The sequence below is a fragment of the Telmatherina bonti genome (assembly GCF_933228915.1).
Source record: "Telmatherina bonti genome assembly, chromosome: 6".
In the NCBI taxonomy this organism is placed as follows: Eukaryota; Metazoa; Chordata; class Actinopteri; order Atheriniformes; family Telmatherinidae; genus Telmatherina; species Telmatherina bonti.
The window spans coordinates 7838230-7910318 of NC_136624.1; the positions used below are offsets into that span (position 1 = coordinate 7838230).

The 72089-nt window shown below is 41.7% G+C and overlaps 4 protein-coding genes across 4 annotated transcripts in view; all 4 read right to left on the reverse strand.

Annotated features, from left to right (window-relative positions):
- Positions 1 to 17060: 17060 nt before the first annotated feature.
- Positions 17061 to 29053, reverse strand: arl8bb (ADP-ribosylation factor-like 8Bb). The gene is made up of 7 exons (XM_079241677.1): positions 28887 to 29053; positions 27292 to 27372; positions 26605 to 26678; positions 26413 to 26506; positions 23939 to 24006; positions 23769 to 23839; positions 17061 to 18271 (listed from the first exon to the last, which is right to left on the reverse strand). The coding sequence occupies exons 1-7, from the start codon at positions 29007 to 29009 to the stop codon at positions 18222 to 18224; spliced, it is 561 nt and encodes a 186-aa protein (XP_079097803.1). The 5' UTR covers positions 29010 to 29053; the 3' UTR covers positions 17061 to 18221.
- An 8969-nt stretch (positions 29054 to 38022) lies between these two features.
- Positions 38023 to 47305, reverse strand: LOC306757691 (N-acylethanolamine-hydrolyzing acid amidase-like). The gene is made up of 11 exons (XM_079242814.1): positions 47075 to 47305; positions 44913 to 45077; positions 44698 to 44821; positions 42726 to 42816; positions 42563 to 42648; positions 42323 to 42495; positions 42188 to 42250; positions 39423 to 39489; positions 39312 to 39340; positions 39045 to 39114; positions 38023 to 38978 (listed from the first exon to the last, which is right to left on the reverse strand). The coding sequence occupies exons 1-11, from the start codon at positions 47242 to 47244 to the stop codon at positions 38958 to 38960; spliced, it is 1059 nt and encodes a 352-aa protein (XP_079098940.1). The 5' UTR covers positions 47245 to 47305; the 3' UTR covers positions 38023 to 38957.
- Positions 47306 to 58508: 11203 nt separating this feature from the next.
- bhlhe40 (basic helix-loop-helix family, member e40) lies at positions 58509 to 60435 on the reverse strand. Its single transcript, XM_079242749.1, has 5 exons — positions 60155 to 60435; positions 59975 to 60038; positions 59784 to 59891; positions 59378 to 59501; positions 58509 to 59297 (listed from the first exon to the last, which is right to left on the reverse strand). Exons 1-5 carry the CDS (start codon positions 60229 to 60231, stop codon positions 58531 to 58533), a joined length of 1140 nt encoding a protein of 379 aa, XP_079098875.1. The 5' UTR covers positions 60232 to 60435; the 3' UTR covers positions 58509 to 58530.
- Positions 60436 to 65800: 5365 nt separating this feature from the next.
- itpr1b (inositol 1,4,5-trisphosphate receptor, type 1b) overlaps positions 65801 to 72089 on the reverse strand; it is a 143101-nt gene continuing 136812 nt past the window's right edge. Inside the window, exons 59-60 of the mRNA XM_079242420.1 lie at positions 68264 to 68425; positions 65801 to 66924 (exon numbers count right to left, since the gene is read on the reverse strand). Coding sequence (XP_079098546.1) covers positions 66838 to 66924; positions 68264 to 68425 — 249 coding nt within the window. The 3' untranslated portion in view covers positions 65801 to 66837. The remainder of the gene's footprint in view (positions 66925 to 68263; positions 68426 to 72089) is intronic.

The window sequence follows — 72089 nt, forward strand, 5'->3', positions numbered from 1 at the left end:
TGAAGTGGATTTACCCAGAAAAAGAGCAACAGGTCAGCGCTTGTTTGTAAAGTGGAGGCCACTTCTCAGACACGTTTCGATCTGGACCTTTCCTAACTCCATCATCGCTGCCCAGGCATGCAACAAGGATGAATATTCTATCAGCCCATGTCTCATAAGAGAGCTGCCCTGGCAGGGGATCAGACCAAAATAAAGGCTGTTCTTCCATCAGCTTGGCCTCATGCTGGCTGCCAAGGCCAGCTACTTGCAGTCAAAAGGCTCTGCTGATATCAAAGGCTGGTTGTCTGCTCCATATCCAGCTGTCGCTGGGTTTCCAGCTCATCTGGCCCGAGGCAGCATCTGCTCTTCTCACTGAACTGAGTCCAAAGACTCATCAGAGTCTTATTTGGAGGCTGTGGGAATGATTTTAAACTCTTTGTGGCAGATAGGTTAATCACTCAGAGGAGAATAAAACAGATTTTATCCCTCAGTGTCCTAAAACACCAAACAAAACCTCCAAATAAAAGGTTGACCTGATATCATGACTGAAAAATCATCTAAAAAACATTTTAAAACTTGCCATTTATTCAATCTTAACTTTTAGCTATCTACTACATGTTTTATGTAAAGTGCTCTTTAAATTAAATGCATTATTAATAAAATACAAGTGAAAGACAAACTGATGAAAGTCTTTAGGTTGCAGTATTGTCTTGTTGACTTGGACTAATTCCTGCATGTGGTGCAGTCTTCTTCAGGTCAGAAACAACATGAGGCTTTTCAGACATCGCTGGTATGATGCTGCGGTGACTGAAGGATAACGGGCTTGGACGACACACTCATACCTGCTTCTCCAGGTGTGCAGGGTAGGCTTCCCAGTAAAGACGTCCTGTGTACCTGAGAGTTCAGACACTGATCAGTAAAGACATAAGAGCTTTTTTTTTTACCTCTTTCATTAACTAAAATGATCTCACATGTAAATAAATGTAAAAAGCTCTCGTGTGCATGGCAAGCAAAGGATTGAAGTAAACTCTAAATATTTATATTCTAAATAATATCTTTATTATTGCCTCCAATCTGTCACCCTGCAGCTCAGTCATGGACCAGAACACAGCTTCATCTCCCTCCACATCAGGACATCCTGAGACCTCCACCTTGTTTGTCTCCTGCAATCAGGTTATAAAGCAACTTGAGAAACTGAACCAGAACAAGGCTGCAGGTCCAGATGGTGTCAGTCCCAGAGTTCTCAAGACCTGCTCAAAACAACTATGTCCGATTCTCCAGCACCTTTTCAACACCAGTCTGAGACAAAATAGAGTCCCAGTGCTGTGGAAAACCTCCTGCCTTGTTCCAGTGCCTAAAGAAAACACAACCAGCTGAACCAAGTGACTACAGACCAGTTGCCCTGACATCTCACATCATGAAAGTCCTGGAGAGACTCTTACTGGCTCACCTCAACAAGCAAGTAAACACCTTTCAGGACCCATTACAGTTTGCATATCGTAATGGACTTGGGGTTGAAGATGCCATCATATACCTGCTCCAGAGAGAACACTCTCATCTGGACCATTCAGGCAGCACTCTGAGGGTCATGTTCTTTCATTTCTCAGTGCTTTTAATACCATTCAGCCTGCTTTGTTATGTGAGAAGCTCCATAAATTCCAGGTGGATACCTCCACAACCACCTGGATCTATGACTACCTCACAAACAGACCACAGTTTGTGAGACTGAAAGGTTGTGTGTCTGAGACGGAGGTCAGCAGCACTGGTGCACCACAAGGAACTGTACTCTGGCCATTCCTCTTCACACTGTACACCTCAGACTTCCAGTACAACTCTGAGTCCTGTCATCTGCAGAAATACTCTGATGACTCTGCAGTTGTGGGGTGTATCAGGGATGGACAAGAAGCAGAGTACAGAGAACTGGTCAGTCAGTTTGTTAAATGGTGCGGTGACAATCATCTCATATTAAATACCAGCAAAACAAAAGAGATGATTGTTGACTTCAGGAGGAAGAAGAATAAACAAAGCACTGTTTCCATCCTGGGAGAGGAGGTGGAGGTGGTGGAGGAATACAAGTATCTTGGAGTTCAGCTGGACAACAAACTGGACTGGAAATGCAACACTGACTACATCTACAAGAAAGGTCAGAGCAGACTGTACTTCTTAAGGAAGCTGAGATGGTTTAACGTCTGCACCAAGATGTTGCTTATCTTCTATAAGTCTGTTGTGGAGAGTGCAGTCAGCTTTGCAGCATCTGCTGGGGTAGTAGCATCAGAACCAGAGACTTGAAGAGAATCAACAAACTGATCCAGAAAGCTGCTTCTGTGCTTGGAGTAACTCTGGAGCCGCTGGAGCTGATTGTCCAAAGAAGAATGCTGCACAAGCTGATGAAGATGATGGAGGATTCTTCACACCCTCTCCACAACACAGTGATGAAACAACAAAGTGTGTTCAATGAGAGGCTTCTTCAGGTCCGATGCTAGACTGAAAGATACAGAAGATCATTCCTGCCAGCAGCCATCAGCCTCCGGAACAAAACCTCCTCAAATTAATTATTATTATATACTACAATACTGAATTTCCCTTTGGGGATTAATAAAGTATATTTTCATTTCATTTAATTTCATAAGTGACAAAGAAAATGTCAGTTTTTACTGATTTGTCTGCAGATGAATGAAAGTCCTGATGAAAAGTTACCTTTTTACCTTATAAAACTGCCTTCTTTTTCACAAACAGAAAAAAAATCATGCCTACCTGTTTCAAAATCACATTTCCTTCTTGTTTATTGTTGTAATAATGAATGAAAAAATATGTTCATAGTTTTCATTGTCTTTTGCATATATTTACAAAAGACAAAATATTTATTTACAATTTTTCTTTGGAACGTTTTACTGGTGAAGATCAGGGCTGCTTTCTACCTTGAAATTCAAAGTGAGCAACACGACTCGATCATCCTGCTCCGTCCCCCTTTGCATCTTTTACTTGGTCTGCATACAGATTAGTCTTGTGGACGAACAGAGCGATGATCTCTTCGTTGAAGAAGAGCTCAGACATTTCCCCTTCAGACACATCATTGTCTTCTAAATGCGGCCCTGCAAGTTCACCAAAATGGCTTCAAACAGCATGGACTGTGGCAGACACCAGACGTGACCAAAGAAGTGTAAGCAACGATCCAAGAACTGTGCTCAGACCAGGGTGGATGTTCTGCTGCCAATAACTAGAAGATTTTCATCAGCTGTGAGGAAATCCTGTCAGAAACAAAGGCTCCCCCTGAACAAACAAAAGACTAACACACCACACACACACCAGGATCATCAGACCCATGACAATTACTGATTTTTTTATTGTGATTTTTAGGTTTTAATGGATAAACTTTGTGTCATCATGGCCAAACTCCTACGTTTTCTTCTCTGCCTGTTAAAGCAAGCATCTAGCTGCTAAAGCGGATCCCTCCAGCTGTCCCCAGACGTCCTACAGTCCGTCCTGAAGCGAGAGGGAGAATAAGGCGGGGCTGGATATTGGGTGGGGTTGGACATTTTGGTTGGATTAACCCAACCCTGACTCTAACCCTAACCCCATGCCCATGTGACATCCAACCACGCCCATGTGACATCCAACCAAGCCCATGTGACATCCAACCACGCCCATGTGACATCCAACCACGCCCATGTGACATCCAACCAAGCCCATGTGACATCCAACCACGCCCATGTGACATCCAACCACGCCCATGTGACATCCAACCACGCCCATGTGACATCCAACCAAGCCCATGTGACATCCAACCACGCCCATGTGACATCCAACCAAGCCCATGTGACATCCAACCACGCCCATGTGACATCCAACCACGCCCATTTGACATCCAACCACGCCCACGTGACATCCAACCATGCCCATGTGACATCCGACCAAGCCCATGTGACATCCAACCACGCCCATGTGACATCCAACCATGCCCATGTGACATCCGACCAAGCCCATGTGACATCCAACCACGCCCATGTGACATCCAACCACACCCATGTGACATCCAACCACGCCCATGTGACATCCGACCAAGCCCATTTGACATCCAACCACGCCCACGTGACATCCAACCACGCCCATGTGACATCCAACCACGCCCATGTGACATCCAACCACGCCCATTTGACATCTAAACATGCCCGTTGGCCCACCCCCTGATGGTTGGACGTCGGCATGGTCCCGCTTCAGCTCCTGGATTACACAATGAAACTCCTTAAATTCTCCTCTCTTTTGTATAATATGATGAACATAGTGTTCAGTTTTTGTCTTTTCTTCTGCAGCATCAGCACACTGTTGTCGTGACTTGATGTGGAATCCGCTCTGCGAGTTTGTTTTAGAATTTTCATTGTTTATTCACAATTTCCTATTGTACTTGGTGAGTATAGATACAAATGTCAATAATTCACCTCCAAATTATTCAGTTTTTTGTGTCATTTATTTGCATCATTCCCGATGTGTACAGGCCTTTAGACCTGATGAAAAGCCTTTATTCTGGAGACAAGGAATGAATTCCACTAATTCTCTGCATTTAGGACTAAAACGGTGTTCTTGATAAATACAGGCACAGATCTGCAACATGTTGAGATGTGAAAACAGTAATAAGTCGTCCTTTGTTAGACTTCATTCATCCATGTGGACGTGTCTATAGGACAAAGTGATATCAGTATTGAGACTTCCAGGTAAAGATGGGTATCATCTGCATAGCATGCGAGTAAAAGGACCTCCACATGAGGGCTTTCTTCCCATAAAGCTGCCATTTGAAAAGGTTCTAAATATTTGTATCTGTCTCAGAAAAATCTTTTGTGTTTATTTTGGTATTATTATTTGTAGTTAAGTTTAAAAACAAAAGGAGTTATTGTGTTGCGCCATTGACCTCTTGTAGTAGAAGGAGAGTGAATAAGGGAAGCGGCGAGTGAGCGAACGTGCTTCTGAGAAGAGGAACAAGACAATTTCACGGAATTTCACATAAAGCTTTACAAACTTTTTATTATTCTTATTATTACTGAACTTTTCTTAGATGATTATCCTCCAGCATCATATATTCACTGGACCACACAGGATAAAGACTGTTGGTGGCATCCTTTCTGTTTGCAGGGTAAAAACAAATGGTTGTTATTTATTCCAATCGATAAAATAAAACTTCCTAATTGATAACACACATTAAGATGGCTACTTTTACCAGTTTATGTTTAAATATGCAAAACAGATGTTATTTCATTTAAAATAAAGTGTATGTAGATAAAGAAATGTTTCCACTATTCTGAAAAACAAGCAAACAAACCAAAAGAAAAGTATCTTTATTTGTAATTTCAGTGGTTAACGTGGACGGGGGAGGGGCGGAAAGAAATAGATAAGAATTGCTTTGAGGGTTTTACTAAAAGTGCTTCAGTTTAAATGACTGATCTTCTAGTTTTACAGCACAATAAAGTCAATAAGGATCCATTTTTTTAACTTGTGAACTCAATCATACTTGAACTTGTTGGTATTTACTTTCTTTAAGCTGATATGAACATAAAAAACAGCAAAACACTAAAGAAATTTTGACTTCAAAGTTTAGTTGTGCAGAGCTTCTGCATTACTATTCAGCCCACATAACCAGTACACTCCCTTTTTTCAAAGAATTACACTCTCTGCATCAACCTTTCATTAAATATACATAAATCCAACATGGTTTAATAAAGTGGACTACAGTGAGTCTGCTGTAAAATGCAGACTGATAAATACTCAATCTATATGTAAATATGAGACACATTGGTAAAAGAAAAAACTCAAAATGCAGGGAAAATGTATTAACCACCTTATTTGATCAGAGTCCCAAGAGCTGAACTTCTGATTTTTAATGGGATCTGAGGAGGGGCGAGTTTCAGAGCCAAGCCGGGGAGGGGGTGCTATGGCGGCGTCTACATGGGAGTCGCCTATCTGAGCGGATAACAGAATGGACCTGAAAGATTACTCTGAGAGGAGATGGAAACATTGCATTTGGAGGGCTTAGCAGCTTTTCTGCATTTCCACGTTGTGTTAGAAAGTTGTGCTTAATGTCAGGTTGAAAATAACTTTCCCATTTGAAGCCTGAGGAGCAGCAAACACTTAAACTGAAGCAGTAGCGGCAGAAGATGGTGGTTTTCCAGCCGCGTGATGGCGGTTTGAAGTAGTTCTCCTACATTTTAGAAGAAACTACTCAGATAATCTTCACCGCCCGGCCAAAAAACACAAAGTTATATCCAATATCTCTTTTATTTCTGATTCCAGCATCGTTCTCTGTGTCACTCCCTGCGTTTCCATCCCAGTTTTCACTCAAAATAAAAGCAATATTTCTAACAATTGTAATTTGCTGGTGTTTCCACTGAATGGGGTTTAGAGCAATTCTCGTACAATCTCGCCCACATGATGAGATTTTATCCATGCAGCTAGGTATGGATAAAAGACTGTCCCAGTGATCTTCCATGGGGTTCAGGTCTGGTCTGGTGTGGACACGATGTCTCCTGTTCCCTGAACCACTCTTTCACATCTCAGCCTCATGAGTTTTGGAGGAAGATGGAATAGCGTGCTCATTCAGGATATTCAGGTATTTAGATGACCTCATTCTACACCTGAACCTAGTCCTGAATCTAGACCTGACCAACTGCAGCATTCCAGATCATAAACTGTCCATATAGGCTTGTACAGCAGAAACTAAACACTATGTCGACATCACTATGGAGCAGGGTCCATCTGGACTCATCAGACCACATGACCTTCTTCCAGCTCCCGAGTCCAGTCTTCCTGCTGTCCAGCAAACTGAAAGACTTTTTCTCTGGATCTCCTCACAGATCAGTGGTTTTCTTCTGGCTCCACAGCCGTTCAGTCCCTTCGGTTCCTTCTTACCGTTCATGTGAAAATGTTCTGACCTTCACTATTAAACATACTCCTCAGTTCTACTGTTGTTTTTCTTCCATTGCTTTCATTCATTCAGGATGTTTTTCCACCACATTTCTTCCTGGAAGACGATGGTTTCCCACCATCCTTCCAGTTTTTCACAGTGCCTTGGACAGTTCTGAACTCAGTTTTTCTGCATCTCCTTCCATGTTTTCTCTGCTTGATTTTGATGATCTGATCTTTCTGAAACACACTAACATATTTTTATGTCTTTCCACATGCTGGTTTAAGAAATGAGAAGCTGCTCGTTGCATCAGTTGGGGTTGAATAACTTGCAGGAATCATCCAATAGCAGGCTCCGAGCTTTTACTTTCGTTAAATCCAGGTGGGAGACTTTGTTTTGGCCAGGCTGTGTAGGTAATTAGTGAAAATTAACACTGAGAAAACAACCAGTTCTGAGTTTATAACAAACTGACTATTTTTAAAACTACAATTTCAGTTGTTTAATTTTCCTTCATCAGGGAAAATGAATTTATCTTGTGTCTTTTTATAATCTGTGAGTTGCTATTATCAGTTTCACAACCTCCATGTGAGACACTCCAGTTGGCACGTCTGTGTTTATGTGAAGAAAAAGTGAGCCGGACCCACATGTGCAGCACCCTGACTGGAAAACAGCATTTGTACAGTCTGAATCCGAATCAGACACTTTTCTCTTCCCTCAGTCAGCCAGGAATTATTGCAGGTTATTGATAAGTCTAAAGACGGTTTGCGTCACCTAAAACTACTGAACCAGTTCAGGTAACTGCATCAGTTTGCTAAAAAGCTTGATGAATTGTTGTTTTAATTTTGTCTTTTGACTGATGATTCAGTATGTAAAGGTTTGCTATATAAGTGTGTTAAACAAAATACTGTAAATTAGACTATAAATAAGTACATAATATAATCTAAATAAGCCTTGGGTTTCCTACTGCTCCTTCTCAAACAAAGTACATTGTTACAGAGATATGATTTTTTGTTCTTGTACTGTATATGTGTTTGAGATAAATAAATAAATAAATATTATGAGAATTAGCTTTGTTAGCGCTGCCATGAATGTGTCCAGTCCAACAAAGGAAACTTGTGCAGCAAATCATTAAAAGTTGCTGGAATATTTACAATATTTAAGTATCTGCAGCCTCTAAAAGAGGCTAAAAGAGTCTTGGTCAGAGTTCACAAGCAGCTGTAATTTTCGTGAAGGTAACAGTTCTTTTACCAACCAACATTTCTTTAAGAAGCATTTCTCATTCTTATTTTAAAAAGTACTAAAAAACCATTTAATTAGACATATTTGAACAAGTCTGCTTCAACACAGTTAAACTGGAAATCTGTTAAATCCACTCTCTGGTGTTTCTGCAAACATATACATCAGTTACTGGCAAGTAAAAACCAGCTGAGAGGAGGAATGAATTAGTCAACAGAGCCCATTAAACTGGCTTATTACAGGGTGTGTGCATGTAAGCATCTGTCTTTTACTGGGTGTAGACCACTGAGGAATGGTGATATGTGCCATGCAGCTCTTTATGAATCATGTGACATTCCACACATAGTGATTAGTGCCAAATTATGCTCTGCACAGGGAAGTCAATGAAGTGCTTGCAGATGCCTGTCAGTCCCAGCACTCCCAGCCTCTAATCCCCAACACTCCAGTTTAACCACTTTGGAACACATTATTTCTGTAGCATAAAGAAAACTTGAACAAATTAGCCCACAACTATCGGCTCCGAGGAGAATGGTGTCTAAGTTGCAATAAAAAAAGTAAATATATTTCTACACACATGCATTTACAGGAACATTTACATGACAGAAGTAAATAAATACATTTTTAATTGTTTGTTTTATTGATTTTATATATTTTCTTTATTTCTATACATCTGATTTTTGTTTTTAAGGTCTGAATTAAAGCCAACAAAAGATGAAAAGGAGATATTTTAGCAGTTAAACAGTAAAAAAAAATTGTCAAATTGATTTAATTTCAAACCAGTGATTCTAAACTTTTGACTCCTATTTGTGTTGTTCTGGACTAGACTGGTTGAGTTTTTGTAAGAAAGGGTTTCGCTTGAAGAGCTTTGATACGACTATTTTAGTTTTATTCAACAGTCAGCGACTCACAGAGGGCAACTCTACAACCCTTTTAAGCCATCGGAGGATAAACCGTCTTTTCCCAAAAACTGTGACATTAAAAAATAACAGGATAATATTTTCCACTTTTTTTGTCTAGATGTTTCAACCACTATTGATGGTCACTTTGAATTTGGAATAATTTGCATTTTCACGTCACTGGACGAGGCATAGACGGTCACATGGTGAACTCATTTCATTTCGCAGTATGTTTGGATGGAGGAGGAGATGGAAATCTTTATGCAAATAATTAAAGAGAAAATGTAACCATGGAATTTCCTCCACAGCGAGTGGAAAACCCTGAAACAACGTTACACGGCCACCCGGTAGAAGCCGTTAATAAAACTAAAAATGACTTATTTTACTATTTTTCTGAAATAAGACCCAGACGTTAGAAGATGCAAGCTTATTTTGAGTTATGATCAAGAGATTGATAAATGTGGTTTTAATGGGACTGTTGGTCCTCCAATGACCCAAGAGGGTTGTAAATCATTATTTTTGGCCATAAAATGCAGAAAAATGTGTTTTATTACTAAAGTTTAGTTTATCTAATACCAGTCCTCACATAAAATCACCAAACACCCCAAAACTGACAAACATTTTCGTGACGTTAAAAAGGGACTTTGTGTTTGAAAATTGTTATTTAAAGGGTTAGAAAAGAAAATTTAGTTACATATTTAGTAAAGATGTTCGATATTGAATATTTTTACCAATATCAGATATAATGATTGGGGCAGTCTCTTAAAGCTGGTGTCGGTAATGTTGGAGAGCTAGCAAGGTGTGAAAGTAGCGCCCTGTCTTGGCCCCTCCCCCTGTATTGGCTCCTCCCCCTCTCGTTTTGCTCCTTGCGTGATCCAAGGCCTTTTTCTTACCTCTGCCAAGGAGGTTATGTTTTTACTGTCGTTTATCTGGTTGTGTTCAGAATAACTCGAATTGTTATGGACGGATTTTAATAATATTTTCAGAACTTGTTGGAAATGTGAAGAGAGAGAACAGGTTTAATTTTGGTGGTGATCCGGATCACCGTTTGGATCCAGGAACTTTTCAAAAGCCTTGGCGAAGGTTTGTGCTCTCCGAATGCTTTTCTAGTTCGCAGCTTTTTCCACCAACAATTTTCTTTCTCGGATGTTTAGTAGGAGGAGATAAATAAACCGAGCCGGGTCGGGAAATCCTTCCTGCATTTTCTCAGCCATGTTTGCCTTCCGAGTTTCTTCTTCACTACTTTGTATTTTCATCCTAACACAATGTTTATACACAGGGTGTGGCTATCAGGTATGTTCTGCTGGAGGGGGAGGAGGGGAGCCGGGAGAAGAAGCTTACGAAATATAAGAAATGAACAACTGAACAACGGGTTCTGCCGGAGGTTTTCTTCCTGTTAAAAGGGAGTTTTTTTCCTTCCCACTGTCGCCTCGTGCAGCTCAGGATGGGAGATTGGATCAAAGTCATGATTCGATGCAATCAGTTGGTTTCTGTTATAGGCTATGTATGAATTGGCTTGAAATAATGTGTATGTAAAGTGCCCTGTGGCACTTTACAAAGTGGCGCAATACAATACAATACAAATAAAGCTGAATTGAACAACTTCAATTCGGTCCGAACGTCTGGATTGGTCAGAGTTTTCACAGATTTACAGTAAACTGAGGGGTCTAACTATATTTGTTATTATTAATGATTATAAAAATGTACAGACTACTATCAGGAAAAGGAACCACTTCACCCAGAGTAAAAATAAAATGTCTCTAAGCAACATTACCTACCCCAGCTTTAATTTGTACTTATGAGCTATACTCCAGCTGATGATTGATGACGATGTCATTGAGTGTGTGCCAAAAGAAGTCAAACATTCACAGTTTATTGCAGGTTGTGTCAAAGAAAAATACCTGGGGAACTTCACAATGTCTTATATGTATAACACTTTTACTTTACTCATGTTGAGTAAAAGTTGTGTCATTAAAAAAAGTTATTTTACTGTGATTTTACTTTTTACAGCTGATTTGGACTCGTAATATCACACATTACAGTGCAGAGAGAGGCTTTTTGTAAAACCAAGTCCAGCTTTGCTGCACTCAGAGGAGTCTATGATGGACCGAGCAGACAGTTATCAGGTTCTGCGATGGATGAGGATGTATCATGGAAATTTTAGAAGGCATGACACCTTTCTCCTAGCATGACCATAGATGTACACGTTACAACAAGCACAAAAAGAGGGTAGGGGTACTGGACTGACCCACATAAGGTCCTGGTAATGCAGTACTTAGGAAGTGTTTGCAGGAACAATTAGAGTAAGTGAGTGAAGCATCAGACTTCCACCAAGCAGCTCATTTCCAGCCGATGTTCTGGTCCATTCATCTGATATGGATCCACTATCAGATTCCAGATCCACGAGTAATGAATCCACAGTGTCTCGGCTACATTGTGGTGTTTGTTGCATATTTGTTCTCTTGCAGTGATGAGAAGTTGTTCCTGTTCTGGATGGTAGTATCCAGGATGTTGTTCCTGTTCTGGATGGTAGTATCCAGAATGTTGTTCCTGTTCTAGATGGTAGTATCCAGAATGTTGTTCCTGTTCTAGATGGTAGTATCCAGGATGTTGTTCCTGTTCTGGATGGTAGTATCCAGAATGTTGTTCCTGTTCTGGATGGTGGTATCCAGAATGTTGTTCCTGTTCTGGATGGTGGTATCCAGAATGTTGTTCCTGTTCTGGATGGTAGTATCCAGAATGTTGTTCCTGTTCTGGATGGTAGTATCCAGAATGTTGTTCCTGTTCTGGATGGTAGTATCCAGAATGTTGTTCCTGTTCTAGATGGTAGTATCCAGGATGCTGTTCCTGTTCTGGATGGTAGTATCCAGGATGTTGTTCCTGTTCTGGATGGTAGTATCCAGAATGTTGTTCCTGTTCTAGATGGTAGTATCCAGGATGCTGTTCCTGTTCTGGTTGGTAGTATCCAGGATGTTGTTCCTGTTCTAGATGGTAGTATCCAGAATGTTGTTCCTGTTCTGGATGGTAGTATCCAGGATGTTGTTCCTGTTCCAGATGGTAATATCCAGGATGCTGTTCCTGTTCTGGATGGTAGTAACCAGGATGTTGTTCCTGTTCTAGATGGTAGTATCCAGGATGCTGTTCCTGTTCTAGATGGTAGTATCCAGAATGTTGTTCCTGTTCTGGATGGTAGTATCCAGAATGTTGTTCCTGTTCTGGATGGTAGTATCCAGGATGTTGTTCCTGTTCTGGATGGTAGTATCCAGAATGTTGTTCCTGTTCTAGATGGTAGTATCCAGAATGTTGTTCCTGTTCTAGATGGTAGTATCCAGAATGTTGTTCCTGTTCTGGATGGTAGTATCCAGAATGTTGTTCCTGTTCTAGATGGCAGTATCCAGAATGTTGTTCCTGTTCTGGATGGTAGTATCCAGAATGTTGTTCCTGTTCTGGATGGTAGTATTCAGAATGTTGTTCCTGTTCTAGATGGTAGTATCCAGAATGTTGTTCCTGTTCTGGATGGTAGTATCCAGAATGTTGTTCCTGTTCTAGATGGCAGTATCCAGAATGTTGTTCCTGTTCTGGATGGTAGTATCCAGAATGTTGTTCCTGTTCTGGATGGTAGTATTCAGAATGTTGTTCCTGTTCTAGATGGTAGTATCCAGAATGTTGTTCCTGTTCTGGATGGTAGTATTCAGAATGTTGTTCCTGTTCTAGATGGTAGTATCCAGAATGTTGTTCCTGTTCTAGATGGCAGTATCCAGAATGTTGTTCCTGTTCTGGATGGTAGTATCCAGAATGTTGTTCCTGTTCTGGATGGTAGTATTAAGAATGTTGTTCCTGTTCTGGATGGTAGTATCCAGAATGTTGTTCCTGTTCTGGATGGTAGTATCCAGAATGTTGTTCCTGTTCTAGATGGTAGTATCCAGAATGTTGTTCCTGTTCTAGATGGTAGTATTCAGAATGTTGTTCCTGTTCTAGATGGTAGTGTCCAGAATGTTGTTCCTGTTCTAGATGGTAGTATCCAGAATGTTGTTCCTGTTCTGGATGGTAGTATCCAGAATGTTGTTCCTGTTCTGGATGGTGGTATCCAGAATGTTGTTCCTGTACTAGATGGTAGTATCCAGAATGTTGTTCCTGTTCTGGATGGTAGTATCCAGAATGTTGTTCCTGTTCTGGATGGTAGTATCCAGAATGTTGTTCCTGTTCTAGATGGTAGTATCCAGGATGTTGTTCCTGTTCTAGATGGTAGTATCCAGGATGTTGTTCCTGTTCTGGATGGTAGTATCCAGGATGTTGTTCCTGTTCTGGATGGTAGTATCCAGAATGTTGTTCCTGTTCTGGATGGTAGTATCCAGGATGTTGTTCCTGTTCTGGATGGTAGTATCCAGAATGTTGTTCCTGTTCTAGATGGTAGTATCCAGAATGTTGTTCCTGTTCTAGATGGTAGTATCCAGAATGTTGTTCCTGTTCTGGATGGTAGTATCCAGAATGTTGTTCCTGTTCTAGATGGCAGTATCCAGAATGTTGTTCCTGTTCTGGATGGTAGTATCCAGAATGTTGTTCCTGTTCTGGATGGTAGGATCCAGAATATTGTTGTTGTTCTGGATGGTAGGATCCAGAATATTGTTGTTGTTCTGGATGGTAGTATCCAGAATGTTGTTCCTGTTCTAGATGGCAGTATCCAGAATGTTGTTCCTGTTCTGGATGGTAGTATCCAGAATGTTGTTCCTGTTCTGGATGGTAGTATTCAGAATGTTGTTCCTGTTCTAGATGGTAGTATCCAGAATGTTGTTCCTGTTCTGGATGGTAGTATTCAGAATGTTGTTCCTGTTCTAGATGGTAGTATCCAGAATGTTGTTCCTGTTCTAGATGGCAGTATCCAGAATGTTGTTCCTGTTCTGGATGGTAGTATCCAGAATGTTGTTCCTGTTCTGGATGGTAGTATTAAGAATGTTGTTCCTGTTCTGGATGGTAGTATCCAGAATGTTGTTCCTGTTCTGGATGGTAGTATCCAGAATGTTGTTCCTGTTCTAGATGGTAGTATCCAGAATGTTGTTCCTGTTCTAGATGGTAGTATTCAGAATGTTGTTCCTGTTCTAGATGGTAGTGTCCAGAATGTTGTTCCTGTTCTAGATGGTAGTATCCAGAATGTTGTTCCTGTTCTGGATGGTAGTATCCAGAATGTTGTTCCTGTTCTGGATGGTGGTATCCAGAATGTTGTTCCTGTACTAGATGGTAGTATCCAGAATGTTGTTCCTGTTCTGGATGGTAGTATCCAGAATGTTGTTCCTGTTCTGGATGGTAGTATCCAGAATGTTGTTCCTGTTCTAGATGGTAGTATCCAGGATGTTGTTCCTGTTCTAGATGGTAGTATCCAGGATGTTGTTCCTGTTCTGGATGGTAGTATCCAGGATGTTGTTCCTGTTCTGGATGGTAGTATCCAGAATGTTGTTCCTGTTCTGGATGGTAGTAACCAGAACGTTGTTCCTGTTCTGGATGGTAGTATCCAGAACGTTGTTCCTGTTCTGGATGGTAGTATCCAGAACGTTGCCAGGATCCACATCTATCAATGATATCTTGGAAAAACCTGTTTGGAACTTCTCCTGGATTTTCTCACTATTTACTGTGGAGTTATATGCAGATATACTGAAAATGTTTTTATCTCACAATGAGGAATAATCCTTCACAACATTCCTGGATCCAGATGCTGATCTGGATCACTCCAAACATCTCATGGAATCTAATTCAGACCAACACCTGTTCTCAGAAACACACGAACAGCAGTTTTTACGTAAAGTTGTGACCAGCAAGATCAACACCGGCAGATCCATGACATCCTTGGCGGAGGTAATAACATCACAACGTCCTTTAAATCCTTGATGCCTTTTTAAGTTTTGTGAGGAGAAACAGCAACATTAGTGTCCCAACTTTTCCAGCCGAAAGACATACAGATAAATAAAATGTTGTTACTACCTATAGACAGGAAACAGCTTTGATTTGCTCAGAAAAGGTGGAATTTACTGTAATAAAGGCTGCATTGATCATTTTTCATTGTTTTTCACCTCATATCATCCCAAACACACTGTCATGCCACTTCAGACTGAATTCCTTTAGTTTACACGCTACACATCCTCTGTTATTCTCTGAACGTGAGGTTTAATCTGCCGCCACCAACAGTTGCTGTAAACCAGAGAAGAAGACCTTCACCTCCACGCCTCCAACTGCAAACGCGCCGTATAAACATTGAGCTCAGCACGCTGGATGGGAACTAAATATTATTGGAAGACATAAAAACAGTTTACAGCGCAGGAGGGAGGAAATAACGCGCTGCGGCCTTGATGGCGATGAGTCACTGTTGCTTAACAAACAGACGATGTTCAGCTGAGAAGCCACGAGGGAAATTATTAATCGTTTCTTCAGAGAAGATTTTCGATGTCATGGCGACTCGTTCATACGCGTCACAAACGCGCTCTGTGTGAAACCATTATATAGTGTATGGGTGATGGAGGTGAACCGCCGCGTCACGCCTTCCAGGTCGCCGCCGTGACCTTTCTGCCTGCATTAAATCATCATTTAATCCCTCACAGCCACTCAAGGATCAAGAATAAAGTTCCCACACGGACTGATGGAGTTCATCAGGCAGCACCCGCATCTGCCCCCCCCACCAGCTGTTCATTACATGATGGCCTTTAAGAAATGGGATTATTAAGGTGTTTCTACAGGACCAGCGAGCTCCTGCGCTCTTATTGGTCCCCTGCTGCTGACAAACTATTTTACTCGCCGACTTGTGCCATAACCAGGGCCGGATTAAAAGTGCACAGGCCCCCGGGCCCAGGGTGTTCCAGGGGCCCCCTTCCCCACCGCAACATTGTGAAAACTGTGAAGGATAAACTGTGAAACGACATTTCTAACATCTCTCAGCCAATGGTACCAATAGCAACATACTATTGGTAGTGGTGTAACTATCTGGTTTTTATGTACATTTCGTTTCATGTCCATTCTGCTGGCGTTTGCCCTACGTGGGCCCCTCAGCCGGTTATTCCCACTGGATAATCCGGCCTTGGTTGTAACGTTTCTCTGCAGAGAAACTTTGATGTGTTAAAATCTTTTTACGGTATAAAGTTCATTCCTAAACCACGCCAGTCACTTTGCTTGACTTTACAGATATTTTCAACCACTTTCACCTCAAATGTTTCAGACAACTTCAGTCCTGAACTTCCTCACATGGACCTAATCTACTGATCCCATCCCTCTAAACGCTGTGTGATCACTTCAGGTCACTCTTTATAGAAAAAAAACACGGAAAATAAATGAAGGAACGCTGAGATTTCTTTAAATTAATTTAAAATGTATTTAAAATTAGTTTCAAATATGACTTGAACTTTAAATAAAAACCATGTGGTCAAACTGGCATTTAAAGAGTTAAATCAGAATAATTCTGTATTTTACATTTTTTATCAGGAGTGGAGCTGATTTAGTGTATTAAACAAAATAAAAATAGTTATAATGATAATAATAATAAATAAAAATTTAAATAAAATAAATTGAAAATAGAAACAAAATACAAAATATATTTTTAAAAAATTGTAAAAATAATAAAATGTAGAAATGAAAAGAAAATTTACTCTAATATAAATAATACAAATAAAATGCATATATAACATAATAAAAATGTGCCTGGGACTGTTTTTGTTCTCCAATGAACGGATGGAAAATTTATCCTGTTGATTTTGGAGAAATATTTATGTGAAATTTTAAAGTTCTTAAAAAGAAACTTTCTCACAAGAAATTTTATCCTATAAAAAGGGAAAGAAACTAAAACTTGATGGAAAATGAGCTGAAAGGAGAAAAAAAAAAAAAAAGTGCTATTTAATGCCCCCCCCTCCTCATGTGCAGTTTAATACATCCAAACTTGTCGCAGTTTTTCCAGTAAAACTCTGCACCAGGAGGAGGAAGAGAGCGGGTTTATGACGCTCTTCGTCCTGAAGTCTTCTGCTTCCACCTGGTGGTAAAACATCACATCAACAGTTTCACACAAAACACTGGACACAGCCTGGAAATCCTTAAAAATAAAAACAAATTTATTAGCAATCACAGGGAGAGAATGCATGACATCTACAGGAGCGTTTCTTCCAATAAAAATGACAACGTCTTATTTACAAAGTTGAATGTGAAGCCGAGCACATGTGCGTAAAAACTGCAAACAGGCCTTAAGATCACACAGGAAACAAAAGCTTTCTGCAGGACAGTCACCCAATCAAACACCCGTCACGGCTGCGTGGTCCCAACCATCCTGTACACGATCACCATGCCGTGCACGGGGGGAGGCGTCGTACCCACCGCAGACACACAAACACGCAGAAAGTATATAAATATGTGAGCAGATCAGTGGTTGAACCAATCAGAAGTGATTTTCAGAGGACATGGCGGCGCTGGACGTGAAGACAGCTGCGGCACCAAGCGTCCGACGTCCTCAACTCTGGCGCTATTTTATCCAGACACATCATGAAGTGCACACGCACAGCATTCACGCTCCTCAAAACACACGAATCCTTTAACAACCTGAGAGCCGCGAGCACGTTTCAACGGAGACAACTTTTTCAACGACATTCATCGTCGTCTCTTTCCTCGTCGTTTTCCCCACATCCTGATGCGTTCGCGTGATTACAGACAGAAAACGAGATTGTCGACGGTGTCATCCGCGAGCTAGCGCTGGGTAAAAACCTGTCCGATCGTAGCCGAAGGCACTTTAAATCCGGCTTCCTGCTGATTTTCTCAGTTTTACGTGTAAACTTGGCTTCGAGTCGCCGGAGAAACCTTCGTCTGCCGGCTACGTCATCGAGACATGAGCAGGAGTTAAAAGGCATTAGCAGAAGCAACCGTTAGCATTTGGCAAATAAAGTACAATCACACAACGTCACCATGGAAACCATGAAGAAAAAAGAAAAGAAAAAAACCTCCATGAGGTACACAGATGCATGTCCATGATGGCTGTGATAAGGCATGGCGGGTCTGGACCGGCCGCCTCGGGTCCGGTAGTGAGACTGCAGACGCTGCAGGTTGGCGGTAGTGCTGTACACGGGGACACACGGCGACGACGGCGGCGGCAGTGGTGCAGGTGGTGAGCAGAAAGCCAGTAGAAGGGACCCATGACCGTAGAGGGAGGGACCGGAGCTGTGACCAGGAAGGGGGGGGGTGATGACGAGGACCGGACCTCAGCTTCAGCTTCTCCGAGACTTTGAATGCTGGATGAGCCACTGCAGCGTGATGTCTGCAGGAGAGGGGGGGGGGGGGGGGGGGGGACACACGTTAACCTGGTTGCTGTGAGCACGCGGATCAGGTTTTCCAGGTCTACGTGCACGGAGAACACGACACTCTTACAACAGATATATTGTTTATCAATCACTTCCTGTCAGTCAGGACGAGCACTCGGACGTTGTCTTCTCACCGAGTCGGGTTTTCCACATGGATGATGTTGCAGACCAGGAGGTTCCGCTGTCCTGCAGGTTTTCCATGTATCCCTGCTCCAACACACCTAAACAGCCAATCAAGTTCTGCGAAGTGACTGGTTCATTTGAGTCAGGTGTGTTGGAGCAGGGATACATGGAAAACCGGCAGGATTGTGGTCCTGGAAGACCAGAGCTGGACACTCCTGTTACGAAGATGGAAACGTCTGTCCAGCAGTTTAACATCTGGTCGTTGATACGCCATCAGATAGCCTGCCTGTCTCGCAGCATAACGGCGTATAAAAATCAGCAAACTGTGCTTTAAATGTTCAGCGTTAATCTAAAACCTGGAAAGAGTTGCTCTCTAGACCAACGTCGATGTCCCAGTTTCTTATCTTTTAATTCCAATAGATTTATTATCTTTTTAGATGTGTTAAATCAGTTCTGTCCAACACGGTTTATCATCACAACAACGTCTAAAAACATGTAGATGACAGAATTATTACGTAATTATTAATGCAAAATGCTGATGGTTGCTCTGGATGAAAACTGATGCGGCGTCTTCATCTTCCATCTTCAAGTCTCACATCAGACTTATGGACCTTTATGGACGTTCTGTTGGATTCTTTGCTCTCAGACGACATATGAGCGTGACATGCATGTTTATTCTGCTGTATGAGCTCAACACAGAACTCTGACTCTTATTCCACTCAGTTAGCATCAAACCTCACGGCACCACATGTTGGACCAGAACCCAGCAACACACTTGTTATTCATGCATTATTCGGTATGTTTTAACCTAAAAGTGTCCAGGTATGCATCTAAAGTACTTGATGCACATATTCCTGGTGAGATATTCCTGTTTTCTGGTAGTGGAGCCATGGTGGTCGATCAGTTCTGCTTTGCAGAGACGAATCTGAATCGCTCTGATTTATTTTTCCATCTGTCGGTAAACAGCGTGGTAATTTGGCGCCACCTTGTGGTGGAAGTGATGCATTACATCCAGGTTAAAGCTAAAACAGTAGCATCAATGAGTCAAAATCCTTCCACATCCTGGTCTGCAGGCGGATGGATGAGGACGGATCTGGTGGCAGAACACTGGTTTGATGTGAAGTTTAATCAAATGTGTGAAAAACTGCGTCCATGCTGTAAATTTTATGAGACATGAGCAGTTTGTAACGTTACGGCAGGAAACAGACGACCGAGCTGTAAAAAGTCACATCTAACAGGAGACATTAAAGAGCGCTGATTAATAACTTTTTGGTAACTATGACTGACAGCCTGATAAAATGTTCATAAACATGGATTCTAACATCATGAAAGGACTCAAATAAAGCAGCTACACGCGTCTTCACGTCTCTTTTCTCCAGTCAGACCGTGGATAAACGTCCTCTGTGTTATTCTGGAGTTAATTTCTCTACATTTATGAGGCCATGTCATTGTCTGCTGTTATAATGATGAACATTTTTACAGATTAGACGTGTTTGGATGATGCTGGTCTGTCCCCCTCCTCAACCACCCCCAGTCCCCTCGCACATGACTCACCGCCTCCCTGGACTTTGTGCGTCTTGTTTGTGCTTATATGTATGAGGTTTTTTTTTTTCCTCTCTCTCTTCGGACTGCGTCATCTAGAGGCGTGGCCCGGAGTTACATGACCTTTTTTCCCCTTGAGCCCCCACGATCCTAATGCATCTTTGTTCTTATCTGTAATAAGGCAGCGCCGGCAAACTGGCTGCGGTGCCAAAGCTTTAGCTTGGTTCTGTATTACTCTTTGTCATTGTTACATGTCTGTATGTCAAACCTTGGACGAGCTGGCTTGAACCTTGAATTTCCCCTCGGGGATGAATAAAGTATCTTTGATTTGATTCTTGCTTCTTGTTACAGTTTCTGCTCCGCCTCTAGTTTGTTTTGTCACTTTAATGTCTTGAAATCCTCTTAAAATCGACTAAATAAAAATGTACTTCCAGACAGTTTGATGGACGATGAAAGGGTGAAAAGATCCGACTGAACGGTGAAACTGCAACAGCGTCGCCTTTCAGCCTGTAAAACCAGAGGAACTGGGAAGGAAAACTACTTTCCACACTGATGCAACTATTTGTGGTTCATCTTCATCTCCATTGCTCCAGTTTCTAACTGGTTTCTTATTTCTATTTTTTGTCCTTTTAAACCTGCAACACAAACATCGAACTAGAACATGATTGTTCAGTAAATCCTGACATTAAAACTCAAAATCTCTGTGATGCTTCTACTTTCTTTAATCAGCAGCAGTTTATATGGTGAAAATGTAGTAAAAATGCTTCATTTCTGCTCATTTCTTCACTAAAATCCATGCTCATACACCTCAGCCTGATTATAGCAACACTTCTTACACCTGGAGAAAAGCTGCAGCTGATCCACGTTCAGGGTCAGACACGTCGGCATCATTACAAAGTTTATAGCGATGAAGGTTTCAGAGGGTCAAACTGATCGAAATGAAACCAGCCGAACTGGGAATAAGAGCATCGTATGCTCAGAAGCAGACAGACATGTCCTGGGAGTGGACGTCCACGTCAGGTTCTGTTTGCATCACGTCGACTTAAAGAAAACAGCGACGGGAACTGCTGATGCAGAACCAGCTCATGGCGAGGAAGAACACGTTAAAAACACGCTGGTGCAGCGTAAACCAGAGACCTGAATGACGAAGCTTTAAAGGAGAAAACGCAGAAAAAAACAGAGCAATGCTGCTGGAAATCACGGAGCGGCGTTGAGCTGTACGACTGACACGCCACCAGGTGGGGAAACAACCAGAGAAGAAGAAAAGAAACCAGAGAAGAAGACGCAGAAACCGCCAAACAATAATTCATAGATTTTACTCATCAGAGCTCTTTCTGCAAAGATTTTTAAAAGATATAGAATTAACTTGCGACGGACACCCTGAGGACATATTTCATTTATTTTGCTCCTCTACCTGGTTGTAGAACGATGTTTGTATTCTGATCTCTTCCTGTATCGAAACAACTTTTTCCTTTGGCTTTGAACATATATTGTTTGGCTAAAGACAAACTATTCTATATAATTAATCCTATTATATACTTGACAAAATAGCATATTCACAAATGTCGGTATGCTAATCAAAAGCCACTTTTCTCTGTTTTTAATAATGAAGCCAAACAACTAATTAATTCTAATAACTAACATAAAAGCCATTAAGACACTTTTTTGTGTTCATGTAACTACTGTTATTTATGTCATAGCTGCTCCTAAGAAACTATAACTCCCTGGCGTATGTTTTATTCTTTTTTTGTACTGTACTGTTTTACACTGTATAATGCTTGTATAAAAAAAAGAATGTCGTAAAAAAATAAAACACCCGCCAAACAAGAAGCAGCTAGGGAAAAAAAAACAAAAAAACAAAAGGGGCTGAGAACAACGAAAAATTCTGGTTTTCGTCTCCTGAGTTTCCGCATACGATGAGGTTATGTCATTAGTTTTCACTGATTTTCACTGTTTAAAGTCAGAATAAAAAGCAGCAACTGCAATTAGAGTTCACTGTAGTACATAAATATACAACTGTTAGTACAGTTACAGTCTTTTCCTCAGTGAATGCTACCCAAGCAGCAACCTCCGGCGGTTAAAAGTGAAGCCGATGCAGAAGTGCATAACTCTGCAGTTCCTCCTTCATCCACTAGGGGCTCCAAAACAGAGCAAATCCCCATAGACTCCCGTGTTAAAAAGACCAACTTCACAGCAGAAATAAACATGTTTACAGCCTGGTTCAAAAATCCATTTTCATTTTATAGGTCAGGTTTTCCTTCATGACAACTGAGGGGGGAGTGAACTTTTTTCTAACTCGGCCGTTTAAAAGTAATTTAATCTCGAAATTCGGCATATTTAGGGGCGTGTCCTTTTGATTGACAGGTACCCGATCTCCTGCTTCAAGTAAGAAGAATGCAGAACAACCGCAGTTTTTAGCTGGTTAACAACGTGTCTTAGCTTTAGCCCGCTTACCACTGTTAGCTGGTTAGCTCCTGTTATCTCCGGGTTAGCTTGGTTAGCTCTTAGCTACAGAAAGCTCGGAGTTCGCTCGATGTCAATCATCCGCCATGACGCTCACAGCCCCCCTCTCAGCTCCACCTCTTTGCCCATATTTGTATTTTCCCGGTGAGACGACACGCATGCCCCTGCTAAGATGGCGATGGTAGGAACCGCCCACCGAGCTTCATTTCAGCTCTTCAGAAACCTACGGGTGACGTCACGGAGGCTCGGAAGCACGGAAAGAAATAGAAACATCCATGGAGACTGATGTCACCTCTCAGATCCTAACAACCCTTCAACAACTAGTAATACCAGTTCCAGGACTGGGCCTACATGTGTAAATTGTTTGCAGACGACACCAACTTTACATCGAATAGCTACGATATGTCTGACAACATATTTTACTCTCATGGACCGGCGTAGAGTTGTGAGCTTCCAGGACCTTAGCGACACATTTCATTTACACAATCAGGACCACTTCAGATACTTACACAAATAAAAGATTTCATTGGTCAAAAATTCCCAAAAGGTGCTTTTATGTCTGGAAAAGAAACATTTCTTATGGTGCCTAAAGCATAAAGGAGACATTAATCAGAAAACAGAAGCCAAGCGGCATCTTTCCTTTCAACGTCTGAAACCAACGTCGGCTTTCATCCGACACAAACTGCTGAACTCTCAGAGCAGACTCGTAGCTGGATGGAAGGACAGTGGAATGGCGAGTTACGCGAGATGACGCACCGCTAGTCGGCGCCTTCTTTCGCTGATGATGAATCGCCGGAAAACCACGTGATCCGGCTTTTTTCTGCAGTTTTCCAGCCGAACATTTAGAGGACGAAACACCCGACAGGTCGGACACTCATCGGTCATCTCGTGGAGCTCGAGAACGCCGACGTACGTTCTCACGGAAAGCCGCGGCTCAAAATGTTTCACAACCTCTGTTCAGGGTGAAAAACTGCTGGTTTTAAACAGAAGGTTGCTGGTTCAACTCCCACGTCTTCCTGATCCACCGAACACACCTGCTTTCAGGTAAACAACTGTTTGCTGGTTGGAAAGAAGTTTTAACAGCCAGTTTGAAGGGTTTTCCCTCCTAATAAAGACTTCAAACGACGGTTTCACGGCTTATTTTTAGACGTTTTTCTTCTTATTTCAGTAAATCTGACGCGGTGTGATGTTCCTCCTGCATGGACGCGTCTTTCACTCGGTTACACTCTGAATCTCCTCAGTTTAAGTGTCGTTTTATTTGTTTTTTCTGCTCGTCAGACCCATCCCTCCTGCTTTCCAGCCAACAACCACTTCTCTGGTGTTTACCTATGTTGTCTTTCTCCTTGCAGGAGACGGAGTAGCAGCAGATCTCTCGGTCCTGAATGGCTGAAAGGTTCCTGCAGACCAGAAAAGACAGAAACACTTCAGCACGAGTCACGTGTCGGCTGGCGTGTCCGCATTCCTGCGAGTTTCACCAGACAGGAAGTACTCCTCACATTTTTTCAATGAGCTGCTTCTCATCCAGCGCGTTGGGTAAGTCCCGTTTGTTGCCGAGGACTAGAACCTGAAAGGAGGGGGGGGGGGGGGGGGGGGGGGGGGGAGTGTGGATCAATACATGGCACAGAAAAGCAGAAGAGGAGTTTTCAGAGATGGACCTCTTACAGAATCTTTAAGGTTTACAGACAAAATAAGCAAAAAAGTAAGCGACATGATGATCTAAATCATCTGGATGATAGAAAATGTCTGGTTTCATATGAGGCTCTATCGTTCACGCCACGATAAGCTGCTTCACGGCACACTGCAATACATAAACAAACATGGAGGAAGACGGTTGCAGACGTGTTTCAGAGCAGGATAATTCACTAAAAGATGAGCAGCCAACCCAAACCGATGAACTTGTTCCTAAAAGAGGAAATTTCTGTGGCATGGATACGGTTTAGATATAAAAAGACCAACGTGGAACCGACAACAGACTAGCTCACAGTCCCAACAACAGACTCCAACACAACTAACTCATTTTATCACCTGCAGGAATCAGGATAAAGAATACAGAATAAAGAATAGAGTCAACGAGCAAAAGCAGCAAAAGCAGCAAAAGCAGCGTCAAGTAGAGGCGAAAGTTCAGAATAAACTCCAGACCAAACGCTGCAGCAGGTATTTACCTGTAAAACGTCATACGGCCAAAGTTCCACCAGATGGAAGGAGATCACTGCTGCCGTTGCCTAGCAACATCTGACACATAACTGATGACTGACACAACATTACATAATTTTATATTTCTATGGGGATATAAAATGAGAGATATCTGGATATGAGGTTTTGGTCATATCGTCCAGACCTTCTCTATGAAGTTGCAGGAAGGACTGAACATAAAGTCTGTTCAGGTTTAAATGTCTCGACTGATCGCAGCTGCTCGTCTGGAGTCACTAAATGTTGAGAAAAGTCGACATTAAAAGAGCGGAAATCTCCGGGGGTTAAAAGTGAAGCCTATACGCAAGTGCATAAACTGCAGTTCCACCTTCATCCACTAGGGGCTCCAAAACAGAGCAAATCCCCATAGACTCCCATGTTAAAAAGACCAACTTCACAGCAGAAATAAACATGTTTACAGCAGAAATAAACATGTTTACAGCAGAAATAAACATGTTCACAGCAGAAATAAACATGTTTACAGCAGAAATAAACATGTTTACAGCAGAAATAAACATGTTCACAGCAGAAATAAACATGTTCACAGCAGAAATAAACATGTTCACAGCAGAAATAAACATGTTTACAGCGGAAATAAACATGTTTACAGCAGAAATAAACATGTTTACAGCAGAAATAAACATGTTTACAGCAGAAATAAACATGTTTACAGCAGAAATAAACATGTTTACAGCAGAAATAAACATGTTCACAGCAGAAATAAACATGTTCACAGCAGAAATAAACATGTTTACAGCAGAAATAAACATGTTTACAGCAGAAATAAACATGTTCACAGCAGAAATAAACATGTTCACAGCAGAAATAAACATGTTTACAGCGGAAATAAACATGTTCACAGCAGAAATAAACATGTTTACAGCAGAAATAAACATGTTTACAGCAGAAATAAACATGTTCACAGCAGAAATAAACATGTTCACAGCAGAAATAAACATGTTCACAGCAGAAATAAACATGTTTACAGCGGAAATAAACATGTTTACAACGGAAATAAACATGTTTACAGCCTGGTTCAAAAATAGATTTTAGGTTTAATAGGTCAGGTTTACCTTCATGACAACTGTGGGGGGAGTGAACTTTTTTCTAACTCGCCCGTTTAAAAGTAATTTAATCTCAAAGTTCGACATATTTAGGGGCGTGTGCTTTTGATTGACAGGTACCGATCTCCCGCTTCAAGTCAGAAGAACGTAGAACAACCGCGGTTTTTAGCTGGTTAACAACGTGACTTAGCTTTAGCCCGCTTACCTCCGTTAGCTGGTTAGCTCCTGTTATCTCCGGGTTAGCTTGGTTAGCTCTTAGCTACAGAAAGCTCGGAGTTCACTTGATGTCAATCATCCACCATGACGCTCACAGCCCCACCTCTTTGTCCATATTTGTATTTTTTACTGGCGAGACGACATGTATGCCCCTGCCAAGATGGCGACGGTAGGAACCGCCCACCGAGCTTATGAAACCAACAGGCGACGTCACGGAGGCTCCGCCCATGTCTATATACAGTCTATGGTCCTTATGCTCACAGCCTCCCTCTAAACTTCACTCATTTTTCTATTTTCCAGGAGAGACGACACGTGTGACGCTGCCAAGATGCCAACGATGAGAACCGCCCAATGAGCTTCAATTCAGCTCTTCAGAAACCTTCGAGTGACGCCACGGAGGCTCCGCCCATCTTTTTTATACAATATATCATTACAATCATGCAAAAGCTGAAAAAAAAAAAAACTGTAGTTTTTGCCACAAAAGTCACATGAAGTCTTACAGGAATTCCTTGTAGTTGTGGTTTGTCTAAAAGGTTGTGCAGTTCGTTTCTGGAAGCTTCAATTTTCTCTCGATCTGCTGCATCCACCATGTAACTACACACAGAGAGACGACAAGAGGCAGAAAGAAGCGGCTTGAATCCACTTTAAATCAAAACAAGCAAATGTTGATGAGCAGCTGCAAGCAGACTTACACGATCGCATTTACTCCTCGGCAGTAGCGCTCCCACATGCTTCTGAAGCGGGGTTGTCCTCCTATGTCCCATATCTGAAGACAGAAGACAACAAGCTGCAGTTGTGCTCATATTTATTCATAGCCTTTCATTACAGAAGGGAAAAAAAACAGCTGCCTGTAAAATGAGATGAAATTGACTAAAGTAATAATAAATAAAAATTTTATGAAAATCATGACATTATTTTCTAATTCTGGTTCAATAGAAATATTTTTGTTAAAAAGCAAACAAATAAGATAATTTATTACATATTACATCACTCAAACCAATATTTAGTTGAACAATCATGTTTCCGCTCCAGTCAGGTGTTTTCTGTTCCTCTCAGTCAGACTTCTGCACCTGTTGACAGGTATTTTGTCCCACTGTTCAACAGAAAAGTGCTCTAATTTGTCCAGGACACATTTTTTTGTTTGTTTTTTTTTTCTTTCTTCAAGTCAATTAAATGAAAAAACAGTGTCTTATATTACTAAATTATATTTTTGCAAATTTTTAGTTATTGTTCCTTTTTTAAGTCTCCAGTTATTTGAGTGACTGTTGTAAATTCAGCCTTTTCTTTAATGAAAGGGGATGAAGACATATGAGCACAACTGTAAATTAGATGTTTTATTCCCTGTAAGAGTCCGGCAGGGGCGAACGTTTCCAGCTTACCTTTATGGTCACGTTGCCTTTGGTGACCTTCCGCATGTTGAACCCGACCGTGGGGATCATGTCTTCGCTGAACTGTCCCGACTGCACAAAACAAACATGTTAGTGAACCCTGCAGCCGGGTTTCTTCTCATCCACAAGCCACGTGAGAAGCATGAGTAAATTAAGACAAGATTTGATTACAACTGGTTTTTTTTAGCTGCATTTAAACATTTCCTTTTCCTCCATTAATCACAATGAGATGATCGGATCAGTGCGTCATTATGCAGACCAGAGTACTCTGAATCCACATTAGACACATAATACAATAACAGGAGAAGTGTGACATTGCTCTAAATTCAGAGAATAATCAATACATTCACCGACAATCCTTAGAAGCCAACGATTTGGACACACAGACGTCACGCAGACATCTCCAGCCCATCACAGACAGACAGACAGACTGAAGACAAGCAGCTCAGAAGATCTGAGATGCTTCACGTCTAAATCATGAACTATCATCTGGATACGCTTGCTTGATTTTCAGCAAACTTCTGCTTTAATCCGGTCTCATGCATTAAAAAATAATACATTCTTCCTAACACTAATACTGGATCAAGTTTCCATTCTGGATTTAGAGTCCTGTTTTGTAAAGCGTTGGTTGTTTGAGTCCAGTCTTAAACACTGAAGGAAACGTATAGTTTTATTCTTAACAGGAGAACATCAGACCACATAGCTTTTCTTTGTAAACAGGAGCGTCTGACCTCTTCCAGGGGGAGTAAAGTATGACCGAAACATCACCTAACTCCTGAACCTGTTAATCCAAGGCTGTAAACTAACCCAACCAGCTCAGTCAGGTGTCAATAACTAGACTAACAGGTAAACCAACCAGTCACAACCCCAACAGGGTGGAAAACATAAACAGATGATATATATTAATGTAAATCAGTGTTTTTCAACCACTGTGTGAGATATCATCAGGTGTGCGCTGAGAAATGATCCAATTTCACCTGACTGGTCTGAAAAGCAGCTCTGTGTTCATCCAAAGAGGCCCAGGTGGAAGATAATAAAACTACTTTTTCTTGTGTTTATCTTATTTCTATTCAAGACACTTTGACAAGTTGACTTTATTAATAATAATGGCTTAAAACATTTCGGTTTGTGGTGTGCCTTGTGAGTTTTCAGTGGAAGAAAAAAGTCTGCCTTGGCCTTTAAAAAAAAAAGAAAGGTTGAAAAACACTGAAGTAAATCCAGGAGACACCTGACTGTCCCAGATGTCTGCACCCTGCTGCTGCTGCACAATGTAGACAATTACAGCTTTTAAAGGTAATTAAAGGTCTTGCATTGTCCACATACTGTTCATGTTGTCATTCCGGGAGCTGATACAAACTCCATTCACATGACTGCTTTCGCAAGTCATGCCAGGAAGCTCGTCATCACCGCCAAACAACAGCTGTTTGTAGAGACGCCAAAACACGCAGCCAGGCAGCAGATATGTCGCCAGGCTTTTAGCACAACAACCAGGGTATTTAACAGCAGTTTTACTAGGTTTTTATCGGACACAGAAAGCTCCGTCCACAGCCTCTCCCTTCGGCCCACACCGATCTGCGGCTACTTACAGCGATCACGTTTACAAACGTGGTTTTTCCGGAGTACTGAAGTCCCACCAGAGTCAGTTCCATCTCTTCTTTCCAGAACAGCGACCTGAACCAGTCTAGCAGTCTGTTTATGAGGGCCAGCATCTTGGAGGACACTGTGGTCGCAGTCTGTGGCCGTCTGGATGGGAACTGGCTAACAGTCTGCACAGGAAGCAGTCAGCTGCTTTGTCATGTCATGTGATCAGCGCATAGACATAATATACACAGAGACGACTCGTTGTATCACGCTGCCGGTACGAGCTGACGTCTCATCGCGCCGCCTTCTTGGATGGGTCTCCATGCGCCTTCAATGTATTTATTTGTAAGGTGTAGGCCCAATCACAACGATAATTTCACGAATTTCTCCATGATTTTTCTCACAGTTTGGTTTCTTACAAAGGACAGAGATATTGTTATGATACAGCCATCCATCCATCTTCTGCCGCTTATCTGGGGTCGGGTTGTAGGGGCAGCAACCTAAGCAGGGAAGCCCAGACTTCCCTCTCCCCAGCCACATTTGCCAATTCTGCGGAGGCGTTTCCAGGCCAGCCGAAAGATATAATCCCTCCAGCGTGTCCTGGGTCTTCCCCGGGGTCTCCTCCCAGAGGGACGTGCCTGGAACGCCTCACCAGGGAGGTCCAGGAGGCATCCTGACCAGATGTCCAAGCCACTTCAACTGGTTCCTATCGATGTGGAGGAACTGCTCCCCTAAGATCTCATCCCGGATGACTGAGCTCCTCACCCTATCTCTAAGGGTGAGCCCGGCCACCCTGCAGAGGAAACTCATTTCAGCCGCCTGTATACAAGATCTTATTCTTTCGGTCACAACCATAGACTGTACATAAAGAGATGGACAGAGCCCCCGTGACGTCACCCGGAGGTTTCTGAAGAGCTGAATTGAAGCTCGGTGGGCGTTTCCTACCGTCACCATCTTGGCAGCTTCATGCGCGTCGTCTCGCCCGGAAAATACAAATATGGGCAAAGAGGTGGAGCTGAGACGGGGGCAGTGAGCGTCATGGTAGATAATTGACATCAAGCGAACTCCGAGCTTTCCGTAGCTAAAAGCTAATCGAGCTAACCCGGAGATAACGGGAGATAACGGGAGCTAACCAGCTAACGGCGGAAAACAGGCTAAAGCTAAGTCATGTTGTTAACGGGCTAAAAACCGGGGTTGTTCTACGTTCTTCTTACTTGAAGCTGGAAATTGGTACCTGTCAATCAAAAGGACACACTCCTAAATATGCCGAACTTTGAGATTAAATTACTTTAAAACGGGCGAGTTAGAAAAACATTCACTCCCCCCCACAGTTGTCATGAAAGAAAACCTGACCTATAAAATGAAAAAGGATTTTTGAACCAGGCTGTAAACATGTTTATTTCTGCTGTGAAGTTGGTCTTTTTAACATGGATGTCTATGGGGATTTGCTCTGTTTTGGAGCCCCTAGCGGATGAAGGGGGAACTGCAGTTTTATGCACTTCCGCATAGGCTTCACATTTAACCGCTGGAGGTTGCCGCTTGGTCACGACCCACAGCTCATGACCATAGGTGAGGGTAGGAACGTAGATCGACTGGTAAATCGAGAGCTTCGCCTTCTGGCTCAGCTCCTTCTTCACCACGACAGACCGGCGCAGAGTCCGCATTACTGCAGACGCCGCATTGATCCACCTGTCAATTTCACGCTCCATCCCTCCCTCACTCGTGAACAAGACCCCGAGATATTTAAACTCCTCCACTTGATGCAGATCCCTGCAAAATATTAAAAACAATGTGCTTTTATGCTAAGATATTTTATGTGCTATTGACAAAGACATAGGGTAGCTACAATATAAAAAATGTATAAATGAATTTGATACTAACATGTTTGATTGTTTATTGATGCATTTGGATTTATCTATCTATTTTTATCTGGTCAAATAAATTATTATTTGATCTTATGAAATGTAATTCCACACGATGTGCTTTCAATATTTTGCAGGTTATTGCAACCGTATGCTGAACAAAATACAGGAATAGTTGTTCTCTCTCTTGACTACGGTTGATTCTTTCTTTTATTTACATTTATTAATTTATCAATATAGAGATACAGTTGTACAAAGTCTGAACATAAAGTGTTGTATCAAAACTTTGCATTTCAAACGTTAGAAATGAGAAAAAAACTCGGAGAGTGCAAACCTCCGCCAAGGTCTTTAAAAAGTTCCTGGATCCAAACGGTGATCTGGATCACCACCTAAATTAAATCAGTTCTTCCTTTTCAGATTTCCAACAAATCCTGAAAAATTCATGAAAATCCGTCCATAACTTTTGAAGTTATCTTGAACACAAACAGACAAACAGATAAGGCCAGTAAAAACATAACCTCTTTGATGGAGGTAATTAAGCTACCATGTAAAACTCTCCTTGTGAAACATCAATGTCATAATTTTCCATAAACACCTCTAAGGAGTAAAATTTATCATTTGCATTTAGTAGATTATTCACTGTGTTAACATTATTTATTAACAAATTATGTAGAAAAGTGTTTTGTCTATGTATACATGATGTCTATCATGGACATCATGTATACATAGATGCCTCATTGAGCGCTGGAGAGTGAACCAGCAGTGTCGCCGCCATATTGGATGGATCTCCACTTTCGAGTCACGCTGCAGAGTCAACGTAGTTTCCCCACATAACTGTTTTCTGTGGAACAACGTGTTTATATTACACACAAACAAAACACTTTTCTACATAATTGGTTAATAAATAATGTTAACACAGTGAATAATCTACTAAATGCTAATGATAACTATTTACTCCAATGAGGTGTTTATGGAAAATTATGATATTAACGCTTCACAAAGAGAGTTTTACATGGTAGCATAATTACCTCCGCCAAGGAGGTTATGTTTTTACTGGCTTTGTCTGTTTGTCTGTTTGTGTTCAAGATAACTCTAAAAGTTATGGACAGATTTTCATTAAATTTTCAGGACTTGTTGGAAATGTGAAAAAGAAGAACAGATTTAATTTAGGTGGTGAACCAGATCACCGTTTGGATCCAGGAACCTTTTAAAGGCCTTAGCGGAGGTTTGCACTCTCCGAGTGTTTTTCTGGGTAACTTTTGAAATGCAAAGTTTTGTTACAATACTTTATTTTTAGACTTTGTAAAACTGCATCTCTATATTGATTAATTAATAAATGTAAACAAAAGAAAGAGTCCGCCGTAGTCAAGAGAAAGCCAGCAACTATTCCCGTATTTTGTTCAGCATACAGTTGCAATAACCGGCGAAATATTGATTGTGTGGAATTACGTTTAACAAGGTTGAATATTGATTTATTTGACCAGATAAAAATAGATAAATCCAAATGCATCAATAAACAATCAAACATGTTAGTATCAAATTCATTATATATATATATATATATATATATATATATATATATATATATATATATATATATATATATATATATATATATATATATTCATTTATAGCATATAAAAAAATTTTAGCATAAAAGCACGTTCTTTTTTAATGTTTTACAGTGATCTGTATCATAACAAAATCTCTGCCCTTTGTAACAAACCGAACTATGAGAAAAATCTGGTAAAATTATCGCTGTGGTTGGGCCTACATCTTACAAATAAATGCATTTAAAGTGCATTGAGACCCATCCAAGATCGCGGCGCGAAGAGACGGAAGGCAGCGTGACACAATGCTGTTCTATGTTTATGTCTATGTGATCAGCAGACCCACGATGTCTATGAGCCGACCTGTTTTCTTCTTCTGCTCCGCCGGGTCCCAATTCTTCTTCTATTGTTTTTATTGTCGTTTGCAGCATACATCTGGAAATTCTACCACCGTGTGGAGGTTGTTTCCACAGCAAAACCTCAGGATGTTATTATCTGTCCTTTTCCCCTTGTGCTGTTTTAAATCAACTCTCTAACGTCATGTCAACTTAAAAAAAGACCAAACTTTACTGATATATCTTTAGAGTTACAAAAGTACAGACATGGATCTACACAGGCATAGGATTATGTATTATTGACACCAAAGTACAGGAAAAAAAATTAAAGTTTTTAGGATCTGCTGAAAGAAATGATTCAAAAGCCAATTCCTACTTTATCAACATATTCCCTGCAGAGCAAAACCAAATCTTACAGTAAAATAAAAAAAAGTAGTTGGATAATTGTCTAAAATATGAACTTTTCTGCTCTTGAGTACAAATACTTAGTTTAATTCAATTTTTTTTTATTTCTTTGTATATTTAAAAAAAATCATTCATTTATTCATCATTCATTCATTACTTATTATTTATACTCATTTACTTTACATATAAATATGTATAACACAGACCTACTTTATCACTTTATACACTATACGTTATCACCACCCCTGGTCAGAAATCTGCAACCGTCTTTTCACCAGGGGTTTCCAGCTCCTTGAGAGGCACTATCCTGCAGGTTTTAGATGTTTCCAGCTTCTTGAGAGGCACTGTCCTGCAGGTTTTAGATGTTTCCAGCTCCAACGCACTTATTCTTCAGCAGGAAATGTTCAACACCTGCAGGGTTCTGACAGGTAATAACGGACCTGTTTGCTATTTAAGGTTTTATTTACATGAAGTTTACCTTAAAAAAAATAGTCTTTATAGCTGCAGTACAGAAACCAAAGCACTGTCCTGGGAAACAACCTTCTTCAGTTCATTTTAGGATGTTTGTTTATTAGATATTAGAATAGATCTTATGGAAGACATTTTGTCCTGGTACCTTATTAGATCTGGTGGCCGGGCCTTTACCCATGGGGCCCGGTCGGGCTCAGCCCGAAAGGGTTACATGGGCTCCACCTCCCGTGGGCTCACCATCTGCGGGAGGAGCCGTAGGAGTCGGGTGCAATGTGAGCTGGGCGGCAGCAAGAGGTGGGGACCCTGGCGGTCCGATCCCCGGCTGCAGAAGCTGGCTCTAGGGACGTGGAACGTCACCTCTCTGGTGGGGAAGGAGCCTGAGCTTCTGCGCGAGGTTAAACGGTTCCGGCTAGATATAGTTGGACTCACCTCAACGCATGGCTTGGGCTCTGGAACCAGTACCCTCGAGAGGAGCTGGACTTTCTTCCACTCTGGAGTTGCTCATGGTGAGAGGTGCCGAGCAGGTGTGGGCATTCTCATCAGCCCCCAGCTTGGTGCCTGCACATTGGGGTTTACCCCGGTACATGAAAGGGTAGTTTCCCTCTGCCTTCGGGTGGGGGGACGGGTCCTGACTGTTGTCTGTGCTTATGCACCAAACTGCAGTTCAGAGTACCCACCCTTTCTGGAGCCCTTGGAGTGAGTGCTGGAGGGTGCTCCTTCTGGGGACTCCATTGTTCTGCTGGGGGACTTCAATGCTCACATGGGCAATGACAGTGAGACCTTGAGGGGAGTGATTGGGAGGCATGGTCCCCCCCCTCTGAACCCAAATGATGTTTTGTTATTGGACTTCTGTGCTCGTCATGGATTGTCCATAACGAACACCATGTTCCAACATAAGAGTGTCCATATGTACACCTGGCATCAGGATTCCCTGGGCCGCAGTTCGATGATCCATTTTGTAGTCGTATCGTCGGACCTGCGGCCACATGCCTTGGACACTCGGGTGAAGAGGGGGGCGGAGCTGTCAACTGATCACCACCTGGTGGTGAGTTGGCTCAGGTGGTGGGGGAGGAAGCCGGTCAGATCTGGCAGGCCAAAACGTGTTGTGAGGGTCTGCTGGGAACGTCTGGCTGAGTCTCCCTTCAGATCCGGCTTCACCTCCCACCTTCAGCAGAGCTTCGAACATGTCCAGAGTGAGGCGGGGGACACTGAGTCCGAATGGGCTGTGTTCCGTACCTCTATTGTTGAGGCGGCCAGCCGGAGCTGTGGCTGTAAGGTCGTTGGTGCCTGTCGTGGCAGTAATCCCAGGACTCGTTGGTGGACACCAGCAGTGAGGGATGCCGTCAAGCTGAAGAAGGAGTCCTATCGGGCCTTCTTGGCCTGTGGGACTCCGGAGGCAGCTGATGGGTACCGACAGGCTAAGCGGCATGCGGCTTCGGCTGTTGCCGAGGCAAAAACTCGGGCATGGGAGGAGTTTGGTGAGGCCATGAAGAAAGACTTCCAAACGGTTTCGAGGCGGTTCTGGTCCACCATCCGGCGGCTCAGGAGGGGGAAGCAGTGCTCCATCAATACTGTGTACAGTGGAGGTGGTGAGCTTCTGACCTCAAATTGGGACGTAGTGGATCGGTGGAGGGAATACTTCGAAGACCCCCTCAATCCTTCCAACACGTCTTCTGATGAGGAAGCAGAGCTGGGGGACTCCGGGGAGGATCCTTCTATCTCTGGGGCTGAAGTTGCTGAGGTGGTCAAAAAGCTCCTTGGCGGCAAGGCCCTGGGGGTGGACAAGATTCGCCCGGAGGCTCTGGATGCTGTGGGGCTGTCGTGGCTGACACGCCTCTGCAGCATTGCATGGACATCGGAGACAGTGTTGCTGGATTGGCAGACTGGGGTGGTGGTCCCCCTTTTTAAGAAAGGGGGCCGGAGGGTGTGTTCCAATTACAGGGGAATCACACTCCTCAGCCTCCCTGGTAAGGTCTATTCAGGGGTCCTGGAGAGGAGGGTCCGCTGGATAGTCGAATCTCGGATTGAGGAGGAGCAGTGTGGTTTTCGTCCTGGTCGCGGAACAGTGGACCAGCTCTATACCCTCTTTGGGGTCCTGGAGGTGACATGGGAGTTTGCCCAACCAGTCTACATGTGTTTTGTGGACCTGGAGAAGGCATTCGACCGTGTCCCCCGGGGGCTCCTGTGGGGGGTACTCCGGGAGTATGGGGTACCGGACCCTCTTGTGCGAGCTGTCCGGTCCCTGTACGACAGGTGTCAGAGCTTGGTCCACATTGCCGGTAGTAAGTCGGATTTGTTTCCAGTGAGGGTTGGACTCCGCCAAGGCTGCCCTTTATTGCCGATTCTGTTCATAACTTATATGGACAGAATTTCTAGGCGCAGCCGAGGCGTTGAGGGGATCCGGCTTGGTGGCTTCAGGATTGGGTCCCTGCTTTTTTTCCTCCGCAGGGTGGCCGGGCTCACCCTTAGAGATAGGGTGAGGAGCTCGGTCATCCGGGAGGGGCTCAGAGTAGAGCCGCTGCTCCTCCACATCGAGAGGAACCAGTTGAGGTGGCTCGGGCATCTGGTCAGGATGCCTCCTGGACCTCCCTGGTGAGGTGTTCCAGCCACGTCCCTCTGGGAGGAGACCCCGGGGAAGACCCAGGACACGCTGGAGGGATTATATCTCTCGGCTGGCCTGGGAACGCTTCGGGATCCCCCCCCCCCCAGAGTTGGCAAATGTGGCTGGGGAGAGGGAAGTCTGGGCTTCCCTGCTTAGGCTGCTGCCCCCACGACCCGACCCCGGATAAGCGGCATGAAGACGAGACCTTATTAGACCAAGTCGTTTAGTAAAGACAAGTTGTGTTCTTCTCCTTTCTCATCAAGCAGCACATGGTAACCAAATCTTTTATCATTCTTCTCTAATTGACTACAGGATGGATGTATTGATACTCTGGAGTCAATACTTCAATATCAAACAGTCAAAATATCAGATTTGATACTTTTCTGAGCATGCTACCACTCTGCTGATGGAAAACAATTTTCATTTCTAGATGTGAGATTTAAGCAATAAAACTGCGTGATGCCTAGAAACAGTATTTTCTTTCTGAGTCACATGATGTTTAATTTTTTTTGCAAAATAAAAACTATATATCTAACATTGTGACAAAGTACATTGTGATTTGTAGGCATTTCCATTGCAAGGTGTTTAATACAGTTTTTATGAGAACTACAGGTGATGCCATGTAGCGTTGTTTCAGGGATTTCCAGTTGCTGCAGAGGATTTTTCACAGCTTTGCGAAGCTTTTCACTTTTATTTAATTTTTATGACTGTTAAACTCTGCATTTAACTGTTGCTTGCTATCAAGGATGGAAGTTATATTAATCTCTGATTATATGTAAAATTATGTTTTTCTCCTCTTCCATACATTTGGTCACATTTACCTGACATGCCTCCATATAGACGTGTTTGAAAAACCACCTCAAGAGCTTGAAAACATTTTAATGATATTTTATTGAAAAGTAGGCGTTGCCATTGTGTTTTTTTCCTGCGATATTTACAGTTGTGCTCATATTTATTCATCCCCTTTCATTAAAGGAAAAAACCAGTTGCCTGTAAAATAAGCTGAAATTGACTAAAGTAATAATAAATAAAAAATTTATGAAAATCATGACATTATTTTCTAATTCTGGTTCAATAGAAATATTTTTTTTAAAAAGCAAACAAATAAGATAATTTATTACATATTACATCACATATAAAGTAATATTTAGTTGAACAATCCTTTAATGTTTCCACTACAGTCAGGTGTTTTTTGTTCCTCTGTCAGACTTCTGCACCTGTTGACAGGTATTTTGTCCCACTGTTCAACAGAAAAGTGCTCTAATTTGTCCAGGACACATTTGTTTGTTTTTTTGTTTTTTTTTTCTTTCTTCAACTCAATTAAATGAAAAAAGAAAAAAAAAAAAAAAAAAAAAACCTGTGTCTTATATTACTAAATCATATTTTTGCAATTTTTTTGTTATTGTTCCTTTTTTAAGTCTCCAGTTATTTGAGTGACTGTTGTAAATTCAGCCTTTTCTTTAATGAAAGGGGATAAATACATATGAGCACAACTTTAGCTATCGTGCAGTTTGAGGCGGGATGGAAATGCAGCTTTGTTACATCTGGAAAAATGACAGCAGATAGAGATCATGGGAAAAAAATCTTCTAAAATCATCAAAAATGCGACTACAGTGCGACTCAAATCCCAGTCTCAGGCTCCAGTCTCCACCTCTGATCACTTTCTGGCAGAAAAAATAAACTCCTGTAACTGAGACACAACTTTTCAGGGTTTTTATGGAAGGCAGAACGAACCTGTTGCACAGTAAAAGACAAACTCTGAATGAAAGCACCCAGAGGAAGAGGCGGTTCTGCATGGTCGTGATGTCCTGGTGTTGCTTGTCCTGCATCTTTCAGGCCATCACAACAACCAAAATAACTTTATTTATAATAATCTATGGCACAGAGTCGTTGCATAATCCACTTTCGTGAGCATAAATCTTTAATCATAATGACATCCATCATATTAAGTGCACAGTAAACTGTAAACACAAACATGAAGCAAAGCAGCAAGAAGATCCACGTGAAGCCTCTTCACTCCAGCATCAATATTTCACCAATATTTTCAGTTCCCGTTGATTAGAATCTGCGTATTGTTTTCATTTGATACAGTGGAGAACCTGGACCCCAGAAACTCTGTTGCATCCTGTAAAACATGAGAAGCCGACACTTTCTGGCAGTTTCACACCTGCAGCACTAAACTCGTGTCTCCCACATGTCTGAATGTTTGTATAAGTGCACTTTTAGTTCAAATTAAAACAATTAAATCCTCCAGCTGCTCTTCATGCTGCAGCGAGACGTTCTGCAAGCTGAAGCTGTTAAAAATCAGGAACAACACATGAATGTAAGCGAGAGTATCCAGTCACGTTGGACGGTTTGCAGTTTCTACGTTGTAAAGTCTAAAAATAAGGAAAATATCATCAGATGCACAAAACATGACACATTAGCCCCATTTATGGCAGTTTTTCACTCATTAAAGGAATGTTTCAACAATTTCAACAAAGTATAATTAAGATTAGCAGGTGTTTCCGTGATATTTAGTACGTCAGCCATAGTTCTGATGAAATTCTGCCATGTCGCCTGAAGTGTGTTTCAGATTTTCCGGATTTTCCACGGCTTTTCAAAGCCTTTCTCCGTCTTTGCTCTTTCTAAGGGCAGAAAGACTTCTTCTGTATTTTCTGTCAGTGTTAACGACTGAAGAACAGAAGAGAGTAACATGTCATGTGACGTCCATCTGAAGACACATTTTCCTCATTTTAAGACTTAAAGAAGTGAAACTTCTGAACTTCAAATTAAAATCTTTGTTCTTTCTTTATCAGCGGTTTGAATCTGTGAGACGTCGGCTGCTCCGTCTCCGAGGCGTTCCATCTGATCAGGCGCCGTCGATGCAGTCCTTTAAAGAGATCAGATGAGTTAAATAAGGAAAGTCTTTTATTAGTATCAAATGTCATTTCATTACCTTTGTTCTGACAACCGTAGTGTAGTTCTGAGGGGAAGCTGCGCTCATTACTGTAGTATAAACAGTAATTCTGAAAGGGTTGTTAAAGCAGAAGACACACAGTTATGTATAATAAGACCTGAGTAGGAAAGCTTTAAAATAACTGCATGTAACTAGTAGAACGTGACAGAAACTCAGCTGCTGAAACTGTAAATATGGGACACGAGGAAGTAAAACTGCTTTGCAAACAACTGTTCCGTGTTGTATGACAGAAAACTGCTTGCTTACCCGTTGCACACTGGAGAGAGCGATAACACCTGCAGGACAAGGCTCGGTTAGAAATCCATGCATTCAGACGTGTGCGTGTTCTTCGTCTCACGTGGACGTGTCCACACTTACGTGATAAAGCGAATTCATGTTGATGTGATCTTGGCCCGTTGCATTCAGTGCCTTGTTTGCTGCTTCCCTACGAAACAAACACACAACAGCACCAGAACATCATCGGGGGGGGGGGGTATACAAGAGACTGGGTACAAACAGGTTGTACCCACAGCTATCTGATCGAGCATTCTCATCCGAAATCCAAGAAATTCTTGCCGGAAATAATGAAGCGATCTCGAAAAGTCAAGCTAGGAACTTCTAAGTGGCCGAGGACCTCGGGATTCAGAATGTAAAGATGGAAGCAGCCAGTACTCCCCGTAGCACATTGTTAATAAAACCCTTTAGAAAATAAATTTGTGTCCGCGAAGTTTCTAGCAGCAGTCAGTCGCTCGTGTCTCGTTTGGAAAAAAGTTGCGTCAATATCATAGACTGTATATAAAAAGATGGACGGAGCCTCCGTGACGTCACCAGTAGGTTTCTGAAGAGCTAAAATGAAGCTCGGTGGGCGGTTCCTACCGTCGCCATCTTGGCAGAGGCATGTCGTCTCGCCCGGAAAATACAAATATGGGCAAAGAAGTGGAGCTGAGAGGGGGGCTGTGAGCGTCATGGTGGATGATTGACATCGAGCGAACTCCGAGCTTTCTGTAGCTAATAGCTAACCGAGCTAACCCGGAGATAACAGGAGCTAACCAGCTAACGGAGGTAAGCAGGCTAAAGCTAAGTCACGTTGTTAACCAACTAAAAACTGCGGTTGTTCTACATTCTTCTTACTTGAAGCCGGAGATCGGGTACCTGCCAATCAACAGGACACGCCACTAAATATGCCGAACTTAAAGAAAAGATTAAATTACTTTTAAACGGGCGAGTTAGAAAAAAAATCACTCCTCCAACAGTTGTCATGAAGGTAAACCTGACCTATTAAACCTAAAATGGATTTTTGTACCAGGTTGTAAACATGTTCTATGGGGGTCTATGGAGATTTGCTCTGTTTTGGAGCCCCTAGTGGATGAACGGGGGAACTGCAGTTTTATGCACTTCTGCTTAGGCTTCTCTTTTAACCGCCGGATGTTGCCGCTTGGTCAATATGGGTTAGGGAATCATAATCACCTGAACTGGCTGGTGTTCTCATTGGGGCTTTTTTTTACAACGGCTTTGTTATTTTCTTTTATTTTGTAGAAGCTCACAAACTGGCTGTTTTGGAATCATCCATTTTTTCCATGTTGGTGCAACAGACTGTCTACTCTGAAATCCCAGGCAACATGAACGCACCACAAGCCCCTCAGAAAGACAGACAACACATTAACTTCTGATTACACCACTTGACGGCATTTTATGAGGCTAATACAGAAAAAAACATGTTTTTATGAAAACTACAGGAGAGTTTTACACTTCGACCCTGTTTTTAAACTTTAACAGCAAAGTAAAAACATTGAGATTTTACTAAATAAAATCTAAGACCTTGGATGAAAATGTGCCCTTTTTTAACACTGTAAGGCCCATTTCTGTTCCATTACGTATGTAAATGTTGATGTCGGGTTCAAACGTTGTCATAAGTCACGGTGCCTCAGACTTCCACCCATGTTTTATGTTACCATGGTTGCTGAGTCAGTTTGGTCAGTTCCACAAGGGGGCAGTGTTTAGTTTAGAGTTAACCTCTGACAATAGTTGACGATGATAATTCGCCACCATAAAGTTGTTTACAAACTTCCAAAAACAACAGAAGAGGATAAATAAAAACACAGGCTGTGTTTGAATGTCCAACTCGTCCCCAACCCCTCATTTACTACACAGCGCTACACTACATAGCAGACTACTTAGTGAACTCGTTCCTTTGGCAATTCGGACATGAAGCTGGCTTTTTTCTCCTCGTCGCAGTTTACGTAACTACCAATTGTCACCACGGCAACCATATGTCGTAACAAATCCAAGCCAAACTATTTTCTTATATTGCATTTTATTCTTTGTTACATATTTATTCAATAAATAAGGATATAAAATTAATTATCTAGTTTTTTTTTTTAACTTGCTTTGACATTCACGTCCTTTGCGCCATTTTGAGCTCTTGCCTGCAATGCATTGTGGTCTATATTGACCCGTCTAGTGACCACTGACACTCACTACTCTTCAAACTGCATTGTGGGTCATTTTAAGTGCACTACTTTTCTCTGTGAACATTTGGACACCCCGAGAAACCAATATTTAGCGCGCTAAGGGGTGTCAAACTCCAGTGCTCGAGGGCCGGTATCCAACAGGTTTTTGTTGTTTATTTGCACCAACACAGCTGATTCCAATCAAATGGATCCAACAGCTTATAGTCAAACTGCTTATGAATTTCGGTCAGGTGTGTTGGAGCATGGAGACAACAAAACACTGCAGGATACCGTCGCTCAAGGACTGGAGTTTGACACCTGTGATGAAGGGAATATGGTGGACATTCGGACACAACCACAACGTATTTTGCAGTTTTCAACATTTCCTTCATCAGGTGCTTTTTATTTGATGGTTTCTGTGTCGTCATCTTCTTGTTTCTCTGGTTTGTTTCTTTCTGTGGATGTGTGTCAACTATAAAACTCGACACTGCCCCTGCTGGTTTCTGGTGGTATTGCTCTGTTTTCTGCGTCAAGTGAAATTTATGCCTAATCAGCACAGGAGGGGGCCTAAACTGTCTCTGTACCAGTTTTCTGCATCCAGCACAGAGGGGCCTTTAAATTCAAAGTTCTGAAATTTAGACTTTTTAAGACCCTGATTATGGAGTGTGTTGATAATCACATGCGGTGACACACCTGCGATGATCTGACGGTGGCGCAGGAAGCCAGTGGTCAAAGTTGGTCTCCACTCTGAACCATCTAAAAAGATTCAGAAAACCCTGTTAGATGTTTGTTTGGTAAATCACACTCACATGACCTTCGTCTTCTTACCCTCCGTTTACTGGCTCCAGTGGCCAGATATCAGCAGGGCCCGATCGATCTCTGGTGATGACCACCCCTTCCCCGGGTCGCACCCCGCCCACAATGTAATACACCCCGGTAATGATGGGCGTCTTCGACAATCGCATGACTGCATCCTGAAAGTCCTCTGCTTCCTCCAATGTCTGTGTGAAGGACACACCGTTAGTTTCCCGTTGCAGGGAATTGGTCCTGATCTGGCTGCTTACTCACCTCCCTGACCAGCCAGCTGACCGGAGATCTGTGGAACAGGAAAGCAGACACCACGTTCTTCCACCAGTTCCACCAGTGCTCGGTTCCTGATCAACCACAGACAACCATGAAGATGCAGCGAAACGAGGAAATCTGACATTTGTCTGAGCAGGAGAGCTCTTACCTCGCTGGTCGCCGGAGACGGTGAACTTGTGAGGACTCTGTCCCGTCCATAAGCCAACATAACCAGCAAACGACGTCCCACGATAAGCAACCTGTAAAGAACCACAACACTTTATATCTGATTACTGCATCTCCAGTTGGATCAGTTTCACCTCCTTCTGTATTCCCGGACTGTCTGGACGAGAGGGGTCCAACTCACTGGTCAGATAACAGCATAATAACTAAGGCTGCAACGATTTGTCCACAACGTCGACAATGAAATTTCATTGTCAACGCGTTGCATTATAAACGTAACGGCTTTGCTAAAAAAACGCTTCTCAGGGCAACTGAAAGCCGTTTACCATCTACTGCTTTTCAGACCATATAAGAACTTTAAACATCAAGTAAATGACACAAAACACCACAGGAAGTGCTGGGGGCAGTATTGTCCTGCAGTGTCTTTGTTTAAACAACGAAGAAGAAACTGACAGTGGCGCAATCTATTTCCAAAGTTTGCGGATATTTCACGCTAAACAAAAAAGTGTCAAACGGGTGAAATGTATGGATAGATTTTCATGAAAAATAATCGTGACTAATCAACTAATCGAAAAAATTATTTACAGATTAGTCGACTATTAAAATAATAGTTAGTTGCAGCCCTAATAACAACCAAATCATTTGTTTTATTTGACTTTTTCTAAAAGTCCCCAGAACCAGAACCAGAACCTGAACGGGTCTGACGGAGGGACGGATCCTATTGAAGAAGTCTGGGATGTTCTGGAAAAAACATCTAATGATGAACTTTAGAAATTCCCTCAAGGACCCGGGAGAAATGGCGGACGGGGATTTGGGAGAAAAGACGGACAGAGACCCGGATGAAAACACAGACAGGGACTCAGGAGAAAAGACGGACAGGGATCCGGGAGAAAGACGGACAGGGATCCGGGAGAAAGACAGACAGGGACTCAGGAGAAAAGATGGACAGGGATCTGGGAGAAAGACAGACAGGGATCTTGGAGAAAGACGGACAGGGATCCGGAAGAAAAGACAGACAGGGACTCAGGAGAAAAGACGGACAGGGATCTTGGAGAAAAGACGGACAGGGATCTTGGAGAAAAGACGGACAGGGATCTTGGAGAAAAGACGGACAGGGATCCGGGAGAAAAGACAGACAGGGACTCAGGAGAAAAGACGGACAGGGATCTTGGAGAAAAGACGGACAGGGATCTGGGAGAAAGACGGACAGGGATCCGGGAGAAAAGACAGACAGGGACTCAGGAGAAAAGACGGACAGGGATCTTGGAGAAAAGACGGACAGGGATCCGGGAGAAAAGACGGACAGGGATCCGGGAGAAAAGACGGACAGGGATCTTGGAGAAAAGACGGACAGGGATCCGGGAGAAAAGACGGACAGGGATCCGGGAGAAAAGACGGACAGGGATCCGGGAGAAAAGACAGACAGGGACTCAGGAGAAAAGACGGACAGGGATCCGGGAGAAAAGACAGACAGGGATCCGGGAGAAAAGATGGACAGGGATCCGGGAGAAAAGACGGACAGGGACTCAGGAGAAAAGACGGACAGGGATCCGGGAGAAAAGATGGACAGGGATCCGGGAGAAAAGACAGACAGGGATCCGGGAGAAAAGATGGACAGGGATCCGGGAGAAAAGACAGACAGGGATCCGGGAGAAAAGATGGACAGGGACTCAGGAGAAAAGACGGACAGGGATCCGGGAGAAAAGACGGACAGGGATCCGGGAGAAAAGACGGACAGGGATCCGGGAGAAAAGATGGACAGGGATCCGGGAGAAAAGACGGACAGGGATCCGGGAGAAAAGACGGACAGGGATCCGGGAAAAAAGACAGACAGGGACTCAGGAGAAAAGACGGACAGGGATCTTGGAGAAAAGACGGACAGGGATCCGGGAGAAAAGACGGACAGGGATCTTGGAGAAAAGACGGACAGAGAAAGTAAATAAACAGCATCAACACACCGTTCCATTCTTCAGGAAAACTACGTCTATAGTCAGATTCTTCAAAACAGGATGTGGATAATCCAGATTCCTGCCATGGTACACGTTCCCACTTTGGTCCTGGGCTACGACGCTCGTGCAGAACCTGCCGGTACATAAACATGGGAGACATATTCATTAGAGAGGGGTTCTTAATATCCCTACATATCTGCTGCTGTGTGTGAAAGTCTACATACGCAGAGACTTCATAAGCAAAGTTAAGAATGATGATGTCTGACAAGCTTCCTCCCAGCTGTGAGGCCATGCCACGGAGCTCCGCTGCGTAAGGCTGAGGAACGTACTTTTCCAGGGCATTGACAACAGGAATGAAAGCATGATGAACCCATTTAGGAACAGTGGAGCTGGGAACAAAGAACAACTGATGGTTACAGTTATCATGGGAGACTGAACACCCATCAATACTGCTGATCAGACAGATGTGCTGCTGTGTGGAGAGGTTTAATGAGACTAATCCCAGCAATCACTGGGAAAGAGGCAGGGTACATCCTGGACAGGTCGCCAGTTCATCACAGGGCCGACACAGAGAGACAAACAACCACACACACACACACACACACTCCTAGGGACAATTTAGAGTAACTAATCAACCCAACATGCTTGTTTCTGGACGGTGAGAGGAAGCTGAAGCACCCAGAGAGAAACCCACTGCATTTATATTAGTGGTAAAAACTGTAACGGTAACATCTGTCTATCGGGAGCAGATTGAACAGGTGGGAGGAGTTCTTTAAACTGGTCAAATAATGAGTGTAAGGTAACTTAAGATATTCACATGTGAACTCTATTTACACAAGAAAACATAGTGTGTCAACATGTACACATCCTCACAAAAAAAGAAAAGAAAAAAGTTTCCTCCAAAGCTAGCAGGTCGGAGCATCGTAGTGGAAGAAGGATGGTGGGAAACCATCTGAAACAATCTGAATGATGGTAATCTGTCAAAGTTTGGTGAAACCAGATGGAAGAAAAACAGCAATAGAACTCAGGACCAAATATTTTATAAACAATTCTGAAAGATGCGTGTATCTATCATTTTCCATCCGTTTGAAGCTTTATTATTCATTCTGAAAGCGGTAGATGACCAGATGCCCGAGCCACCTCAGCTGGTTCCTCTCAATGCGGAGGGGCAGTGGCTCTACTCTGTTCTCCTCCTGGATGACCGAGCTCCTTGCCCTATCTCTAAGGGAGAGCCCGGCCATTATGGGTGGGAAAATCTAATCGAAAAATTGAATATCAAGATTTTTTGCTTCAAAATTTAAAAAAAAATTATTTTTCTTTTTTTTAAATTAATAAAAATAATCCATTGTAAAATTTTTGATCACTTTTATTGTTTTTATTGATCTTTTTACTTGTCTTCTAGGGCATTATAGCAGCAGATTGATGGTCTGGCTACTGGGTTGTTGTTTTTTTTTCTTGAAATCAAGAAAAATGACAAGTAAAAAAAGTTTTGTATTTTTTTTGTCTGTTTGTTTTTAAGTCTCCAAAAATCAGCAATATAGAGGGATCATGAGAATCGCAATTTAAATGGAATCGGCACCCAAAAAATCTAAATCAAACCTAATCGGGATGAAAGCATATCGTCACAGCCCTACCGGCCACCCTGCGGACGAAACTCATTTCAGCTGCCCGTATACGAGATCTCGTCCTTTTGGTCACGACCCACAGCTCATGACCATAGGTGAGGGTAAGAACTGGTAAATCAGGAGCTTTGCCTTCTGGCTCGGCTTCACCACAACAGATTGGCGCTGAGTCCTGCAGACACCGTCTGTCGATCTCACGCTCCATCCTTCCCTCACTCGTGAACAAGACCCTGAAATATTTAAACTGCTGTGACCTTTCTGCTGATGCATTTTCATTTTCAAAATTTTGGTACCAATTTGCTGTCAATGTTATGAAAATTCAACCATGAATGTCGGTTTCTTCATAATTTTAACAATATTAGCAGTCTTGAAGAAGAAAATGAAAGTTTGTATTATGTAGCATTCATTATATTTATCAGTAAAAAAAAATGTTCTGAAAATGAAAAAGCATTTCTGTTAATCCATTTAACATATAAAATCTCTTCCACACTAGCTGAGGTCAACAAATCCAGAAAATGAGGAAACAGCATCGAGATACAGTAAAAATAGTAACATTTAACTACATAACAAGCATCTTAAGTATCTTTGACATCATGCATTATACGTTTTGTTTTTATAAATGTAGTAATAGCTAACTTATTACACTTTTTGAGTTCCTTGTTGTAAATATAAGCTTACTGTAACACTTCCTGTATCAGGTTTAACAGATCAAACTGATCCGAGTTAAAATGTTTCTAAAACTATGACGATAAAAACAAACTTACTCGATGATGGTCGCGGCGGCTTTCCTCAGATATTCTACATCAAAGACTTTGAGAAGTGGCGTCCAGCGGACTTCCGCGCCGTCGTCCAGGCTGATGTTCACCCTGGGAGGAGCGAACTGCGGCTGGCACGAGCCTGCCAGCGCGAGCAGCAGCGCCACGGTCCGTAACATCACGACGGTCCGGCTCCGACTCACTCTGACACGGGACGAAACCAGTCCTGTCTATGCTGTCCTGCTGGGACGGCTGAAAACCACACAGTCAATGCTGGAAACGGCCCCAGCTGTGGCTTTTCAAAATAAAATACTCATTTCTAAGTCGTTTCTTACCAACAACAAACAGCAGCAGAGTGGATGGTTTAGTCTCCCAGTAAAACCAATACAAACTACTCGGCGTATCCATCTCCAGTACACTGGATTCTCGGTGCAATTAGTAAAAATGCATCTCATCCACATGCTGCTGTTTTAACTGGACCTGAACACATTACACCAGTTTAATAGGTTTATACTGGTTTCCAGTCAGTCTCGCAAAAGACTGTGAAAATCTACCGATGGTGAGGCAGGACTATTAGGTGCAACTAGTCCACACCAGAGTCCAGACCAGAGTCCAGACCAAAGCCCAGACCAGAGTCCAGACCAGAGTCCAGACCAGATTCCAGACCAGAGTCCAGACCAGAGTCCACACCAGATTCCAGACCAAATTCCAGACCAGAGTCCACACCAGAGTCCAGACCAGAGTCCAGACCAAATCCCAGACCAGAGTCCAGACCAGAGTCCACACCAGAGTCCAGACCAGAGTCCAGACCAGAGTCCAGACCAAATCCCAGACCAGAGTCCACACCAGAGTCCAGACCAGAGTCCAGACCAAATCCCAGACCAGAGTCCAGACCAGATTCCAGACCAGAGTCCAGACCAGAGTCAAGACCAGATTCCAGACCGAAGCCCAGACCAGAATCCAGACTACAGTCCAGACCAAATTCCAGACCAGAGTCCAGAAACTAGATTTAAAAAAATCTCTTCTCGTCATTTTATAGTAATTTCATACTCTATATTTTTATATATTCCATTTAATGATCCCTCTGAACATCACCGTAATGTTTTTAATGTTTAATGCAGGGACGTCCAGCTCTGGCCTCGTGGGCCACAATCCTGCAGGTTTTCCATGTAACCTTGTTCCAGCACATATAACTCAAACGAATCATTCATTGAGCTGAACGCCATTGGCTGTTGGCTCTATTTAATGGAGGTTGGGTGTGTTGAAACAGGGATGCACCAATAACCTGCAGGACAGCGGCCCTCAAGGACCGACTTTGAGGAACCCGTGATTTAATGTAAAACACTTTGAATAACATTGTTTAAGTTTAAACGTGACATAGAAACAGATCTGTCTTATTTACTCCACGTCCTGGTTCATGGAGTTTTTCCTTCTTACGATTATTTTCCTTTTGGCTGGGTGTTTCGTAATGTTGAAAGTAGGATGCTTTTATTTGGAAAGGGGTCAGACAGGAAGTGAGACAGCTGTCTCGGCATGTGGTCGAGCAGGCAGCTTATCACTAAATTGATACGACCTCGCAAATATCCAGCACTTATCTTTAGTTTCTCTCTGCAGCAACTCTGAAAGACACGAATGAAAGAATTAAACCCTGAATTCATTTACATTTATACAAAAACCAAAATCTTTACAGAAAACATAACTAAAAGAAAAAGACTGGAATAAAAGTAAATATATCAAACTGCAATTGCAAATCGCAATTAATCAATAAACATAAATAATAATAACAATGATATTATTATTATTATTATTATTATTATTATTATTGTTATTATTATTATTATTATTATTATTATTATTAATAATAATAATAATAATAATAATAATAATAATAATAATATAAGCCCCCATATCGCAAGTGCAAAATTATATTATGTGGAATACAAAACTCATTGGAAGAATTTTGCCACCTGTGAAAAACTCCATGTATTATTTAATCCTACCCACACCATGTATCCTTATTATAGTTTATTTCATTATATTGTTTACTTACATTGTTTACTTATTAATGTGAATGCCCCCAAGAGCATTGAGATCCTGTTCGGCCATTTTTATTACTATTCCGCCAAACTTTGCCGCGCTACTCCTCCTGCACCGTTCAGGTCACTTCAGTCATTTACATCTCAAACCCTGCAGCTCCTTCGGGAGATGTGTGCTACGACTTTTGTCGTTTCAAATCTTTCTAGTTTTTGAAATGTTTAGCATTTTGTAAAAAAAAAATAATAATAATAATAATTCAGCCTTGTGATTGGATGAAAGTCCTTCCAACCAAACGCGGCTTGGACCGTGCAAAAATTTAGCACAGTGTTTGGTCAATTTTTTGCATAATGAGCTGAAAACTCCTTCAACAGGGTTTCGGAGCTTTGCACCGGTTTGTAATGTCTGGTTCGACTTCGACGGTGCTCCCTGCAACATTTAAAGACTTTGATAAATCTTAAACACATTAAACAAAGTTTTTCACATTGAACAATAAAGTCTGTCACATCTTTACTGGAGTTTAGTTCAACCTTACACAATTTTTTTGTAATCCTGCTAATTATACCCTGTTGGAAGTGAAAAAACAGGCGTTCCCATCCAAATTGGAAAATATTTGAATGTTTTTTCCAAGGTGCAACTAAGAGTACTAGTGGTGTAGTGAGCAGTGTGCTTGAATACAAAAGTTCATGGGTTCAATCCTCATGTGGGGCAATTAGAAAAAACGTCAGTTGTGCTTTTTTTTTTTTCTCCAATTTCTTATACTTCTGCAGTTTCATTTCAATAATTCAGCATAGTTCAATAAATGGACATTCACATTTGCTATTATGTTTCTAGTTTTTATTGTTTTTCTTACCATGTATTGTTTTATTGCATTGTTGACCTTGGGTTGAACATGTACAAGACAAATAATCTTGAATCTTAAATAATGATATTAATAATAATAATAATAATAACAATAATAATAATAATAATATGATTACAATAATAATAATAATAATAATAATAATGATAATAATGACAATAATGATAATAACAATAACAACAATAATAATAATAATAATAATAATAATAATAATGATAATAACAATAACAACAACAACAATAATAATAATAATAATAATAACAATAATAATAATAATAATAACAATAATAATGATAATAATAATATGATTACAATAATAATAATAATAATAATGATAATAATGACAATAATGATAATAACAATAACAATAACAATAATAATAATAATAATAATAATAATAATAATAATAATAACAATAATAACAATAATAATAATAATAATAATAATAATGAAGGCCAGAAATGACATGTTGCATAAGTAAACAGAGGCATTGTAAGTGTGGGATTGTATCTCTGGACGGTTTTCTCTACCATTCAGGACTGACTGCTTATTATCTGCTACTGTAAGAGTTCATTGCAGAGAAATGTGATTTCCTCCTGCTCCTCTTACCTTTCTTACCAGCTTCATTGATTTTGGTCTGACTGCTTAAAGCTTAAATGGAAAAAAAAAAAGCACTGCATAGTTTTATCTTTATAGTTTTATCTCCATAGTTTTTCCTGCAGCGCCTAAAGGTGAGTGTACCTGCCACAACTCAGTCACATGACTGCATGTGAAAAACTGCCACAAAGGAAAGCTTGCCGTATTAGCACCATTTCTGACCTACAAAACACTCACTGTAATCCACATCCAGGCTTCAACGGACATCTGGGCCAGATGTGGCCCACAGCAGACTGTAACTGAGCCACAGGTGCTAAAAGTGGCCCGGATTTGGCCCAAGCTTGTCTGCTATCTGAGCGTTTTCTTGTGTCTAAAGGAACGGATGCTTCTCTGCCTGTCTTTACGGATCTTATTTTCTCATCAAGTCTTTCTGGTGCGTTATTAGAAATCAGCCCTTCAGCTAACGCAGGCCTTCCAGATGCCTCATTCACAGCGTGCACACTGTTCTCATGCTCAGAAATTCTACAGTTGTCCCGACTGGTGTGTTCTGGTCCACATCCAACTTCAGAGAAAGATTTTAACTTCCAGCGTCTCAGTAACAAAGTCATTATTTTAATTCTCTGTGGTTCTGGCCTTGTTGGACCGTCGTCTTTATCTCGTGGCAGTCTAAACTAAGCCGGTGGTGATACCTGAACAGATGTGTCCTGCTTCAGGAAAGTTGGAATAAAAAGATATTTCATAGCTGTGAAATTTCTTTTGAATTAATGCTTAAACAGAGGTGCTGACAATTAGTGTTGATACTGGGTTTATGTTGCACATTAAATCCAAAAGTGTTTCATCCACTCATCCATAACTGCATTTCCATTTTAGATTTTCAGAAAATCAAAGTGATATTTGTTCATTTTGATGAACTACAACTGTGATTTGCAGATGTTGCCACTGAATTCTGTCTTAAAGCCCCATTTTTGCTGTTCTATTTACATAAAATAGAATAAACTTTATTGGAACATGAAGTGAACTATGGCCTATCTGGTCTGATAGGCGATACGACTGAGGCTGCTGCATCTTCTGAGAAACCTTCTGCACGGTAAAAAAAAATAAAATAAAACCAAAATAAACACCTTTCACAGGTCACATACCTCTTTCTTTCTTTGCATGTATCATGATCCAGTTTTTATTTTATTTTAAGTTTCTGCAACATCATTGTGAGATTTCCATCATAAGCATTTAAACAAATAGAAATAAGATTTTACAAATCAGAAACAGTTCTGATGGATCCACATGTTGTGTAGAATATTTCAGTCTGGGTTTGAAGATGCAGTTTTTGATCAGGAGCTGGTCTGATGTGGTCTAAGCTCCTAAGAATGACGAGAACTCTGCTTTTATGCATGTGGCAAATCTCGCGTTGTTTATTTACTTCTGTTGATGACACGTTAGAGATGTCATCCCTCTAGCGTTGGATCTTTCTGGGTCTCCCTCCAGAGGGACGTATCGGAACACCTCCCCATGGTGGCGTCCAGAAGACATCCAGACCAGATGTTTAATCCACCATCTGGTTCCTCTGGATGTGGAGGAGCAGGAATTCTACTCTGATCTCCTCACAGACAACCAAGCGACTTACACTACGTCTAGGAGAGAGTCTACATGACATGATCCGCCTGGAGATCTCACACTCCATGCTTCCCTCTCCCCGACGCTTCCCTCTTTCCAGACGCTTCACACTCAGCTGTGAATCGCTCCAGGAAGAGCTGGATCCAACAAAACCACGTCATCTGCAAAGATCCTGAATCCGGCAAAATGCCTCAACACTTTGGCTGGAAACTCAACACGTGGAAACTCTGTCCATAAACGTTCTGAGAACAATCCGGGATAAGGAGGAGTCTTGAGCTGCTCTATTTTAAAACAAGAAGCGCTCCTGGTGGCACGGACCGAGTCAGTCCTTTAGTTTACTTCTGTCTCCAGCGTCGCATCTCTTCAACATCAGCTTGTCTATGTGCACACAAGACCTCTGATGTACATCCACTTAATGGAGTTATTAGTTTGATTAAGTCATCATGTAAACAGCATAATCTGATTATGATAAATCAGATTAAGACACCTTGATTTCTCCCCAATAATCTCATGTCTTGTTCCCTGTGCACATGTAATTCAGATTTACTGTGCATGCATTAGGAAGAGTCAGAAGACGAGGGCGACAAGAGGCTAAAACAGATGAAGAAGCTGTATAAACAACAGTAATTGTTCCCTCCGCGTGGAGTATAAATGAAGGACTGATGCAGCATTAGCGTCCATACAGCTAAGGTTGAGTCTTCTGTCATTATGTATATTAAAAAATCCAATAAGAAACTGAAAATTAAATTTTTTTTAATGATCATATTTCCACAGCGCATGTAAACGCATCGTATCCAGTTACTGAAATGATCTGATTACTAACAATTGCCTTTTTTTATTTGGTTATGTAAACAAACTAAACATAAACCTAACAGTGTGAAAGAAATGGTCAATGACAGAGGAACTGTATTTATTAATAAAAAAAACTATTTTCCTCTTGGCGATCTGTCCAGGGTGTATCCTGCCTCCCACCCGGTGATTGCTGGGAAGGTTCCAGCTGCCCACAATGAAGCAGTGAAGAAAATGGATAAATGAATGTGTGGCTTTTTCTGTTTATATTTACTTAAATACCTGTTACATTTATATTGTCCCAGAATGAAGGATTTATATCTGCTCACCGTGGGACCCCACACCTGCAGCTGCCGCCATTTTTACAAGCTTTAAAACTGCAGAAGCAGCTTTGTTTGATCTCAGTCTGGGATAAGTAATGTCCTGATAGCAGTCTAGTAAAGACAGCACACATCTAGTTTCCTCATGTTTCCTCTTTGCAGATGAAAACATGCTTATGTCTTTTTTTGGCCACTCATGCCCACCATACATTCACAATGTGCTATACTCATATTTACCACTGGATGGCAGTAATTTCACGCCTCAATTCATACAGTTGTGCTCATATTTATTCATCCCCTTTCATTAAAGAAGGAAAAAAAACAGCTGCCTGTAAAATAAAATGAAATTGACTAAAGTAATAATAAATTAAAAAATTATGAAAATCATTACCTTAATTTCTAATTCTGGTTCAATAGAAATATTTTTTTTAAAAAGCAAACAAATAAGATAATTTATTACATATTCCATCAGTCATAAAGTAATATTTAGTTGAACAATCCTTTAATGTTTCCGCTCCAGTCAGGTGTTTTCTGTTCCTCTCAGTCAGACTTCTGCACCTGTTGACAGGTATTTTGTCCCACTGTTCAACAGAAAAGTCTCTAATTTGTCCAGGACACATTTGTTTGTTTGTTGTTTTTTTTTTCTTTCTTCAAGTCAATTAAATGAAAAAAACAGTGTCTTATATTACTAAATTATATTTTTGCAACCAACAGGTGACGTCACGGAGGCTCCGCCCATGTCTATATACAGTCTATGGTCCTTATGCTCACAGCCTCCCTCTAAACTTCACTCATTTTTCTATTTTCCAGGAGAGACGACACGTGTGACGCTGCCAAGATGCCAACGATGAGAACCGCCCAATGAGCTTCAATTCAGCTCTTCAGAAACCTTCGAGTGACGCCACGGAGGCTCCGCCCATCTTTTTTATACAATATATCATTACAATCATGCAAAAGCTGAAAAAAAAAAACTGTAGTTTTTGCCACAAAAGTCACATGAAGTCTTACAGGAATTCCTTGTAGTTGTGGTTTGTCTAAAAGGTTGTGCAGTTCGTTTCTGGAAGCTTCAATTTTCTCTCGATCTGCTGCATCCACCATGTAACTACACACAGAGAGACGACAAGAGGCAGAAAGAAGCGGCTTGAATCCACTTTAAATCAAAACAAGCAAATTTTGATGAGCAGCTGCAAGCAGACTTACACGATCGCATTTACTCCTCGGCAGTAGCGCTCCCACATGCTTCTGAAGCGGGGTTGTCCTCCTATGTCCCATATCTGAAGACAGAAGACAACAAGCTGCAGTTGTGCTCATATTTATTCATAGCCTTTCATTACAGAAGGGAAAAAAAACAGCTGCCTGTAAAATGAGATGAAATTGACTAAAGTAATAATAAATAAAAATTTTATGAAAATCATGACATTATTTTCTAATTCTGGTTCAATAGAAATTTTTTTTTAAAAAAGCAAACAAATAAGATAATTTATTACATATTATATCACTCAAACCAATATTTGGTTGAAGAATCCTTTAATGTTTCCGCTCCAGTCAGGTGTTTTCTGTTCCTCTCAGTCAGACTTCTGCACCTGTTGACAGGTATTTTGTCCCACTGTTCAACAGAAAAGTGCTCTAATTTGTCCAGGACACATTTTTTTGTTTGTTTTTTTTCTTTCTTCAGTGTCTTATATTACTAAATTATATTTTTGCAAATTTGTAGTTATTGTTCCTTTTTTAAGTCTCCAGTTATTTGAGTGACTGTTGTAAATTCAGCCTTTTCTTTAATGAAAGGGAATGAATACATATGAGCACAACTGTAACTTTGGCAGATTTTCTCAGTGGTGCTAATCCAGCATTGTCTTCATCCTGCCTCTTCTCTGAGCTCTCTCCAGACAGTAAAAGTCAGTCTCATCTTGACTCTTGTCTCTTTCTTTTCCTTCTTTGCTGAATCAGCAACGATGTACGTTCATTCTGGATGATGTGTTTATATCCTCTTGATAGCAAGTGACGCGGTGTGTAAAGTGAAATTCAGCTGCAACATCACGCGGCATCCCGGAATAAAATAAAAGTAGTGAAGCGGTTTCTCAGGGACACTGCTGGACAGTGACGGAAATTCAGAAATTCTCATGATAATGGCAGGTTTATTTATATATCACATTTAATTACATATAATTACAAAAAGCAACCAGAAATATGAATAAACAAGTGTAAGTACATGTAAAAATATGCATAAAAGCCATTGGTCCATATCAACATTCATAATGTAACCATCAAACCTGTCTGGAAGGTAGACAAAACTACCTATATATATATATATCTATATATATATATATCTATATATATATATCTATATATCTATATATATATATATATATATATATATATATATATATATATATATATATATATATATATATATATACACATATAAATAAATATCCTGAAGTGGCCCGGAGTTACATGACCTTTTTATGCCCTCGACCCCCTATGATCCTATTGTATCTCTGTATCTATTGTAAGGCAGCGCTGCATGGCCTGAGATTAGCTCGGTTCTGTTTTGCTCTTTTGTCATGAATGTTACATGTCTGTATGTCTGACCTTGCATGAGCTGGCTTGAACTCTTAATTTCCCGTCGGGGATGAATAAAGTATCTTTGATTTGATTTGATATATATAGTGGAAATGAAGATATGATATATACAAAATGACAAAAGCACTTCTATAATTATTACTCTTTATTTACAAGAAATTAAAAGAGTTCATAGAGTTTACGCGGGGATAGAGTGTATCATAGTACAGGAATGGAGGTCTCAGTGTGTGTCTTACCCACTGGGACAAGAATTTAAATCGATCCGTTCCATTTTACTTTAAATTAATTACTTTTTATTTCAGAAAACAAAAACAAAAAGCCTTAATGTGGATTTAGACGCCTCTGGTGAGGTGTGTTGCCTCCACTCACCACAAGGTGGTGCTAGTGTCACAATTTTCAGTCCGCCTGAGAGGCGTCAGTCTGAGTCTGCAGGCCGTATTTCTGTTTTGATTACAAAGGGGAAAAACAAATCCTTCCACGCATCTCAGGGAGACGTGGTGGGTGGCAGCCGCTCATGATGCAGGCATTTTTATTTTCATTATTACAGCAGCGTTGCCGCCCAGGAGGAAAAAAAAAGTGAAGGTTAGTGTAGACCTGTGTTCCATTATCATTCAATGTGAAAGTACATGAAACTCAGCGTCCTTTCTGGAGGCTTTACAACCTCTGCCTGCATTTCCACTGAGGTGGTGCCAGCCACATCCTGTCTCTCAGGTGAATAATTCGACCATTTCATTGTGAAACCACAAGAAAAACCCAACTCCATTCTGTGATTTTAGTTTCTTTCTGAAACATCTTATTATTTTAAGGTTTTAAGGCGACATCGTGCACTGCAAAACACTTTTCTCAAGCTTCCAGTTATATTAAAGAAATGAAAATAAATCCTTAAATCGTTTGTAAAACTGCTGAGAAATCCTTTTGAATTTGTTTACAGTCTGTAATCTAAGACTGATACACAGAGGCTGTGCAGCTCTGTGGCTTATGTAAGTGTTATGTAAGTGTTTATGAGGGGTTGTCAAGTTGGCTGGCTGCAACACGTTTAAGCCAACACAAATTCCACGGGGAGGAAAAAAAACTTTATTAATACCTTAATATATAACAATAATGCTTTATATACAAAATATGTACAATCATGTGTTACAATGCAAAATAAAAATCCAGAGTACCTCTTTCTATACAAAACTATTATTATGCTTTAAACTTTACATTCACACTTTGCTAAAGACAATTACAGCGAATTCCTTTAAAACTGCTGCCTTTGATGCGTCTGAACGACACAAATAAAAGCAACAGAATGAGCCGACACGAGGCCGAAGCCTGATGCAGGTCTACACACACACACACACACACACACACACAGAGCTAAATGCTACCTCATCCTTCCTCCGGTAGCTGCACACGCACACGCCGCGCGCTCACGTATCAAAAATAGAGATGTAGAAGTAGTAGAAGCAAAATAAAATAAAGATGGTAAAAAATAAAAACATTACTTTACAGGAAGTTCATCTGCACGAACAAACAGCCGCAAGTTTAACTGTAAAGCAGGTTCAGACTCAGTTTCACGCAGCGATACGCTGAGTGTCAGGATGCCGCTTTGTTCCGCTCCACCTGCATGCAGCTGCACCTGCATGGAGCTGCACCTGCATGGAGCTGCACCTGCATGCTACACCTGTATGGAGCTCCACCTGCATGCTGCACCTGCATGGAGCTGCACCTGCATGCTACACCTGTATGGAGCTGCACCTGCATGGAGCTGCACCTGCATGGAGCTGCACCTGCATGCTACACCTGCATGGAGCTGCACCTGCATGGAGCTGCACCTGCATGGAGCTGCACCTGCATGCTACACCTGCATGGAGCTGCACCTGCATGGAGCTGCACCTGCATGGAGCTGCACCTGCATGGAGCTACACCTGCATGGAGCTACACCTGCATGGAGCTCCACCTGCATGGAGCTACACCTGCATGGAGCTCCACCTGCATGGAGCTCCACCTGCATGGAGCTGCACCTGCATGCTACACCTGCATGGAGCTGCACTTGCATGGAGCTGCACCTGCATGCTACACCTGCATGGAGCTGCACCTGCATGGAGCTGCACCTGCATGGAGCTGCACCTGCATGGAGCTGCACCTGTATGGAGCTCCACCTGCATGGAGCTGCACCTGCAGTGAGTATGGAACTGGAGCTCCACCAGTCAGAAGTCAATATGAACCAGTCAGATTTACTTCGACAACATTCTGGTCTTGTTGTAGCTACAGAAGCAACGCTGCAGGTGGATCCTCCGTCCACAGATCTGCAGCAGGTCAGAATAATAATAATAATAATAATAATAATAATAATAATAATAATAATAATAACAACAGCAACATTCAAGCAGCATCTATGGGGGCTTTCTCCTCGTTGCGATCTTTACATTCACACGGAGGCGGGACGACGTGACATTCTGGGTTTGACATTCAGCAACAAGTTCAGAGAACGGAAGACGAAGTCTCCTGGGCGCTCGTCATCCGGACCGTCTTCTCCGCGAGTCCCGCGGCAGGAGTAACGTAAGCCTTGGCTCGGGCGTGCGTGGCGGTCCGACAGTGAGCGGTGGGGGGCGGAACTACGGCGCTGGTTTCCCCTCCGTTCGACATTCACGCGGAGGATCCTGACGTGTTCTCAGTCTCTGGTTTCAGAGTTCGACGGAGGACCCTGCTTCAGAGTCCACCTGGTTCTGGTGGGGTCCTGGAGACCCTGCTCTAGGGGACAGGCTCGTCCCAGAACCGTTCATGCCCGGGTACATCACCGGTATGCCCCCCGGGTACCAGCACTTCTCCAGCATGGGGAGGTACGCCGCCGCCGCTGCTGCCGCGGGGGGGAGGAGGTAGAAGGGGAGGCAAAAAGGCGGCTGGTTCGGGGAGAAGCTGACGTAGCTGCCGGGAGCTCCTGCTGCGTGAACGGAGACAACCTCGTCCTCAGACGAGTCTGATCTGGACCTCTTGGCCCGAGGCTCGTCCCCCTCCTCTTTGATGGTGCCGGACGCAGGGTTCTTCTGCTCCTCCTCCCTCCCGTGGCTCTGCGACCACCGGGCTTTGGGCTTGTCGTGCTCGCCGCCGTAGCCGCTATCAGTGTCCGTGTCGCTGCCGCTCTGCTCGCTTGTCCCGTGCTGGTAAGTCCTCTGAATGACCGGGACGCAGTTCTTGGCAGGTCCGTCTGAGGACCTGGCGGGCTGTCCGTCCGGTTTGCTGGCCCTCTGCGGCGTCTCCTCCGGCACCGGGTCGCCACCGTGCTGCAGCACTTCGGCCGCGACCTTCTGGATGTGACTGATGACGTGGGACGGGGTCAGGTCCCTGCTGCTGTCCTGGCTGGACAGATAGTGGAGGACTTCTTTGGCGCACAGATGGAAACCAGAACGAAACATGTCCTCGCCGCTTTCCGCGCCGTCGCCTCCATGATCACCTGCAGGACACGACCAGAAGCACCGTGTTACCCCTCACATCCCGTTTCCTGATCCGGCGCTTCCAAAGCACGACACTTACCGATCTGCAGATCCTTCTGGAGTGCCAGAATTTTCTGCTGCTGCTGCTCCAGGACAGCGCTCAGGGTTTTCACATGCTTCAGCGTGAGCTCCAGCACCACGGCTTTCTCCAGATGACCCAGCGTCTAAAACAGGAAGACCTTCCATAAACATGTTGATCTCACTTACGTAACACGCTGTGCAGCGGAACAGAAGGCAAAGCAAGGCGTGGAGATGGGAAACCAGGACGTCAACGCTCACAAAAAACCACCTTTACAGACTCACTTTCCTCATAAAAACTTGTTTTGCAGAGACTAAAGTGCCTCATCTGGACTATAAATCAATAGTTTGGGGTGAACAAACAGCAGAGAGGAAGCATGTGACGTCTCAGTTGCTCAGACATGCCATATCTAGAAGATAATACTGACTGTGAGTTTCAGATGTTCTGGCAACAAGTCCTTGAGCTGCGAGATGCACTCGTTGATTCTGTCACGTCGCTTCTTCTCGATGAGCCGGTGCGGCAGCTTGTAGGTCTCCTGCAGGGGGTTCAGACATGCCTTCAGTCCCCAAAAAGCTGCTTTTTTAAACCATTAATACAGAAATATCAGGCTGCATTTACCTTGCAATCATCCACGCGCTTGGAGCCTCTCCGGGCTTTGTACACATAAATGGGAAAGTCCATTCTTTTGGAGAGAAGAAACAAAAATTCTAATTATTATTATTTTTTTTTTATTTTATTTATTTATTTTTTTTTAGTAAAGTTCTGCTCAGAGATGAATTAAACAGAAAATGTATTTACCCCTGCATGTCAGATAGATCCACTGGTGGGTGTTTGGGCACATAAGGAGGCGGTTGCGCACTTGTAATCCTCTGCATGTCGCTCGGACGGAAAAACGCGGAGAGAGAAAAAAAAAAAAGCCTGAAAAGCTCCAAAATGACTCCGATTGTGTCTGAAACCAGAAGAAGAGCCGCTTTAAAAGTAGACTTTTCTCGATAAAAGTGCGCAGCGAGCCTGAGGTCCGAGCTGAGGAGAACGAGTCGCGAGGCTCCACGCCCGAGTCAATGTGTGAGAGCTGGGTGGGTTCCTGGCGACGTGTTAAATAAACCCTGTGACTGCAGGCACGTCTCCGCGCTCGAGAGGCAGACTCCGTCACATGAGGCTCACGTGTTGGACGGTGCTTTCAGCTCCTCACCCCTCCTCCCCCCTCCTCCCCCCACGCTGCTGAAGCACAGCCCACTGCTGTAGTACTCCTTCACGTCCCGTGTCCCACCACGCTCCGGCGCGCGAGGCGGGTCCGTGTTTACATGGAAAGTGGAGCAACAGTTCTGCTGCGCTGTGGGGAAATGTTGCGTCTGACATGAAATTTAGAGAAAATAGTCCAATAAGATGAATATTAAACATGAAATCAGCTCGTTTGGTTACTTAGAAAACAACCTGAGTCACATTAAACCTATATTTAAGAAAAACACGTACGATTTAAAAAGCTAATAAGAGGAAAATCAATAGCTATTAATCGATGGCTTTGGGGAAATGTTACGTCTGACATGCAGACATGATGACGTTTAGAGAAAATAGTCCAATAAGATGAATATTAAACATGAAATCGGCTCGTTTGTTTACTTAGAAAACAAGTTGAGTCACATTAAACCTATATTTATGAAAAACACGTATAAATGTTTGATTTAAAAAGCTAATAAGAGGAAAATAAATCGCTACTAATCGATAGTTTGACACAGTTTGATCAAATCTGAGTGTCATAGCAGCGATAATAACAGATATGATGATAAGAGTAATGAAAATAATGTTCATTCTAAGCATTTTTTGCTTTATCATAATAACTTCACCATTTCTCTGCATTGCCGCGCGTGCCAGGCAGGCATCACGCGACAGCGGTCGGACTTTAATTCTGCATCGGTTCGCCGTGCCGCACGTGCACCTCCATACGGGACGGTTAACGTTTCAGGCCGCCGCGTCGCGCGGCACACCCAGCGGACGGTCACGTTGCGCTCCGCATGGACGGTGGCCGGGAAGCCGCTGACGTCACGCGGCCGGGAGTGACCGACTGGTCGGTCTGTCGGTTCCAGCCGCCGACGTCCAGACGCACTCCGGTTATTTATAGAAAGCAGCTTCACAACAACACGCTGCAAAGCAGACAGCAAGGCGGGGAGAGCTGAGAGGGAACGTTTCAATGTTTGTTTACCTTTTACAGCTTTTGTTTACTTACAAACAAACTTTACTGTTTTCATTCCAGCTGCGGGAGCTTGTTAATCATAACTCAACACAGATTATGTTTAAAACTACAAGAACTTTATTATAAAACAGTCACATTTTTACACACCTAAAAATCAATAGACATGTTTTTAAACAGAAATACCATGTTCCCTCATCACGTGGCTCCTCACATATGAACATTATTTTATTATTAATAATAATAATTACTATTATTTTATTTATTATTATTATTTCTATTATTATTTCACAGCTGTTTATAGCATAATTTGCTGTTTAGGAGGGAATGAAGTGGTAGTATATAGACTGAATACTATTGCATAACTCCATCATAATAAATTATTAGAAGCCTATAGATTGGAAACAATATTATTAGTGTAGTTTGCAGCTTCATGATTAACACATTATTTAAGATACTGATGTCTGTGCTCAGTATTATCACTACACTTTTACATTATAAAATGATGTGATGCCTGGTTTTATTAATGAATACTCTACATTTAGCAGACACTTTTATCCAAAGCGACTCACATATGAGAGTGAGAACAACACAAGCAAGAAATCAAACAGCAGAGGACATCATAAGGAGGTGTAAGTGGACTGTCCAGTTGGATGCTGGTCCTTACCTGAAGTGCTACAGGCTTTTTTTCCCCCTCCCTTCCCACCTCACCAATATGATCAGAATTAAATGACTGGAAATTAAATAATTAGATAAGAATATAGTTTCTAGTCCAGTTTGTTTTCTTTTTCCATTTTATATTTTGTCATTATGTTTAAATAATATTTCCTCAATCAATCCATTTTGTGTGAATTTGACCAGAGAGGTATAGCTCATTCTTACTTTTTTCTTTGTTATTAGTACTCATTTAATCAATCGTATTAATAAAACTCTTTGTCCCTAAAACTAAAAAAATGTCAATCTTTAGCATATAAACCTAATGAATCCCAATATTCCCTGCTAAAAAAAATAAAAATTCCTTTCACCTTCCAACACATAAGTGTATTTCATTTAATCTAGATAATTTGAGGGTAAATGTAAGTTTGTAGCTGGCTAATTATTTCTTCATTTTGGCTTATTTTCACATAGAAAAGAATAAATCTGCATGTGTAACATGGTGTGTTCAGAGGTGTCCTACATAAATCTACACACCACTTAAATGGTATTTTTATGCACTTTAAATGGTTCTTCCTCATTCCCCAGAAAATATGTAATAAAATATGTAAGATAAATTTATTATTTTTTATAAGTTGACAATTATTTATTATGCTTATCTGTACATTGTATGTGTGATGCACAACAGAAATCCTGAGGGCCTTCTTATGTCATCTAAATTTAATATTTTTATCACGTGACTCCAGCTTTATATTTTGTATTTTAAATGATAAATAAAATCAAATTTCTGCTTCACCGTCCAGCCGTTTGGCAAGAAAATGGACAGTTTTTGGCAAATTTCTGATGGTTTTAAGCTTTGCAGAGAAAAGTGTGAGCGATGTGAAACAAACTAGCAAGTTAGCATAGCTATGCTAGCAGCAGCTAGCCTACATTTACTTATCAGATGGATACATTCATTTAATTCTTGTTAGAAATCCTGCATAATATTCTATTTGTATCTATTGGTTACAGTATTCTAACTTTCTCCCGCAGGTTTGAGTCAGGAATTAACCTTTAATTTAAAACGCACATTAGCTTCCCAAAAACCAACAGTTTTCATGCTTCCAGAAACGGGTTAAGTCTCCATTTTAACTCTAGACAGTAAAAGTCGTGATAACTTTGAAAGGAACATTATAAGAAATGAAACAAATTAAGCTTGTTAGTTTCATTTTAGGGCTTATTAAATGTCCAGGAAACGTGTATGAAAAGAAAACATTTAGCTAAAATTGGTGGCTAATGGCTCCTGAGTACTTCATTAGAAAGAAAGAAGTCCATCCAGTAAGTTTGATGATTTGAAGGTTGGTGAACTTTTGGCATTAATGTGACTTTCCAGGAAATTTCTGCATTGATAAAATCCAACCAATTACAGACATTTCACAGAGTCGCTGTTAGTTTGTTCTGAAATCCAATAAAGTCGGCATGTGACGCGGTTTCATGATGTTCCAGAAAACATGTATGTAGCCATGACCAGGATGTCTTCCCCACTTTTCTTTCAACCATTTTTTTATTGATTTGTTAACAGAAGAGAAAAATCCTCAGATTTATTTGCAAACTGGATGTAAATATGTTGGTGGGAAAAAGAAAAAAAGAAAAAGGACGCATGTAACATGAAAAGATGGCGGCCGCATAATGGAACGACCCAACTCACTTTTTCTTTATTACAAATATGAAACTTGAGCAAGGCTTCACGATCAGGAACCACACTTTTTACACAGTTAATAAAGTTATAAATGTCCTGCGATGGACTGGTGACCAGTCCAGGATGTACCTGCCTTTCGCCTGATGATGGCTGGGATAAACGCCAGCTCCCCGTGGTCTTAATTTGACTTAGCATTTAAGAAAATAAATGAATTTACAAATGATCTGAGGAAGCAAATGAAAAAATTCCCACAACTCCCATCTCCTCCAGATGAGTCTGATAACTTGTAAGGATCATAAGGTTTTCAGCCAGTAATGGGCAATACGATCACTTCTCCTGTCAATATGACATCATTTCAGTGATCCAGATATCAATACTTCCTGTCCCTTAAAGGAAAATCATGATTGGACAGCGTGCGCTAATATCTTTACTGCAACACAAGCATGGAGTATAAATACAACTAAGAGCTTTTTAATACTTATAAGAAAGGATTTTAAAATAATAATGAATTATACTGATGAGTAAATTAAAATACATTTTTCTCAATATTTCAGCTTAAGTATGAGAAACTCCGAGGATGAGACGACTTGGGATAACCAGAGATGGACATATCAATACCTGAGCTCATACTTTGATACCACTCTAAATATTGGATTCAGTACTTTATACTTTAATGTAAATACTACTCATCTGATAAAAAAACATGACATTTGTTTTCACTTCTCGCCGAGGGGTGAAGAAACGGTATCTGAGTCACATGATCATGGCAGCCAATCAGATGACATGACGCCATGATGATGCAGGTTTGTTGTGATATTTTACTGGTGTAATGCAGATTATGTTGTGACACAGATCATGGTTTAATTTTTTTGTATTAATTTGTAGTTTAAGATCTTTTTCATTTTAAAAAGGATTTATTTGATCTTTTTTTTTTTTTTTTAAATTTACACATCAGTATAATTTATTCTGGTTTTAAAAGCATTTCTTTCAAGTATTAAAGTTCTTGAGTTTTATTCATATTCCATATTGCTGTAAAGGTATTAATGAACAGTGTATAATCATCACAATCCATATTAATATGGATGAAAAAGTGCCATAAACAAATTGTATGGTATTGACAGGAAAAAATCACCGACCTCAGCTAAAACTTAACAGACTGGACTTTAATTCAACACAGTTTGACTTTACTCCACCAGATTCAACTGGTTTTCCACTGTAGACCGACGCAGGAGATCCTGGTCTTTTATACAGTTATGCTATGAAATCACAAAACCACCAACTGGTTTCCTTGTCTGTGTGTGAATTTATTTTCCTTTATAAAATTGCTGATTAGATTTTAATTTGAAACTTATTTCACACATGAACACTCACAATGAAATCACATTACTTTTCTTGCTAATCTTTGACATTTTCAAATGTTTAATCACCAAAGACTCCTTTATGTTGTATTTATTAAATGGGGGGAAAAAAAGTAACGTTTTTGTAATAAATGAGGCAGTAATTCTGATACAGAAACTGGCAATTAAGGGGTTAAAAGTCTGAAAATGATTAAATATTTACTATTTTTGAGCAGGACAGAATTTTTAACTGATTTCAGCAACAAAAGGAGAAAAATGTTGATTTTGGATGATTTTATAGCTGTTTTTGTACATGGACCATTGTGGCCATGAAGGCACCAGGTGGAACCAAATTTCTCAACAGACATTGATTAGAAAAAGACAACGGATTGAAAAAAAAGGTTATTGCAAAAAATGAACAGATATAGTTGCAACATAGCTAAGAGGATCAACGGGGGAAAAAAATTGATTAAAAAAAAAAAAGAACAAAAATGTCACAAGGAGGGGGAAAAAAAAAGGGATGAAGTTTTTTGTGATCATATAACAGCAATAAAAACAGTGCAAGAGGTAAAGTTTAATTACATCAATTTTAATAAATAATTCTACTTTCATGTACAAATTGACGTTTCTCAGGTTAGTTTAATCTTAACGTTCTTAGGTTTTGTTTTCTTCCATCCATCTTATTTTACTATACAAAAGCAAATGTAAGCAACAAACTGTACACACAGAAGTCCCAGAAAGAAGGAAAAAAGTTTATCCAAAGCATGAAAACTAAGCAAAATAACCTTAAACATGAAGGTGACTCAGCAGAATGTAAACAGGCACAAATGGAAACGAAACAAGTTGAGTTTCTTACTGGATAAATGACACGACTCCTGAGCAAACTGTGACAAAATACTTTACAGCCCAGTTAAATAAGAAAGCTAATTTCTCCTGAAGTATAAGTTAGCACTGAGACATGAGCGTCTGATTTACACAAGTGGAAGTAAATGACCTTTTTATATTGCTCTCACACAATTTACTACCCCTACAGTGTGAAGCTGACACTCCAGAAGTACGTGCATTGTCAAGAAATAATAGAATAAACTAATTATAGTAGCTATATTATTATATTTTGTGTAAGTACAGAAAGCCCACGACTTCTTAATTCATCTAGAGACGATAAAGATCAGACAAAACTACTGTGGTGGTTTTAAACAAACCAGAACTTAAATTTACACACCAGTGAGGTTGCATATTTAAGTTAAAATATTGCACAGGATCCAAAAAGAAGACAATAAATACTGCTCATGATGCCAGGAGGATGAATAGAAAACCTTCTAATAAAATAAAAAGGATGAATTCCTCCTGTCCGGTTTCAAGTTCAACCATTCAAGGCCATGTGTTGAGAAATCCAATCTGTAGGTAGAAAACATTTGGCACCGGGTGGAGCAGAGCGGAGGGGTAGGAGGGGGTTGAGCGCTGCTGTCTGGATAGAGCTACACGTTGCCTTATGACTACCTATATTACAGTGTTTCCCTACCGCTTCTACGTTACATCACACAGTGTGCAGCCTTGCCGTGAGGACCGCGCGCTTCCGTCCAGACGCCGAGCCGACGCCAAGCGTCCAGTCCCTGGTGGGCCTTCATGCAGGCTGCTGGGGGTTGACGTTCATGTGCTGAGGGTGTCCCAGCAGGCCGATTCGCTGCTTCTGCTTCCTCTGCTCTGTCATCTGAAGATCACAGAGAGGTCAAACGTTAAACAAGACGCATGCACATTCCCGTCGCTCATGCTCAGCCTTTCACTCGCTGCTCGGTTGTCTCTACGCCCGACGGCGTCCTCATCCACCTCGCTCAGTCGTCTGATGAAGGCGGCAGAACACAAAGCACTCAAAGCGAAACTCTGTCGGTAGAAATTTCAGAGATCAATAAGGCCATGAGTCATAACACAGACGGTAACCTTTACACCAGCGTGGAGACGAATGAGTTTTCTGCAAAGAATCCACTTTATTAACATCAGCCAGAGATCTGCAGAGCAGCTCTGAAACACAACAGAGAGAAGACAAAGTGGTCTTGTAATGAGTGTTCCAGGAGAAATAATTCTGCGTAGAGGGGCGTGTTGGAGGAAAACAGCACTTAAACGCATCAAGTGGGCTTTTCAAACTCAGTTAGCAGAAGAATGTCGTGTCTTTCTGCTTTGCAACATCCCGATTTAACCAATTTTCTCTGGAATGACCCATTAAACACCACGCTTGGAACACAACTTTCTCATTTCTTACAAATAAAATAAAAATTTTCTCAAATCAAAATGATTTGCATGAGTCGAATCTGGAGTGAAAAGTGTGGCTGATGCTTGTGTCCTTCACGGCTTTCAGCAGCAGCGTAACCATTTCCTCCCGTCTGGGTCAAAATGTCTCGGAGACATTCGCTTCCTCTTATAGAGTTCTCGTTTCCTGGGTAAAGATGTTTTCTTCTACGAATCTGTTTACTAGAAGCTGTGGATTGCAGCAATACTCGTCGTATTTATATGCAATATCAGCAAAAGGTTCTTTCATTTAAAAAAAAAAATAAAGAAGCTGGTATTTAATTGCTAATTCTGCAATTCCAGATGGAAGGAAAGCTTTAATATCGAGCATGCAGATAAGAGCTCTAGTTTTAACCCCTTAAAGCTTTATAAATAATATCACAGTGTCCGAGACCTTTTGCAACACTTTACGGTAAAAACGTCGCTCAAAACCGATCAGTCCAGTCTGATCCCTGTCTACTGCCCCCTGGTGGACACATTCTGCACTATAATAATTTAAATATACAATTATTCTTGTGAATTATTTTTAAGGTTTTATTAAGAAGCCAAATAAAGGCTTGATCTTCTTCTCAAGTCGGGCTCTAAAGGGTTAACCTGCAGCCGGTTGTTGATAAATGATGTAAATAGAATGATCATCAAACTGTAAACTATGACTCATCACCTTTTGTAATTAGTAAACTGTGCATCTGACATGGCGACGAGCTGAGCCGTGCTCGCCTCCTACTCCGTCAGGAGGTGACAGACATTTTACTTCAGTCCAGACCAACCTGCTCCTTCAGCTCGGTCAGCTGGCCCGACAGGTTGGTGACCAGCTTCATGGTGGACTCCAGCTTCTCCTGCAGGTTTCTGATCTCATTCTGCTCCCCGTCCGCATCGCTGCTGACCAGCGACATGGCCCGCATCCGTGGAAACCAGTCCAAGTTGTGTTCCTGGTGAACACAAACCCGCTTTGTTAGGTGACATCATGACATGAGACAGACTCGTAGTGACGTTCTTCTTCATTTGCTTTACGTTTCCTAGGAAGTTACGAATTTTCAGGCCAAATTAGGTTCATTAAATACATCAAAGGTGCTTCATGAAGCAGCAGAAATGGTATAAAGCACCATTTAGTTTTGATTTTTTTCATCTCAGGTCCGGTTTTATCTCCGGCTGAGATTTCAATCAAACTACTCATGCTGGGACTTTCCCAATGAGAATCACATGAGATGCGGACACATTCTTGAAATCACTTAAAACAGGCGGATGGTTCATGTCGCACCTAGTTTTTTTTTCCTGTATAAACTTGGCAAACTTCCTTTAAACGGATGCAGAAAGTTCCTCTTTCGTGCAGCGGGTAACGCCGCATTTGAATGCTCTGTCAGCTGCAGATGACACATTCCTCCAATCAGATAAATGGATGCAAGCTGCTACATTTTGTTTTCTGACCTTTAAGCTGGTGTACAATTCTCTAAAAGAGGAAACTACGGTGTAACACGACAGAGAACACAAACAGCATTTCTATAAGCTGCACAGGTGTCAGCAGCAACTACAGGCTGGTTTTTATGTACATCTTTAAAGTACATTATCGTTATTTAGACACACACATGTAGTGAAACCACGACAAAAGACCTGAAAAGGAAGGTGTTGCTATTGGGAGGCTACAAATGTAGGTTTTAATATTGTTTTTTGCTGAGAGAATGAATTCTCTTACTTTAATTTTACCTGACGTAAGATGTGGAACTAAAGTGTGGTTCAGTTTTCCAGTTGGGCAAATTAAAGAGACACACCTCCAGCAAATGGAGATGTCCTTCGGTTTCAAGCGGACCAAATACAGGAAGTGGAGGATTAAAAAAAACACACACTGTGGGTTCAGCGCACGGCATTGTGGGTAAGCACCCAGTCTATTGTTCCACAACATTCAGGTGTGGAACGAAAAAAAAATCAGTCAGATGTGGAAGAATTCCATTAGAAATCTGATCGGCCCTGACCACTAGGATCTGATCAGCCCAGACCACTAGGATCTGATCAAGCCAGACCACTAGGATCTGATCAATCCAGACCACTAGGTTCTGATCGGCCCTGACCCCTAGGATCTGATCAATCCACACCACTAGGATCTGATCAATCCAGACAACTAGGATCTGATCAATCCAGACAACTAGGATCTGATCAATCCAGACAACTAGGATCTGATCAATCCAGATCACTAGGATCTGATTAATCCAGACAACTAGGATCTGATTAATCCACACAACTAGTATCTGATCAGCCCAGACAACTAGAATCTGATCGGCCCAGACCACTAGGATCTGATCAATCCACACCACTAGGATCTGATCAATCCAGACAACTAGGATCTGATCAATCCAGACAACTAGGATCTGATCAATCCAGACAACTAGGATCTGATCAATCCAGACAACTAGGATCTGATCAATCCAGACAACTAGGATCTGATCAATCCAGATCACTAGGATCTGATTAATCCAGACACCTAGGATCTGATTAATCCACACAACTAGTATCTGATCAGCCCAGACAACTAGAATCTGATCGGCCCAGACAACTAGAATCTGATCGGCCCAGACCACTAGGATCTGATCAATCCAGACCACTAGGATCTGATCAATCCAGACCACTAGGATCTGATCAATCCAGACCACTAGGATCTGGTCAATCCAGACCACTAGTATCTGATCAATCCAGACAACTAGGATCTGATCGGCCCAGACCACTAGGATCTGATCATTCCAGACAACTAGGATCTGATCAGTCCAGACAACTAGGATCTGATCGGCCCAGACCACTATGATCTGATCAATCCAGACCACTAGGATCTGATCGGTCCAGACCACTAGGATCTGATCAATCCAGACCACTAGGATCTGGTCAATCCAGACCACTAGTATCTGATCAATCCAGACAACTAGGATCTGATCGGTCCAGACCACTAGGATCTGATCGGCCCAGACCACTAGGATCTGATCGGTCCAGACCACTAGGATCTGATCAATCCAGACCACTAGGATCTGATCAATCCAGACCACTAGGATCTGATCAATCCAGACCACTAGGATCTGATCAGTCCAGACCACTAGGATCTGATCAATCCAGACAACTAGTATCTGATCGGCCCAGACCACTAGGATCTGATCAATCCAGACCACTAGGATCTGATCAATCCAGACCACTAGGATCTGATCGGTCCAGACCACTAGGATCTGATCAATCCAGACCACTAGGATCTGATCGGTCCAGACCACTAGGATCTGATCGGTCCAGACCACTAGGATCTGATCGGCCCAGACCACTAGGATCAGATCGGCCCAGACCACTAGGATCTGATCGGTCCAGACCATTAGGATCTGATCGGCCCAGACCACTAGGATCTGATCGGTCCAGACCACTAGGATCTGATGCAGATCCAGGTTTTCTTGCCACTGGTGGAGAGGGAAGATGTTCTTTAAAAGCTCTGAGGCCTCATTTATAAAGCTGTCGCACAAAACCCGCCGTACGCCAATAAGGGCTGGGCGATATGACCTTCTAGTAATATCCCGATATTTTTATGGCATGTCACGATATACGATATATATCTCGATATTTACCTTAGCCTGGAATGAATGCTTTGGTGCATACAATCACATCAGTAAGATGATTTTGTGTCTCCATTAAAATATAACTGTTCATACTGCATCAAGATATGCTGATTTTAAACATTCATGCCAAAAGGATGAAATTGTAACGAAGCAAACTGATCAAAACCGTATTTAATGAACAGTTAAAGCAGTGGCAGAAACATGTCATTTTAAAACAAAATAAAGTGCCTTTGCATGATGTAATAAATGCAACGTATGAAAATAGGTGCTCTAGGGGGGGGACTTTTCAAATGATGAACTATTATAAGGCTTTGCTTTATGGATATGTTTTTGAGTTGTCGTGTATTTTTTTTTAATTGCAGAGTTTAGCGTAGAAATCAGTCTTATAATCCAGGCAGAACGTCCTCGTATCGTCTCCAATAAACGGCTTCAGCCAGTTTTTAATTCAGGATTTGATTCCCACTCCTTTCTGTACTTTCTAGAGACATGACGAGCTAGATAAATATGCTTGTGTCACACACACAGTGGATGAGGTGAGTAAGTGACAGAGGCTGTGAATGTAATCAAATAGAATTGGATTGTTTTTGCGTGACATGAAAAACTTTGCAATTTACGTCCCACTCTGTAATCCAGGGCGGGATCAGTGGCGGATTTGGCTGTTCATTGTGACTGTAGGTGGAGTCGTGCAGGTGTCCTCTCTGCTCCTCTGACTGGCTGCAGCTGCAGCGACTGAGTGCTTTAGGACGGGGAGAGACTCTCCTTCTGACAATAACTTTGCAATATGTGCTTTAAAGTCAGTCGCCAAAACACCTGGAAAGTCTCCAATAACTCCAGTAAAAATCGCGAGATTTGTCGCTAGTCGCTTTTCACAAAAAAAAGTTGCCAGGTTGGCAACAGTGGCTACACGCTGCCTCTCATGACGTAGCACGTAGCTCACGTTATGTACTTAACTAGGTGCGCTTGCTTTAACTCTCCGTGCAAAGCGGTGCAGAGTCGAGGAGGAGGGAGAAAACCCCGC

Excerpts from the sequence above, each read along its gene's own strand:
- bhlhe40 (XM_079242749.1), bottom strand. The coding sequence starts at position 60,231 with ATGCAGAGGATTACAAGTGCGCAACCGCCTCCTTATGTGCCCAAACAC. Across the intron at positions 60,039-60,154 it reads GATCTATCTGACATGCAGGG|AATGGACTTTCCCATTTATG; the intron begins GTAAATACATTT and ends TCTCTCCAAAAG. Across the intron at positions 59,298-59,377 it reads CCAGAAGGATCTGCAGATCG|GTGATCATGGAGGCGACGGC; the intron begins GTAAGTGTCGTG and ends CGTGTCCTGCAG.
- arl8bb (XM_079241677.1), bottom strand. The coding sequence starts at position 29,009 with ATGCTGGCCCTCATAAACAGACTGCTAGACTGGTTCAGGTCGCTGTTC. Across the intron at positions 24,007-26,412 it reads CACAACTACAAGGAATTCCT|GTTCTAGTCCTCGGCAACAA; the intron begins GTAAGACTTCAT and ends CCCTCCTTTCAG. Across the intron at positions 18,272-23,768 it reads CAAGGAGAAAGACAACATAG|ACATCACGCTGCAGTGGCTC; the intron begins GTAAACACCAGA and ends CCTCTCCTGCAG.
- LOC306757691 (XM_079242814.1), bottom strand. The coding sequence starts at position 47,244 with ATGTTACGGACCGTGGCGCTGCTGCTCGCGCTGGCAGGCTCGTGCCAG. Across the intron at positions 42,649-42,725 it reads CGTCTCCGGCGACCAGCGAG|GAACCGAGCACTGGTGGAAC; the intron begins GTAAGAGCTCTC and ends GTGGTTGATCAG. Across the intron at positions 39,490-42,187 it reads CCACCGTCAGATCATCGCAG|GGAAGCAGCAAACAAGGCAC; the intron begins GTGTGTCACCGC and ends TTTGTTTCGTAG.